Here is a 72,089-nt window from a genome sequence, read left to right as displayed (position 1 = left end):
ATAACAATGAAAAATTAGAAATAAAATAAATCTAAAAGAGAAAAAGAAGAAGAAATGTTATACAATTTTTTAACCGATTAGGAGTAGAGGTGTGAATCGATTCGGTTTTTGGATTATTCAAGTTTTCGGTTTGAATTTTTCGAAAATTTTATTTTTTTAAGCAAATTCGGAAACTGAACCGATTTGAATAAATTCGAATTCGATTTGAATTTGATCGGATATTCGATTCAAACCAAATATTGAACATCATCTACTTATAAGATAAAAGAAATTTTCTTAAAAGAGTAAACAAAATAAATAAGTTGTTAAATATATCTTATCTACTTAAATTATATAAAAAAATATCTTCAATATTCGAACGACGAAAGTAAAATGGTGTTGACGACGATAATATATGGCGGTGGAGAGGTGTTGATGGCAGTGGTGATATTACTAGTGAACTAGCTAGATATTTGAAGAATTTTAATATTCTTAAAGTTAGAGATGAAATGGGCAACTGAAAGACCACAAAAGCCGAGAAGGTGGACGACTAGAGAAAGAGGGAAAAAAATGAGGAATTATGAATTTACTGAATTTTTTTTTTGAGAAAAACGACTTAGCGTCATTTCATTAAAAATTCCCAAAAATGGGAAAAAAATCACGAGTTTAAGAGATCATTCTAGACAGACCTAAAATGATTTTGAAGTCGTATCATTCTAAATAAAAGCAAGAACATAAATGAACTATCTTATTATAATGGTTTTGTTTCTAATGATTTCAATAAACGATAAATTCCAATTCCTGCTGATATTCCAATTCTACTCCGTACTTGGAACTTTTCTCCACGTTTCCGCGAGTGCTCCACAATTTGAGACTATATATGTCTCTCCATAATTCTTCAACACATCTGCGGATTCTTCCATAGACTCTCGCATTACGTTCCTGCCAAATCTTGTAAAATACTGCTCCAAAGCCGCACTTGAATACGTTTATTGCGAATCTATTTTCTTTGGCTTTGAGTAGTGTTGCTTCTTTGATTTCTTTCCATTCATTCGAGAAACTGATCAGCTACAAGCTTTTAGAAAATATGTTCCAAATTTCCAATGCTATACTACAGCTCCTAAACAGGTGATCAATGGTTTCTTCACTTCTGTTGCATAGAAGATAGCTCACATCTGGGATGCTCATATACTTGCTGATACGGTCACGAGTGTTGAGTCTTTCCCAGAAGGCAAGTCATAGGATGAACTGGTGTCGATGAATAATCTTAGTTGACCATACGAGAGGAGCTCATTCTCTTTACCTCCCATATTCTCTTTGAGACGAGCTTCCCATTGTCTTATGCATTCCATTTATGAACATCGGGTCTATTTCGAAGTTGTATATTACTAATGTGATCCATTATCCTCTGTCCTTCTTGATTTCTTCTCAAAAGCGAGTCCTAGTCCCCATCTTTTACGTCTCTGATTTTCGCCATTGCGTAGTCCCTTCTGATACGTGTATTTTTGAACTCCTCTTTGTGAATGATTGACTAGTTTTCGAACTAGGGATCGTTCCAGAACAGAGTGTCTTTCTCGTCCCCTAGCCGAATGTCGTAAAGGTCTGCAATATCACTTCTCAATTTAAGAATTTTCTTTAGTGACCAGCTCATACCTTCATTGATTTTACACGTCCAGATACTAGTTTCCTGTTTCATAAATCGCGTGTGTACCCATTTGATTCATAATGATTCCTGGTTGCATTCCAATGCCCACAGATGCTTGAAGGTTAGAGCTTTGTTCCACTCAACATAGTTCTTCAGACCAATATCTCCCTTCTCTTTCGGCTTACAGAGAGCAGTCCATTTGATTTTCTTTCCTCCTCTCCCGCTACTTCCCCGGATGAAGTTCCTCATTAGCGTGTCTAGTTCCTTTATTACCTTCTTCAGAATAACCATCTATTGCGCCCAGTATCCAATTATGCCCATGACTACAATTTTGATAAGCTCGATCTTCCTTGCATAAGAAAGTTTCTTTGTCGCCGAGCCAGATATCGTGTTTTTTTACCTTTTCAATTAGCGTCATCTGTGAGATCTCGATCTGTTTCGCGGTTAACGGAATCCCCAAGTACCTTATAGGAAAGTTGTCTTCTGCAATGCCCATGATGTTGAATATGTCCTGCTTTGTTTCGTCCTTCACTCTTCCATAAAATGACACACTTTTGCTTTCATTAATAGTAAGACTTGTAACCTCAGAAAAAAACATTAGTGCAGTCCTAATAGTTTTAATGGAATCGACGTCTGTGTGCGCTAGAATGAACAAATCGTCAGCAAAATATAAATGAGTTACTTCCTCTACCTCACAAAAAGGGTGAAAGATGTATGGACGATTCTTTCAGAACTTTGCGAAGATGCTCTCAAAGTTAGCCATAATAGCTATGAAAAGGTAAGAAGAGAGGGGGTCTCCTTGCCTTACCCCGTTTTCATCCTTGAAGTAGCCTCCGTGGACTCCATTGACGCTAATAACAAAATAAGATAAAGAAACGCATTGCATAATCTAATCAATAAAAATCATTTTGATTTGTGTTCTCAACTTAACTGTTGATTGCTTGGTTTTAACATCATAAAAAAGGGGGAAATTGTTGGGAAAAATTAAAACAAGGAAAAAAGAAAGTAAATTAAGAAGGAAATAGTTTAATTAACTTTAAAAGAATATAAAAGACTTTTATATTTTGGAATATAATTTTGATGATGTTATTAAGTTCAAGCTAAGTGGTTTATTTGTCTTGTGCATGTACAAATATAAAAGACAGTTCTACCTTAGACGCGGTCTAAAGCAGGCTGTCTTAGACATCTTACGTAGTTAGACAGGGCAGTCTAACTCCTTTAGACGCGGTCTAAAGGGAAACGTAGTTAGACGAAGTAGTCTAACTCCTTTAGACGCGGTCTAAAGGAAAACGTAGTTAGATGAAATAGTCTAACTCCTTTAGATGCAATCTAAAGAGAAACGTAGTTTGACGAGGTAGTCTAACTTCTTTAGATGCGATCTAAAGAGAAACGTAGTTAGACAAGTAGTCTAACTCCTTTAGATGCGGTTTAAAGGGAAACGTAGTTAGTAGAGGTAGTCTAACTCCTTTAGACGCGGTCTAAAAGATTGTGTAGTTAGACGAGGACATCTAACTCCTTTAGACGCGGTCTAAAGGAATGCGTAGTTAGACGAGGACATCAAACTCCTTTAGATGTGGTCTAAAGCAAAGCGTAGTTAGACGGGGACGTTTAACTCCTTTATATGTGGTCTAAAGGAATGTACAGTTAGACGGGGACGTCTAACTCTTTTAGACGCGGTCTAAAGGAAACCGTAGTTAGTCTGGGACGTCTAACTCCTTTAGACACGTTCTAAAAGAATGCGTAGTTAGACGGGGACGTTTAACTCCTTTAGACGCAGTCTAAAGGAATACACAGTTAGACAAGGACGTCTAACTCCTTTAGACGCGGTCTAAAGGAAATTTTAGTTAGACGGGGATGTCTAACTCCTTTAGACGCGATCTAAAGAAGAAAGTATGTTGCCTTGTTTTAGAAGTTGTCTAAAGGAAGCATCTTTCTACCCATGATCTCCTAGCTGTCTGCTCCACTTCTTTCTACAGTCTGACAAGCCAGCTAATTAAATTAAATGAATGAGCGCCACGTACGCGAATATTCTTCAACCGTATTTCCAGTACAAGACAAGATTGGAGGATATTTGGCGTACTACCTGTTCGGTACGACCACGATCTAAATATTCAGAGCCTACTGTACTCCCGTACTATAGGAGGTCGTCCAACTGACACTTGCCACATTTCCACAAAGAAGATTCGACCGTTGGTGCACTTCAATTATAAATAGATTCCCAAGGACAACGGTCGAAGAAGTCCTTTCTTTGTGTAATCAATTCGCTTTAAGAAAATCTTTCAAGCTCAAGTGCTAAAGAATTTTACCATTTAGTTGTGAATACATTGTAATTACATACTGTCTTTTCTGTGAGAAACCTCAGTGTTGTAAGTTGAACAAATGATGTTTTTTTTAACAAAGAGTTAGCTAGATCAGTGAGTTGTATTTGATTCAAAGTCTTTAGTGAATATCCTTCCGGTTGTGGAAGAAGGGTGACGTAGAAGTTTTATCTCCGAACATCCATAAAACTCATGGTGTTCTTTACTTTATGTCATTCACATTCAGTTGTCTAAAGCTTCAAATCCAACGAACATTTCCGCACTTGAATTTATTTCAAGAGTTTAGATGATTTGCGAAGAATAGAAATAGATATTAATCCCTCACAAGATTATTATAAGTTGTTCAAAAAAGTCAAACCCTCGTCTCTATTGTTAGCACCAATCCCAACATATTACATAATTGACATTGTATATGATGAGCACAACAATTATTATTGGTATGACCAATTTTATCACACGTATTGCATTTGAGACGATTATTTATTTTGTTATGACTTCTCAAATTTTAACGATTTTCAAAAAAGTCATTTTGTCCATTATAGGACTATTTGTTGGGCCCATTATAACTATTGTTGGTCCTATTACTTTTTCGCCCAATAACACATAGCCCATCAACGCTATACCTATGGGCGTTCAATATTTGGTCTGAACCGAATATCCGACTGAATTTGAATTCACCGAATTCGAATTTCATTTTCGGTTTTTGAATCGAATTTCAAACCAATTCGAATTTAAATACGATTTTCGAATTGGTTTTCGAGTTTGGGTTTCAACTCGAAAACCAAACCGAAAACTGAATTCATTTTTTATTATTTATTTTTCCAAACTTAGTTTAAGAAAAAGTTCAAAATAATCAAATTAGAATATTTTGAATTCAATATTTAATAATAAAAGAAAAAAGAAAAAAAAGCACGAGTGGTCTAGTGATAGAATAGTACCCTGTCAGGTGTTATGTTAGTTCTCATTTATTCCAAAAAATAAAATAAAAATTAAATTCGGTTCGATTTTCGAAAATTAGAATAAACCGAATTTAGAAACTCGAATAACCCGAAAACTGAACTGATGAACAACCCTAGCTATACCCAAGAATTCTTTGCCCATTAACTCCTCCATGCCTATTAGAGGAGGAATGGTGATGATTTTTGTAGGAAGATGAGAAGCCTCGCGATTGTCCTTAATAGTTCCATCATCACTGATTTATTTGATATAATATAATGAGTGAGTTCAAGACGTTCTTCTTGATTTAGAAAAAATCAGGTGAGATATTCAATGATCACTGGTTCAATTTGAGGCCGAGGCTGCTGAGAACGTAGGTGAGGTGATCCAAATCAGATACTTTTTCGTCGATTGAGGCAAATGAATTGGCAATGGATTTCACAGATCGTAGATAATCAGTCATGGTTTTTGTACATTTCTTTTGAGTTTGAACAAAATGTCGTAACTGAATTAATTGCGCCCTAGATTCAGTTGCAAACATTTTTTCTAGGGTCGTCCAAAGACAAAAAGATGTTTCACAAACATCACCAACAACTTGAGCCAATATAGATTCGGTGATAGTGGAGAGAAGTCAACTTATGATGCGGTTTTCATTTTCCTCTCATGATTCAAATGCTGGATTAATGATTATGGATTTATCCAAAGTTCCTTCTACTAAAGCAAGAGTTGGGCTCGGGAAAAAAGAGTGTAGTTCACATAAGAAAAGAGACTATTCCCTTTTAATACGGGAATACTTTGAGATCGTCAAATAACAAAGTTTTACTGATTCAATTTCACAAAAATAAGCGGGAGAAAAGAAGAAAATTGTAGAGAGATAATTTTGTTCTCTGTCATTGCTAGGATTGAAAAAAAAGCTATTCAAAAACTCTAGGATTGAAAAAAAAGCTATTCAAAAACTCTTGTACCAAGTAAAATAGAAGAATATAGAGAGATAAAGTAGAGAGAAAATTAGAATAAAAATATTGTGTATTTCATTGATAGACAATGGGCATTTATCTATAGATACAATGGGATAATGAAAAGTCTAAGAATAGGAAAAGTATGGAAATATGAAATGCCTAAAAATATGAAAAGAAAAATTATATACATGTATATTTAATTGTTTTTTTTAATAATTTCAACAGTATTTTCTTACCATTTTTTTTGAATAAATAATAGGTTTGACAAGGTAAATCTCGAAAGTAGTTGTTGGTGACATTGTTGGTGATACTCTGTGGAATTACTCTGTCCTCTATACATTGTGGAATTACTCTGTATTTCTCGATCCCTCTATGAAAGGCAACAATTGAACCATCTTTTTGTGTCAGCTATGGAATTTTCCATGCCATTATTTTAACATATGTTTGGTTGTTTGGTTCGAACCACGTTTATAGAAATATTTTGTGATAGTATTCATACTTTTCTGATCAAAAGATAGATCTAACTATATATGCATCAAATCAAATATGTTAGAATGAAATCGAAATCCAATTAAAGCTGCAAAGAAAATTAGATCAAATCCTTTTATAGAACATTTGGCTATATCGGTTGTGATTCGTAGTGTGCATAAGCATTTGAAATTCAATACTTGTAATAATAATAATACAAACCAAAAAACATAGAGAAACCCATCTGCAACTTCTAAATCAAATTTAACATAAATGTATCTAGTCTACTCACATATAATTTTCCTATTTTTCATGAAGATTTTTCTTAGCATTAGCATTGGTTACAGCTACTTGCAACATCGATGGTAACGAGACTTTCCATTGCTCCACTTCGTAAAATTATATATAGCTAATGTAAAAGAAAATAATTCACCTTCAATATTCTGATTTAAAGACTAAATGGATATCTGAAAACAATTTTCATGTTTTCTATACCAGATCAAATTTGAAAAAAGAGTACAGATTTAACATTGGAATCCAAATTCTCATCCAGAAACAGAAAATGTTTTCAAAATAATGGCAATGTGAAAAAAGATTTGAGATTGCAATGTGAAGCCACAAGATATAATAATCTCCAATCTAAGATAAGTTAGAGATCTTGAAATGGTCTTTGTAACTGTCACTCAAAACTTATTATAATTCAAAATTCCATTATATATTTCTCATATTCAATTATGAAGTTTTGTATGAGACAACGCTCAAGACATTAATGATGAGGATGCAGACAAAATGTGAATACGACAAATTCCTTAGAGTTTAATACATGAAAAAGACAAATGGTATCGAAACAACACTTGAAGATGACGATGATCCAAAGATCATGTAATATTATCCGAAAAAATCCTTATAATTCAACAAATTAAGTATAAAATTGAAGGAGACAAATTGTAGCTAGTTCACTTCAATATTGATTGTAAAATAGTATCCAAGGTTCACATCAAGAAACTAAATTTAATGATACCTTAGAATTTTTAATCACATTGTTACTCTTTGTTACTATAAATAATTCCAAATAATATTAAATCTATATAAATAACTTTAGTACAAGTGAGAATAAAAGTAAAATAGTATAAAAAAAGGATAATAAAAAATAAGACTTAGTCATTTTTTTCTTGTTAGGATAATCTAAACGAAGAAAGTTAAGCTTCAATATTCCAATTTAAAGACCAAATGTAGAAAGTCAACCATGAAATGGAATCAATCATCGCCAAATGATGCGGTTTTGTATAAGACAGCGCTCAAGACATTAATGACGAGGATCAATACAAGATAATAATACGACAATCTCCTTAAAGTTGAATAAATTAAGTATATGCAAAAATAATCTAACTCTTTTTTAACAACACTTTGTAATTTGGAACACAATCAGATTTTATATCAGAACAATTTGCAGGTTTGAACCAGTAACATCATTTTTAGATCAGAACATATATTGACAAACACCCCATTTCACTTGCTTTGCAAGAAAATCCGACATATTATAGTCCAACTATCACCCAAATAAAGAGCATCATATCAGTCCCATTAACATCTGAAAATCTAGTATATATGAATGTCTAAAGTTGTCCAATTTTATGTTCAGTGATATAAAACATCCCAAATCATTTACAGTTTTTTACAGCCCTAAAACTAAATAACCATAAATTTTAAATATTCTAAAATTTTAATGGTTATCAATCATAAATCAAGAGTCCCAATAAAGTTCATTTACATCTTTCACTAAACAAGAATTCTAACTTACCAAACTGTAGACATTTTCTGATCAACAGATAGATCTAACTACATATTTATCAAATAAATATGTAAATATAAAATTGAAATCCAATTAAAGCTGCCAAGAAAATTAGATCAATTACTTTTATATAACAGTTGGATATATCCATTCTTAGTATGATACATAAACAATAACTTTTATAAGCATTTGAAATAATAATCATTCAGACATAACAATAATCCAGAATATAGCTTTCAAACAAAATCAATACAATTTAATCAAACCAGTCACCACCAAATCAAACATTCTGATTCAATTCTCCTTAAACAAATGTTAAAATCACAAGTTTCTCTAATTGCAATCCTGATTAATTTTTAATCATTAATGTAGATTACCCTTTAGGAATTATAGCACTAACTTGAGCCCCTTCGATAAAAGAATTGTTCCTGCAAAAACAAAAATCTGGAAATTTTAAGAAAAACTCATCTCCAACTTCTAAATCAAACTTAACATATATGTATCTAGTCTACTCACATATTATTTTCCTCTTTTTCATGAAGATTCTTCATAGCATTAGCATTGGTTACATCTGCTGCAACATTGACAGAGACGAGACTTTCCATGCATGTGAAAACTTCAAAGTTATCATCCATATCATGAACCCTAATTTCCTCAACTGACTCCTGCTCTAAATTATACCAAACAAACCTTGAAAATAAACTTCCAAGAGTACTTTTTTACCACTTTTTGAATAGGCAATAGGTTTCACAACGTGAACAATTCCCAAGGGAGTTATTGGTGACATTGTAACAAATTTCGACCAATATTCACTATTCTTGCCATATTCCTTCAACAAAAATAAATCCACATTCATCGATTGGTATTGACAACTTAACGAAAGACATCCTCTTAAATTATCCAAATATAAATAAGAATTAAGACCACGAAACTCTGGTTGTGGAATTAATCTATATTTCTCTGTCCTAAAATCAAAGGCAACAATCAAGCTTTCCTTTTCTGAATCTGATATCACATTTGAGATCCAGTGCATAGCTCCCCCTGCTATTGAATCTCCGGTACTTATCAAGTCCGGACAGTGAAGACAATTCTCTGACTTACGTCAGGAATTAAATTTCAAACTATAGCGTCTCCTCCTCTAGAATCTGACCAAAATTAATGATACCTTACCATTTTTAATCATATTGGTATTCTTTGTTACTCTATAAATAATTCCAAAGAAGATTAAATCCATACAGATAACATTAGATAACATTAGTACAAGTTAAAATTAAAGTAAAATAATAATATATAATAGAATTAGTCCTTTTTTAAACTTTGTTACTATAAATAAAGTACGGTTAAAGTAACGAAAATGTGTTACATGAAAAATGCAGAAAAAATGAAAACCAAAATGAGAAACATAAAAATGTAAGGTCACCGAGCATGAAGATATTCCAAAATAACAATGAGATCACTCGTCCAGTCCCCGTTCTTACTGAAACTCAACTCAGTTAGCGTCATGATAATAGCGTTTTAAATGGACCTCAAATGTCATCTTTAGTTTAATGGTTATCAATCATAAATTAAGAATTCTAACTTCTACATTTTCTAATCAAAAGATAGATCTAACTATATATGTATCAAATCAAATATTTAAAAATAAAATAGAAATCCAATTAAAGCTGCAAAGAAAATTAGATCAAATCCTTTTATAGAACATTTGTCTATCTCGGTTGTGATTCGTAGTGTACATAAACATTTGAAATTTGATACTTGTAATAATAATACAAACCAAAACACAAAGAGAAACCCATCTGTAACTTCTAAATCAAATTTAACATAAATGTATCTAGTCTACTCATATATTATTTTCCTCTTTTTCATTAAGATTCTTCTTATCATTAGCATTGGTTACAGCTGCTTGCAATAACAACTGCTACAACATCGATGGTAACGAGACTTTCCATGCAAGTGAGAACTTCAAAGAATCAATCTATATCATCAACCCTAATTTCCTCAAATGACTCTTGCTCTGAGTTATACCAAACAAGATGAAAATCAACTTCCAAGAGTACTTTCTTACCACTTTTTGAATTGGTAATATATTCACTAACATCTTCATTATTGATATTGGTTGTTCTGGATTCACAAGAAAAAACTAAAATTAATGATACCTTAGAGTTTTAAATCACTTTGTTATTACCATAAATGTTGGGTGTGAATGCAATTGAAGTTTGGCTCAGTTACTTTTGTTTATCGATTTTGTTGCACCACTATCTCACCAAAGGCGGCAACCCTTTCTCTAGTCTCCAAACACCACAAAGGAATTTGACGTCTGCCTCCCACCAAGAGAGTAGTATATATTTATATTATTAGGTCAAGTACAGTAATGGATTACTAGAGACCCAACCACAATAAAAAGAGAAGAAGAAGTTCAAATAAATAAATAAGAGCTACACATGTCCAAAACACATAGCAACATGCATAATTATTATTTGCTTAAAATAATTAAGATAGAAAGATATAGTATTTGTGATCTCTTAAGCTTAAGCTTAGAGACTAAAGTTATTAAGAATTCACTACACAGTTTGTATATAAATAATTGTCCTTAGACGAAGAAGAAGATGGCAATGTTATCACACTCCTACATTTCCTTATGAAGACCAAATAGGAGCTATGAATTAAGGCAAGCCAGAATTTAGATACACCTTAAATGGAGAAGACACTTAAGATTATTTGAAATACACAATATTTTACCTTAATTTTTTATCATAAATATATAATATTTTTACTAACAACACTTGAAAAATTAAGTTTTTGGTCATCTTGAGGAAACAAATCTTAATTTAAAAAAAATTACATTTTTATTTTACAAACAAATACAATTTGATTGAAACCATGCACCCTATATCATCAAGAATCTACTATGGAAATGATACAATTACAAATACCATATAAGTGATACAATCAAAATAGGCATGTAAAACATAATGATAAAGTGAAAAACCATGAATAAGATATGGATGTAAACCATTGGCACAAAAACTAGATTTGACAGCAAATGACTTTATAAGGAAAACATCATGATCTAGGTTGAGGAGGTTCAATAATTTTCTAGGTTCCACATTCTTTTTAATTGGCCACTAAAATGAAGAGCCTAAAAAACATAACAAAAATGGAATGATGATTATGCACCCAACTTCAAGATGAATGTGAACTCGTTGTACAGACTGTACAGTGAACTTCTAAATAAAATGAGTTACTCATCCTCTATCAAAGTATCAAGCAACTTAATTAGCAGGTCGAGTTGACTCAAACTGGGTGATAGGCATACTTATTTTTTTTTATAAAAATGAGATCAAGAGATTTTATATTGAGGAGCAATCGGAACCGCCCCAAATTTGACTAGGGTATCATTTCAAAAAAGCATTATTATGAGGGTATCCACATCAGAATCCATATTCTCATCCAGAAAAGATAATGTTTTCAAATAGGCATAGCCAAACTAATGTAAAAAATGGCTCTTGATTCTAGTAGGGATAACAAATAGAAAAATAAACATCATCCCATTTAGTGTGGTACATTGATGCATTTTACAGAAATGATCAGTTTAGACACTCCTAACTTTAGCAGCACCAACTAATAATATTTCAGAAGCAGAAAAAAAAAAATTTGAGATTGCAATGTGAAGATATATTAATCTCCAATCTAAGATAAGTTGTAGATCTTAAAATGGTCTTTGTCACTGCCATTTAAAACTTATTCAAATTCAAAATTCCATTATTTTCAGTATGCATTAGCAATACACCAAGAATCCAAAAGCAAGTATTAAACAGACATTTACTTTACTTTAGCTTCTAACATATCATCTGTTTCTTCATCAATTTTCTACAGCGCTCAAGCACCTCCACCTCTTTTCTGTGACATAGAAAAACACAAATATTGAATTCAGACTCAACCCCTCGTCAAATCTTGCTTCATGTTCTCTAACCCACAAAAAGTTCTCCATATCAATCATATTCTAAATTTGCGAGCGAAAAGATATGTTAGAGGGAATTATGTGATCACTTTTATAGCACGACAATGAGCAAATCTTGAAATACTTCACTTTATGATCTCATTTGGATCCACATACAATAAATACGACAATAAAGTGTTTCCAAATAATAAATAATCATATTAGCTTAATCATCAAAATTCAAAAACTTTCACTTTATACTAATCAACCATTGTAAACATAATGAGAAAAATAGTATACAAAGAAAAATACACATATTTAATCATTAATCTAGATACCTTGTAGGAACTATAGCGCCAACTTGAACCCCTTTAATAAGTAATTGTTCCTGCAAAACCCAAAATCTGAAGATTAAAGAGAAACTCATTTTCTATTTGTAAATCAAATTAATCTACTTACTCACAGTTTCATTTTCTCTTCTTCTCGATGATTCTTAGTATGAGATACACACAGCTGGTGGAAAATCGACAGAGACGAGACTCTCAAGGCAAGTTTGTACTTGAGTTATATCTTCCATACCACGAACCCTAACTTCCTCAAATGACTGCTGTTCTAAATTATACCAAATAAGGCTCGAATTAATGTTCAAGAGTACTTTCATACCACATTTTGAATAAGTAATAGGTTTCACAGTGTAAAAAATTACAAAAGGATTTGTCGGTGATATTGTAATCAATTTCGACCAATGTTCATTTTCTCCACCATATTCTTTCAGCAAAAATACTTCCACAACCGATGACTCGTACTGACAACTCAATGAAAGACATCCACCTAAATTATTCAAATATAAAAAGAAATGAGGGCCAGCGTATTTTGGTTGTGGAATTACTCTATATTTCTCTGTTCCAAGATCAAAAGCAACAATCAATCTTTTCTTTGGTGTAGCTGTTTTCACATATGAGATCCAGTGCAGAGCTCCACCAGCTATTGAATCTCCAAAGCTCCCCATCTTCGGACATTGAGAAAACTTCTCTGGCCTATGCCACGAATTTGATTTCAAACTATAAACCTTCACCTCATATTCGTCGATGTCTCCTCTAAAAGTTTTTTGACGAAACGCAAGTCTCACAACCTTGTAATCATCGTTGGTGTTATCGTAACCAAATCGATAAATACAGTCGTAGAAAATGTTATTTATATCTGGTAATTCAACCGATTCGTAAGGTAATTTTTTAGACTTTCTAGTTGATGGGTTGCAAATAAAGAAATCGTTAATGGAATTGGCATCTGACATGCAGAGTAAGCCATCACAAGACCCGTACAACATAATTCCACAATCATAATTCCCATGGCACAATTCCATAATTAAAGTCATCACAGGACAACTATTCAACGGATGGTTATTGACCACAGCCGGTTGAAGAACGCCTTCATCGGGATCAAAATCCACACGATAAAAATTGTCTTCCCACAGAAAAAGACGAAGGTTGTTCTTGATTTGAACTGATCGGCTCAGATGCAATTTAACGAAATCAGGGCAACTGATTAGGGCAAGCCAAGATTTAGATACGCACCTAAAACGGAGTAGACTCTTAACAGGCAACCGAGAAAGAATGTCAGGTAGAATATCATCCGGCAACAGCGACATCTTCACAGATCGGACAATGAAAGAAGGATTTTTTACTGCAGAAGCTATAACTATGTCAGGTAGATTAAAATTTCAATAATTCAATAAATGTGTTAAGTTTATAATATTTCAGAAATGGAGAAAGATTTGAGATTGCAATGTGAAAATGAAAATGTACCACATGTTATACATCTTGAAATGGTCTTTGCTATTTCCATTTAAAACTTATTCTAATTCAAAATTCAATTCTGTTGAGTATGCAATACACCATGAACCCAAAAGGCAAGCAAATTCATTCTCAATGCAACCATTTTACTTTACTTTAGCCTCTAACATTTGATCTGTTTTTTAAAACTAAAAATCAGCATTACTTTGTTATTTGACATTTGGTTGGGGGCACGGTCGGGTACGCTGTTATGGCATGACTTGTGATTTAAAAAACAAATAAATCACACTCAAGGAAGAATTTCGAAAGGTTCGAATTAAAGGGATTGTATGGCTGCCACGGTTAAGGAAATTAGAGACGGGAATTGGAACTCACTTCTTTGATGTATTCTGGACGGGAGGCGAGTACTCGAGCACCTTAATAGTATCTAGTTTCACGAAAGTTGACTTGCACTCATAGGAAGACAAGGAGGACGGAAGACTAAAATTCAGCGAAGTGTGGAATGTAATCTGAGAGAGGGGGCAGTTGTAGAGTGGGTGCCCGTGGTGTGGTTCTCGAAGATCATCTCGCGTCATCAATTCATCCTATGTCTTGTTTCCATAACCGTACGTCTTTTGACTAGGAATCAGATTCGTAAGTATATGTCAATTTCAAGTACTTGCTGCGTTTTATGCTTAAGAAAGGAAGAATCTATAAATCATTTGTTTGGTAATTGTCCGTTTATTGCTAAAATATGAAGATAGTTCGCTAAAGTTATAGTGTTACTGAATTTCCTTATATATTGACACCAAATAAATGATTTAATGATTGAAAAGGCTAAGGGAAGCTCATTTTTAGTTAATGTCGTGCTATTTTGGGGTGATTGTATATCAAGTATGGATGGAAAGGAATGCTAGGGTCTTTTCGAGAGTTAGAAGAACCAAAGAAAAAGTTTAGAATGATATTATCTTTGATTATAGCTTAATATGTAGGTGACAAATTCTTTAATTTAAAGGAAATAAGTGGAGGGAACAAAGTATGAATGACACTTGGACTATTCTAAAGAGAGAGAATTGGGAAATGGGTTTGAGATACTAGGTAAATGACAAATGTCATTAACTATTAACCTTTCAATGCACGTAGTCCTAAAACAAGAGATCATTTGTTTTTACTTAGCTACATAGAGAGAGAATCAAGCTTATAGATTTGGGTTTTGTTGAAGTGAAGAAACATAAATAAGAGCCTGTTGAAAATTAGGTAAGAAAATCTATTCTTCCACAGTTTTTGTTTTAAAAAATATATATGTATAAGTATTTTGGGTATAAGATGTTGGTTTTCATCCAACAGCTTTTAGGGTAAACAAATTTATTGTTAAATGGGTTTATAAATTTATGGATCAAGAATGCATGCAAATTTTGATGAAGAAATAATGGTTTGTGATGATGGTTTATGAAACTTGATTTTAAATAGTCTTTAGTTTATGAAGGATAATTCTGAAATGATTTTGTGAAATTGATGATTTAGGGATAAACTGTTTGATAATTAGTATAGATCAAATATAACATATATCTATCTAGTCTACTCAAATATTATTTTCTTCTTAATACTTGTGTGTACGTCAAGTAAATGTTAGAGATCGTCAAATAACAAAGTTTTGCTAATTCAATTTTACAGAAATAGGCAGGAGAAAAGAAGAAAATTGTAGAGAGATAATTTTGTTTTCTGTCCTTACTAGAATTGAAAAAAATCTATTCAAAAGCTCTTATACCAAGTAAAATAGAAGAATATAGAATGATAAAGTAGAGAGAAAATTAGAATAAAAATATTATGTATTTCATTGATAAGACAATGATCATGTATATATATAGATACAATGGGATAATGAAAAGAAGGATATGAAAAGTCTAGAAATATGAAAAGCCTAAAAATATAAAAAGTCTTTAAAATATAAAATCAAAACTTATATACATGTATATTTAATTGTTTTGTTTAATAATTTCCAATAGTATTTTCTTACCATTTTTTGAATAAACAATAGGTTTCACAGGGTAAATCTCGAAAGGAGTTGTTGGTGACATTGTAATCAATCTCGACCAATGTTCCCTTCCACACTCTGTATTTCTCTATCCCGCTATGAAAGGAAACAATCAAACCATCTTTTTGTGTCCCTGATCTTCTTGTGTCCATGATTTCACATATGATATCCCGTGCATGGCTCCACCATTTATGTAATTTCCCATGCCATTATTTGAACATATGCGTTTATAGATATTTTTTGTGATAGTATTCATATTTTTTTAACAAAATCATTATCAATTTTCATGTTAAATTATTCTTTAAAATATCTTTATATTCAAAACATTATTTGAAATATACAAAATTTTACCTTAATTTTTTTTCATGAATATATAATATTATTTTTAATCATCTTGAGAAAAAATATATTTTTTTATTTTCAAACAAATACAATTTGATTGAAAACAGCCCTATATCATCATGCATCTATTATGGAAATGATACATAATAGGCATCTAAATTTAGAGGAATTATATCTTGACATTAGACAACCCATTGGATTTACAGAATGTACGTAAAAGAAGCAAGTTAAATTAAAAATGAGTCTTTAAGGCCAAAAAGAGGCCTCAAGTCAATGGAACAAGGAGTTTCCAAGACATAATATATATATATGATTCTATATAATCAACTCATTATCATTAATTGGTTGTTTTACTAGTTATTTTCGATTATTCCCAACATACCTCCAATTTACTTAATATTACAATTTTTGCTTACTTTTATTGAGTTGAGAATTGTATTAATTCTTCTTTATTTCTCATTCATGATTGTTCTTTGTATATTTTTATATATATACTTAATTTAGTTGTTCCTTGGAATAACCAGTAATATATTTCAACTTACTAGATGAAATTCCAAAGAATTTGATTTTGTTAAAATCAGAGGTTTTCTGTAAAATTGAGATGAAAAGTGGTACAATATATATAGGTTTGAAGATGATTTGTAATTGAACTTTTTAAGAAAAACTTTTGTGTTTTAACTTTGTTCAAACAAAGTGATTTCGAAACTCAAATGATATTTTTGGATTTGACCCTTTGGCTTAATTGCATTGATTTTGTATGATTTTAAATAATGAAAATGGCTTTGGATAGTGTTTTGACAAGTTCTTTTCTAACTAGACAAGAGAATATAGAGGTTTTCAAAACTATTTTTAATAAGAAATACAATGATCTCATAAGTTTTAATAGCCTCCTTTGCATGATATTAACCTTATTCAAATCAATCCCTTTTAAGCTTAGCTAAAAATTAGTCAAATAAAAGCCAGCCAAGGTATAAAAGAAGAGAAAAGTGGTTCATCATGACATACCTTATTAAGACCAAATGTTCAAAAAGTGATTGAGAAGTTAAGACAAAATTTGTTTTGATATCAAAAATGTAATGAATTGATGATGGAAACGTTTACTTCAAATTTTTATGATGGCTTAAGAAGTGCATGCTAGGTGTTTGACTGTGAATATGAATTAAAAAAGACTTTTGGTTGATGGCCATTTATTTTAATTTTGGCCTCTCAATTATGTTCTGAATGCATGATTCTTTAAAACTTATTTGTGGGAATGAATGAATAGTTAATATTTGTCCAAAAAATGAAATTGATCTTATTTTAAAAAATGACAGGAACTTAAGTGGCGAATATATTAACTCCGTTGGAGGTTTATGAGTAATAGTGTACTAATGCGCCGGAAATTCGTCTCTTATGCGCCACTATAATGACACTGTTATTTTTATAAATAGATAATCACTAGTTAATTATAATCAAGATAAAGTGTTTCTTCTTCGCCAACATAATTGACAAACATCACCAAATTTTATAAAGTATCTTACATCTTATAGTCCAAATATCATCCAAATAAAGAGCATCACAATAAAAAAAAAATTTGAAATCCAAAAGCTGAAGGATATGAATGAAAAGATCAAATCCGTTTATAGAACATTTGGCTTGAAGGGTGTGATTGATTGATTTCACGCTTTCACGGATTGAGAGTTGGCTGCATTCTTGAATCAGAATGTGAGGTCTGCCCCCAAGGGGAGATTTGATGAAATGCCCTCATAACACCCTTAATTCCAAAAAAGGCCTGCGCCTCATAAAATTGATAAAATGGGCCTTTTTGCCCTGCAAAAAGTCTGAAATATCCCTCGCGCGCCTGATTTATCAATCATTTACGAGAAATGCAATTCACGTATTTTCATTTAAAATGCTTAACGCGTTTTAGATGAAACGCGTGAATGACATTTCTCGACTTTCAATTTACGGGAAATTTCATTCACGCATTTCATCTAAAACACGTTAATCAACTCACGCATTTTAGATAAAAATGTGTGAATTTCATTTCTCGTCTTTCATCGTATATATAATTTTTTTTGGCCCTAATTTAAAACAAAACCCCCCCGATTCACGAATATCCATTTCTCTCTCCCACCCCGACTTCCAAAACTTCGTATTTTCAACTGTCGACTTTCCAACTTCGTTCAACATCATCGATCAACCTCGTTCAACATCATCGTTCGTCGTCCGTCCGTCGTCCGTCCTTCTCTTCGATATATTCAGGTGAGTTTAGGGCTTAGGGTTTATGTTTAGGTTTAAGTTTTGTTTAATCTATAATGTTCTCTTCTATGTATATTCTGTTGTTTATATTAATGGATACTGATGTATTTAGGGTTTAGGGTTCATGTAATATTCGTTTATGTGTGTATATGTGTATATGCTTTTAGGGTATATGACGAGTATTATATCAGTGTTCTTATTCTGCATGCATGCATTTCTCGTTTATTCTTTCACGAGAAATGCATTTTCGTGTATTCTTGAACCCTAAAACCAAAAATACAAGAATGAAACAAGTTTCGAGCTGATTGTTGTTGTGTCTTTTGTGAAAGAAACATGTTCTCATTTGAATTAGTTATGATTAGTTCTTTAAGTTGCCATAATCTGATTGTTGTGTATTATTGAACCCCAAAACCAAAGCACAGGAATGAAACAAGTTTCTAGTTGATTGTTGTTGTGTCTTTGGTGAATGAAACATGTTCTCATTTGGATTAGTTCTAATTAGTTCTATAAGTTGTCATAATCTGATTGTTGTTTATTCATTCACGAGAAATGCATTTTCGTGTATTCATTCACGAGAAATGGCATTTTCGTGTATTCTTTCACGAGAATTGCCATTTTAGTGTATTCTTTGATGTTGCTTGAGTTGTTATATTATGTTTTTCATATTATGATTTTGGATTATTAAAAACTAATAAGACAACTAGTTGTAACATGATTTTGGTTGCCTTATGAAATTGGGCAACTTAGATTTTGAATGATGTGTAGTATGATTGCCTTATAATTTTCTAATGTTGTTCTTTGTTTTGTAGATGGAGTCCACCATAACTCCTGAGTTTACTGGGAGGGTCTCATGGAAAACTAATATCGAAAAAATTACCACCAAGTTTGCTTCAATGAATCTAACGGAAAGGGTAGAGCAAACCCAAATCAGATTCTTATTTTAAGGATACTACTTACTATGGTTCTCAGGAACTATAATACACCAAATGCTCCTCGGGAAGTGCAACTCAAATTCTATGGAGATGAAGTTCCTCGTGAATAGAGAGGAGCTATGCTTCGGGATGAAGGAATTTGTATTGGTCACAGGCCTTAATTTTGGGAAATTCCCTGCGGAGGTAACCATTTTCAATGAAGAATGTCCACATTTGGTTGCCAAATATTTTAAAAGAAATCAACTTGTTAGAACATAAGACCTTCATTCAAAGTTCGTGTTCTGCTTTGATAAGGAAGATGCTTGGAAATTAGGGCTAGTATACATGGTTACCCAATATCTCTTCGCCCTTGAACCAAAGAGGATCATAAATATCAAACTCCTCAGCATGGTCGAGGACATCGACACTTTCCTCAAATTTCCATGGGGAAATGTGTTATTTAAAGCAACCACAAAGGGTTTGAATAAGGACCTTGATTGCTACCGGTTGCTATATTTGGAGAAAAAGAAAGCCATGGGGAAGAAGAAGAAAGACAAGGATGTCGATATTTTTTATACCGTATATGGGTTCTCACTAGCCTTACAAGTGTGGACTTATGAGGTTATCCAAACGTTTGTCCTTAAACTTGCAAGTAAGACGATGTTTCAAGCGCAAGAGCCTGTCTGCCCAAGGATAATACAATACAAATCTAGGATGAAGAGCACCACCTCTGATCTTCACACTGCCCTACAAGGCAAGATTGTCAAGAAGATGGAATTGTCTAAAGAAGAGGAGATCTTATACGTTGGGGAGGACTTTGAAGATATGCGAGTTAATGTTTATGATGTCTTTTTTGATCTTGATTGCAGAAAGAGGAAATTTGGAGATATTGAAGAAGATGTAGTTCCTTATAAACCTGAAATGAGGAAGAAACGACAAATTAATCCTGCCAAAGTCAAACCTTCCATGAGTACAAGAACCCGCAACCCTACACCCAGCACCATCAGCTCTTATTCTATTGAGAGCGCCACGAGTAGAAAAGATGATGAATCCTCTCTCATGACTCCAACAGCAACAACTCCCCAGGAAAGATGTAGATTGGATGAATTTACGAAAGAGCTAAATGAACTCAAAACTGAAGTGAGAACTGAAATAAATCTCATAAAAGAGATGTTAAACCAACTTCAACAATAGTTTGACATATTATCAGCCACACTAGTGAGGAACAGAGAAGGATAATATTTAATGAGGAAGATTTAACAGAGAAAAAGAAAGTGAATGAGGAAGACAAGGATGAGGAAGATTTGGAGGTGAATGAGAAAGATTTGGTTAAGGAGAATATATTTATTGAGCATATGTTGAATGATGATAATATTGAGGTATAGTCGAGCATTTGGTGTATTTCTCGCAACATGGTCTATTTCTATTATATGGTCTAATTAAAGACTTTTGTTTTTTTTGTAGGATGAACTTATGGAGAAAGACAATGATGGGCTTGTGGAGGAGAAGAAGAATGATGATGTGTTTATTGAGGATGTGTTGATTGAGGATGTGTTGAATGTTGATAATATTGAGGTATGCATTTTGTATTTCTCGCATTTGGCCTATTTCTCGTATTTGGCATATTTCTCACATTTGGTGTATTTCGAGTCTATTATCTAATTAGAACATTTTGTTTTTTTTGTAGGATGTGCTAGTGGAGAAATCCAATGTCGGACTTGTGGAGGAGAAGAAGATTGAGGATGTGTTGAATGGTTATAATATTGAGGTATGTATTTTTTATTTCTCGCATTTGACCTATTTCTCGCATTTTGTGTATTTCTCGCATTTGGTGTATTTCGAGTATATGGTCTAATTAGAGCATTTTGTTTTTTTGTAGGATGGGTTAGTGGAGGAGAAGAAGATTGATGATGTGTTGATTGAGGATGTGTTGAATGTTGATAATATTGAGGTATGTATTTTGTATTTCTCGCATTTGGCATATTTCGATTATATGGTGTATTTCGAGTATATGGTCTAATCAGAGCATTTTTTATCCAAACATTTCACACACCAAAGTTCTTTTTTTGACTTTACCACTTTGAATTCAAAATGATTAGTTATCGCATATTTATGTAACCTCAGTTGAAGTTCTTTTTTATTCTCAAACAACGAACTGACTTTCAATCCAATTTCGCAAGTTAATGCCTCGTGTGTAGGATTTTCACTATTGGGTATGTTACTAGCAAACCAATCACTGCAGCTTGGTTGGGTACGAGCAACGACATTGTTTGGTTGTGTACTAGGAACCCAAGAACTGCTTGTATTGGTACTAGGAACCCAATCAGAACTACTAGGTTGGGTAATAGGAACCCAATCATCATCATCATCCCCTTCATTCAATCGCAAACATGGTTCATCTTCAATGTCGTTTTCAAAGAAAACCTCACGTTGCTTCGGGAATACGTCAGGGTCATCAATATCTGGAACCACTACACTTTCTTGAGTTGGGTTTGTTGGATTTTTAGGTAGTGACTTCTCTACTAAGGATACACACAATAGAGTGCGGTTGTGGACTGAAACTGCTTCATGTAAAAAGAACTCCACATCCACATCTTTTTTTATATCCGTTATATAAGAAAATTTAACATTCATGCTAGGAGCATTATACTTGGCTTGAAACAATAAATCATATCTAGATTTGTCAACATCGGTAGCAGAATAAATTCGATCAACTAATTGGGCATAAGTAGAATTATGAGGAACAATCATACCGCTGTTTGACTTTGTAGAAAAATGAGTAACATCATCCGTAGTTTTTCACTCTCCATCAAAGTAAAGAAGTACTTGATCTGCAATTAAAAACAGTTCAACAACATTACAAGAAATCCAATGCAATAAGTTTTCTAGAACCATAACCGATGAGGTTTCTAGTAGAGTTTCAGGAAATCCAATGCAACATTTTTTCCATAAGTTTTCTTCAATAAATCTAATGGCATAGATCCCCCTATCCAATAGGTCCATTGAAGCAAACTTGTGGACAATTCTTGGCACATTGTATCTCCATGAAACATACCAGCAAACTCCTCCTCAGTGAGTATTTCACATGAGTGAGAAACAATACGCGTGAGTGAGCTATATTATACCAGTGAACTCCCTAAACCCTAATACTAGTATAACATAGCATTGACTCACATTCATTCGAATACAACCTAGCTAAACTATAATATAACTAACCTAGTGTTCATAGTAACTAATTAAAAAAACATAAAATAAACATACCCATTTTGAGAACGAAGAGTAGTGGGTCATGAATTCAAATGGAGAGGTCTCGTGGTGGTGGTGGTCGTCGTCGTCAACTGGTGGTGGTGGTGGTCGTCGTCAACTGCTGCTCGTGGTCGTGTTCTTTAGGGGAGTAGGATTTAAGAGTTGAGTCAAAGTGGGGAAAGTGAGAAGAGAAATGGATATTCGTGAATCGGGTGGTTTTATTTTAAATTAGGGCCAAAAAATTATATATACGATGAAAGACGAGAAATGCAATTCACGCATTTTCATCTAAAATGCGTGAGTTGATTGACGCGTTTTAGATTAAATGCGTGAATGGCATTTCCCGTAAATTGAAGGTCGAGAAATGCCATTCACCCATTTCATCTAAAATGCGTTAATCAACTCACGCATTTTAGATGAAAATGCGTGAATTGCATTTATCGTAAATGATCGATAAATCAGGTGCGCGAGGGGAGGGGTATTTCAAACTTTTCGCAAGACAAAAATGCCCTTTTTTCCAACTTTATGAGTCGCGAGCCTTTTTTGGAATTAAGGGTGTTATGAGGGCAATTTTATTAAAATTTCCCGCTCCAAGTTTTCTGGGATAGACAATAACTTTATAATAACTTTCTCACTGTCTAGGACAAGAAGATGCCTGAATTTTTCTGATGCAAAAGATTATAACATATATGTTACCTAATGAATATGTTGAATGATATATAATGCAAACCATGTGTTGAAAGAAACAATGATATCTCATCAGCATCATCATCAAACATTAATACATCTGGAAATAAAACACTTCATCCATAAAACCTAGAATGAGATGGGTGAGACCACTAAGATTCGATATGCTACGTAACAATTCATCCAAACATTCACCTTCAACACTTAGATCCTTGAGTGCTATGAGATGTTACTGAATGAATATGTTGAAATAAATAATGATATCTCATCATCATAAGACCTAGAATGAGATAGGTGAGACCACTAAGATTCGAGATGCTATATAACAATTCATCCGATCATTCAATTACAACACTTAGATCTTTGAGTGCTTAGAGTGATTGTTCAAATGAATTGTTATTCATCATCCTAAGACCTAGAATGAGATGGGTGAGACAATTCATCCGAACATTAATGATTGTTCGAATGAACTTTTATTCATCATCTAAGACTATGGATTTGAAAATGGAAAGTAGTGGTATTCCCTTTGCTAGTAGTAGCGATGACAATGAAATGATAAAGCAACTTTGCTATTTATAGTTGTTGGAGTACTTGTATGATGGAATAGTAAAAAAGGTAAATGATAGAGCAACTTGTTATTTATATATTTAGAAATTTTTGGATAAGCAATTTTGGTGGATTAATAAAAATATTTATATTGTGTTTTAATAACTACTAACTTTATATTCCAATTCTATTGGATATATTAAAATATATTCACATAAAGATTTTTTTTTAATTTAAGTTAGAGAAAATGTAGAAAGTCAATTGAGAAATGAAATCAATCATCAATTGACAAATGTGGTGGATGATGTTGATGTGGGTCAATATCCATTGATACAGTTTTGTATGAGACAATGCTCAAGACATTAATGATGAGGATCCAACAAAATGCGAATACGACAAACTACTTAGAAAATAAAAAGTGGAAATTTGAGGATAATCTAAAGAAGAGATTTAACCTTTAATATTCCAATCTAAAGACCAAATGAAGAAATTGAAAACACTATTTTTAGTATACAATTATTTAAAGGTTTTCAATATTCATTGCCAAATCTATTATCCATTTCTTCATTCATTCAATTCAATTCTCTACATCACTCCACTGCCTCCTCATTTTCTTTTCTTTCTTTTTTGAAAATGATCCATTAAAATTTTAAAGTGTTGTTAAAGTAAAGACAAATGTAAAATTTGGAAAATAAAAATATAAAATCATCGAGCAAAAAGATCTTCCAAAAGAGCAATGAGATCACCCGTCTAGTCCGCGTTCTTATCTAATCTCACCTAAGCAAGTTGAAATTATTAGTCACATCTATCTTATAAAGCTCAATTTTTTATTTGTCTACAAATTTTATAAAAGAAACCCTTTATCATGAAGGCATCTTATGTAAATTTTTACCTTTTATATTTTCACAATTGGCTAAGGTTTGAATTTTTTTCATAAATTTGCAATATAATAATATTTCATTTAAAAAATATACTAATAAAACAATCTTTAAATTTTAAACTCAAGTTTGAAATGATTTTTTTTTCATTATTCACCTGTCAACAAAACGTTGCATAATAAAGGAAGAAAATTAACATTAAATATTACAGTTTAAAGATCAAATGTAGATTTGAAAAGTTTTTTTTTTTCAAATATATGATGTAAATCTACATCAAATAGAATTTATAGACAAAACTTAATGAGACATAGATTCCAACATTGGAATCCAAATTCTCATCAAGAAAAAGAATATGTTTTCAAATAGTCCAATTCAAACTAATGGAGAAACGACCTCTTGATTCAAGTAGGATAGAAAATAGAAAAATAAGTTTTCTCTCTCCATTTGGTTTGGTGCCTTTTAAGGAGATGACCAGTTTATACAAACCTAACTTCTGGCTACAACAGCTAATAATATTTCAGAAATGGAGTATTGAAATTGCAATGTGAAAATGAAAATGTACCATAAGATATAATAATCTCCAATCTAATATGAGTTATAGATCTTGAAATGGTCTTTGTCACTGCCATTCAAACTTATTCTAATTCAAAATTCCAATGTATTTAGTATGCAATAACAATACACCATGAATCCAAAAGCAAGCATTAAGCAGCCATTTACTTAACTTTACTTTACTTTACAGCCTCTAACATTTGAGTTGTTTCTTCATCAATTTTCTGCAGCACTCAACATCTTCCACCCTTTTCTGTGACAGAAAAAAACACAAATATTGAATTCAGACTCAACCCCTCATCAAATCTTGCTTAATGTTGTTTGACCCGCAAAAAGTTCTAAATATACTAAAATCGCGAGCATAAAGACATGTTAAAGGGAATTAAGTGGTTGCAAAGCACGACAATGGTCATATTTGGAAATACTTCTTTTTATGGATCTCATCTGAATCCACGTGGTAAATATACGATAAATACGACAAAAAATGTGCTTACAAATAATACATAATCATATTAGCTTAATCATCAAAATTCAAAAACTTACTCTTTATACTAATCCACTATTGTAGGGATAATGAGCAAAATAGTATAAAATACATATATATTATATTATTAATCTAGATACCTTGTAGGAATTATAGCACCAACTTGAACCACTTTGATAAATAATTGTTCCTACAAAAACCATAATCTGGAGATTAAAGAGAAACTCATTTTCTATTTGTAAATCAAATTAATTTAGTTTACTCACAGATTCATTTTCTCTTCTTCTTGATGATTTTTAGTATTAGATACACACAGCTGGAGGAACATCAACAGAGACTAAACTTTCAAGGCAAATGTTTACTTCTGATAAATCTTCCATACCATGATCCCTAATTTCCTTGAATGACTGTTGTTCTAAATTATACCAAATAAAGCTTAGAAAATCAATGTTCAAGAGTACTTTCTTACCACATTTTGAATAAATAATAGGTTTCACTGTATGAAAAGATATAAAATGATTTGTTGGTGATATTGTAATCAATTTCGACCAATATTCATTTTCCCGACCATATTCCTTCAGCAAAAATACATCCACAAACGATGACTCGTAATGACAACTTAGCGAAAGGCATCCACCTAAATTATCCAAATTTAAACGGAAATGAGGTCCAACAAACTCTGGCGGTGGAATTACTCGGTATTTCTCTGTCCCAAGATCAAAGGCAACAATCAAGATTTTCTTTTCTGTATCCGATTCCACAGACGAGATCCAGTGCAGAGCTCCACTAACTATTGAATCTCCGAAGCTCTCCGTATGCCACAAATTTGATTTCAAACTATAAACATTCAACTCATAATCGGTACAAATGCCTACTCTAAAAATGTTTGAAATAAACACAATTCTCACAACCTTGTAATCATCGTTGGTGTTATCGTAGCCGAATCGATAAATACAGTTGTAGACAATGTCATACTTATCTCGGAAATCAACAAATGGGTAAGGCAATTTTATAGATTTTCTCGTTGATGGATTCCATAATAAGACAGTGTTAATGGAAATGGCATTTGACAGACAGAGTAAGCCATCACAGGACCCGCAGAGCAAAATTCCACCATCATAATCATAATCCGCAAAGCGCATTTCCATAATCAAAGACATCACAGGACAACTCAACGGAAGGTAATCGACCGCCACCGGTGGAAGAAATCCTTCTTTAAGGAGATCAAAATCCACCCGATAAATATTGTCTTTCCACATAAAAATACGGAGGTTGTTTTTGGTTTGAACTGATTGGCTCAGATGCAATTTAACAAAATGGGAGCTACTGATTAAGGAAAGCCATGATTTAGATACACACCTTAAACGGAGCAGACACTTGACAGGCAACCGACAAAGAATGTCAGCTAGAATCTCATCCGGTAACAGCGACATCTTCTACAGATTGGACAATAAAAGTAGGGATGAACAGCTGTAGTTTATATTAGGGTTTCTCACTACATCAGCTATAGCTTGTACTAGGGCTTCTCACTGTAGTAGCTATAGTTTGTATTAGGGTTTCTCACTACTGATTAGAGAAAGTCAGGATTTAGATACACACCTTAAACGGAGCAGACACTCATCCGGCAACCTTAAACGGACACTCATCCGCCAACAGAGATATCTTCTACGGAGACTCCTCACCAAATAGGCATTCGCATAACTAGGGTTTCAAGTTCAATTGCGGCTCAAAAGTTACGACCTTCAAAAGAATACTAGTTTACACATATTTAGTTTTAGTTTGCCCAATTTTGATTTTTAATTTTTTTTTTAATTATTTATTTATTTATTTATGTCTTTTCACTCTTGTTCAAATGACATCTTTTATTATTTTATAATATTTAAAAGTATACAATAATTTACTTCAAACAAATTTGTACTTGAATAAATAATATTTTGATTATTAATGGCTATAAATATAGTTGTAAGTTAATTTCTTTTAAGGAATAAACCTTAATTTTTTTTTATTTGGTAAGTTATGTGTTTGTAAAAATATAATTTTCAAAACCATCATTATATTATCAGATATCTTCTATGAAAATTGTCCAATAATAAAATAATATATACATAATTTAAAAAAAAAATATAACAATGAAAAATTATAAATAAAATAAATGTAAAAGAGAAAAAGAAGAAGAAATGTTATACCATTTTTTAATCGATCAGGAGTAGAGGTGTTCATCGGTGCGGTTTTCGAGTTAACTCGAGTTTTTAGTTTGAATTTTTCGAATTTTTTATATTTTTAAGAAAATTCGGAAACTGAACCGATTTAAATAAATTCGAATTCAGTTTAAATTCGGTCGGATATTCGGTTCAAACCAAATATTGAACATTATCTACTTATAAGATAAAAAAAAATTCTTAAAAGAGTTAACAAAATAAATAAGTTGTTAAATATATCTTATCAACTTAAATTATAAAAAATAATACCTTCAATATTCGGCAATTGAACGACGGAATTAAAATAATGTTGACGAGGACAATATATGACAGTGGAGAGGTGTTGATGACAGTGGTGATATTACTAGTGAAATAGCTAGATATTTGAATAATTTTGATATTCTTAAATTAGAGATGAAGTGGGCAACTAAAGGACCACAAAGGTCGGAAAGGTGGACGACTAGAGAAAGAGGAAAAAAATGAGAAATTATAAATTAACTGATTTTTTTTTTTGAAAAACGACTTAGCGTCATTTCATTAAAAATTCCCAAAAACGGGAAAATTCACAAGTTTAAGAGATCATTCTAGAAAGACTTAGAATGATTTTGAACTATCTTATTATAATGTTTTTTTTGGAAAGCCTTCATTGAGGGATCAAAATCCACCCGATAAAGATTGTCTTTCCACATAAAAATATGGAGGTTGTTCTTGGTTTGAACTGATTGGCTGATAGAAAAATTAAGTAAGTTAATTTTCAAACCGGCCATACATTACAATTTTTGAATATTTATTCTAAATAATTAAAAAGAGAGAAATTGATAGAAAAATTAAGTAAGTTAATTTTTGGAACCGACCAGAAAAACTAAACAACTATTAACTTCTATGTGCAGGAACAGATCGAATTGTATAAACCGGCTGAAGAACACTTCAAAGAAATCCAGTTCCAAGTGATCAAGTCAAGATCAGAGGAACCGGTTTTAACTCTCTCAAGAGACCGGCCAGCAAAGACAAGTTTACATTCCAGCCGGACTATACTGTGTAAGAAACAACCGGAAACTACAATCTGCAGAGATGACGTAATATGACGAAATAGATGTGTCTCGAAGGGAGAAACGAAGATAAGATTCGATCAGAAGCATGCGAGGAAAACAATGATGATTTACTGATCCGACTTCGACAGCCGGAAGGTGCATGCCTGACACGTGTCCGAATCTGCAAACCGGCAACGTCATCTTTACCTGAGGAGTGTCTACATGCTTGTCAAGTGTTGAGGAAGGTGAAACGTGCAAGCAACCTCCCTGCACCGGCATGACGCTGGATTAACCAATCCCACGGTGAGAGAAGAAAGTGACCGTTGGGATCAGCCTTACTATAAAAGGAAGACGAAGCGACCTCATTAATGGCGACACAAGTTACGAAAATCTTAGAGAGATAAAGAAATCTTACGCGCGATCTAAAACCGTTGTGTCATTAACCGGAAGCTTTGTTTGTGTATGTTTGTGTTGTATTTGTGTATTACATCAAGAGTGAGTTGGTGTAACCGGCGAGTAGCGAGTTGGGCTCGACCGGCATTGTAAGTGTTGTAACTTTGAAAGTTAGTGTAGATCCTTCTCATAACCTGAGAAGAAGGGTGACGTAGGAGGGTTTACTCCGAACATCCATAAAAAATCATGTCTCGTGTCTTTTTCTTTATTTCTTGATTACCTACTCATAAAAACCGAACTATCACCAACCTAAACATAATCCATAATCAAACCGGTCTATAAACTTCATCTAACCGACTCCTTGTTAATCTCATCAAACTAAGTCGCATACGTTGCTTTAGACTAAAACATACATTTCCGCCCTTGAACCCAGTTCAAAAGTCTGTGACAGTTTGCGAAGTGCTGAGAACGGTCATAGTCTCTAACCGGACTATCACCAAAGTGTGTTGCATGTTATAAGAGGCCACCCTTCCTGAAACCGGAAACACCCCGGTCCTCCAAGGGCGTCCCCGATCCTAACATTGGCTCAGATGCAATTTAACGAAATGAGAGCTACTGATTAGGGTAAACTAGGATTTAGATACCCACCTTAAACGGAGCGGAGCAGACACTTAATAGGCAATCGACAAAGAATGTCAGCTAGAATCTCATCCGGCAACAGAGATATCTTCTACAGATCGGACTATGAAACAAAAAGAATTAACACTCCTCACCAAATAGGCATAGACATACCTAGGGATTCAAGTTCAACTGCGGGCTCAAAAGGTACTACCTTCAAAAGAATACTAGTTTACACATTTAATTTTAATTTCTTAATTTTGTCTTTATTTATTTTTAAGTCTTTTTACTCTGGTTTAAATGACATCTATTATTATTTTATAATATTTAAAAATATACAATATTTCTTCAAACAAATTTGTACTTAAATAAATGATATTTTTATTATTAATAGCCTTAAATATAGTTGTAAGTTAATTTATTTTAAGGAAAAAACTTTAATTTTTTTTAAAGTCTGTTTAATTAAAAATGAGTCTTTATGACAAAAAGAGGACTCAAGACAATGGAATAAGGAGTTTCCAAAATATTACATATATCTATGATTCTATAAAATCAACTCATTATCATTAATTGGTTGTTTTACTAGTAATTTTTTATTATTCTCAACAATGGATGAAGATAGACAAGAAATTCAGAAAGTTTAGTAGTTCAGAAACAAAATAAGAAATCTCAGAAAAATGAAACTGAACAATCAAGAACTGAAAGACATCTAGAGAAAATTAAAGATAGAGAAGTAAAAGATGAAAATATTGAAGATTTAGAGGAAAGAGAATATAAAAAATTAGATAAAGAAGAATTAGAGAATGAAAATAAAGAAGAATCAGAGGGGAAAAAATGAAGAATAGATGAAAGTAATGCAAAATTAGAAAATTAAAGTGATAAAAAATAGTGGTGGGAAGTGAGGAAGACTATAAAAATATATCGAAGCAACTCAAACAAAGTTGAAGCCAATGAAGGAAAGAAAAGAACTAGAAAATTATGAAAAATCAAGTAAATGTGAAATTTTTGAAATACTAAAACAAAACTTCTTATCAAATAAGTTTTGGTTCAACTAAAGTAAAAGTTAACTCAAATGAAAGATGTAAACACAATTAACAAACATACATCATATGCAACATTTCTATCACCAATAGTAAATTCTAGAGTCAAACATGTGAGGATGCAATGTGAATATAATCGCTGGAATTCGAGAATTATCAGTAATGCAGATTGGAATTATAAAGCATAATAAGAGTAGTCAAAGAGGAAGCTCACAATAGAATTAAAATTTGTTTTCTTGTATTAATTGAGATTTTTCTTTCTCATTCTCACCAAAACATTATTATTTGATATAATTTTTTTCTTGGTTATAATATGAGTGTTAAAAAAATTATTTCAGAAAATGGATCAACTTAATTCCTAATTCATGTAAAAGTTAGATTTTGGTATAACTCGTTAGAGAAAATGTAGAAAGTCAATTGATAAATTAAATCAATCATCAATGGTCAGTGCGGCCAAATGTGGTGGATGATGTTGATGTGGGCCAATATCCAATGATGCAATTTTGTATGAGACAACACTAAAGACATTAATGATGAGGATCCAAACAAACTCCTTAGAATTCAATAAATTAAGACAAATTGTATATCATTTCCTCTATCCACTAAAGTATACCTAGCTAGCCTACTTCATTATTGATTGTTCAAGATTCACATCAATGAACCAAAATTAATGATACCTTAGAATTTTTAATCACAGGTACTCTTTGTTACTCTATAAATAATTCCAAAGAAGATTAAATCTTTATAGATAACTTTAGTACAGATTAGAATGAAAGAAATAATAAAATATAATAGAATTAGTCATTTTTTACATTAGTCCAGATTAGAATGACAGTGTCAAAGACTATTTCAAGATGTATATTCTTAGATTGAGACTATTTTTTTATTTTTATTTTTTTTGAATGACGACGTAGCGTCACTTAAATAAAAAGGCACAAAAGGGCAAATGAATTACATAGTTCAAGGAAAATCAGAGTAAAAACAAACTAAATGAAGGATAATAATAAAATTCTACAGATAACAAATGACAAATGGAATACGCATCCACGTTCCGATGAGAGAGTTGTCGTCGGTGATGATATTATTCCAGATTGTATCTGCATTGTTGCAAACACGTGAGAAGGATCTAACGTTCCTCTCCATCCAAATGTGATCAACAAAATGTTGATGAAGAAACACTTAAAGGTATAGGAGCTGAAGTCATTGCCCTTGGTCTTGGTGATGACGAGGTCTTTGATGTCAGTCCATTCATTTGGGAAGCTGAGGAGACCTATTGATGCAGAGAATCTGCACCAAAGCAAGAAGGCGAAATGGCAGTTCCAAAAGAGGTGTTCAATGGACTCCTTATTTCTCAAGTAAATGAGGCAATTAGGATCCGGGATGCTCATGTACGTTTTGATCCGATCACGAGTATCGAGTATTATATGATATGGTACATTTTTATTTTCACATTGCAATCTCAAATCTTGGGTCAACCAATACCCAACAATAAAATTAAATTTATATAGATAATTTGAGGAAAATGAGAATAAAAGTAAAATAAAATAGTAAAAATTTAATGGATAATAAAAAATAATAGAGTTGGTCATTTTTACTTGCATATGAAAACAAGTTTACTTTTATTATAATACAGTCTAGAAAATAAAAGGTGGAAATTTGAGGATAATCTAAAGGAAGAAAGTTAACCTTCAATATTCCAATTTAAAGACCAAATGAAGAAATTTGAAAACACTATTTTTAGTATGTAAGGATTCATTGCTAGATTTTATTATTTCAAATGTAACCACAATCATTGTATATCCGATTGCAGGTTTGAACAAGTAAAAATCATTTTTAGATAAGAACATATATTGAAAAACATCACCATTTCTCTTGCTTTTCTAGAAAATCCGACATATTTAGTCCAAATATTACACAAATAAAGAGCATCATATGATCAGTCCCATTAATATCTAAAAATCTAGCATATCTGATTCTCTAAAGTTGTCCGATTTTATGCTCAGACATATAAAACATGCATCCCAAATCTTTTATAGTGTTTTACAGCCCTAAAACTAAATAACCATAAATTTTAAATGTTCTAAAAGTTTGATTTTTATCAATCATAAATCAAGAGTCCCAATACATCCTTCCCTAAACAATAATTCTAACTTACCAAACTGTAGAAATTTTCTGATCAACAGATAGATCTAACTATATATATTCATCAAATAAATATGTAAAAATAAAATTGCAATCCAATTAAAGCTGCAAAGAAAATTAGATCAAGTACTTTTATAGAACATTTGACTATATCCATTCATAGTATGACACAAACAATAACTTTTATAATCATTTGAATTCACTACTTTTAATAATAATACAAGCAAAACAATAATCCAGAATATAGCTATCAAACCACATCAATACAATTTATAAGCATTTCAAATCAGATACTTGTAATAATAATAATAATACAAACCAAAACACTACACTCAAGGAATATAACTTTTAAAAGAAACTAAACCACTCAATCACATAAAACAATATATACCCCTTCAAACAAGTTAAAGCAGCAAATTACTTTAAATGAAAATAAAGCATTACTTTCTTTATGTTGTTTTGGGGCTTTTTTTTTTTGTCTATAATATTGTATTTCTCTAATAAAAAGAGAAGAAGAAGTTCAAATAAATAAATAAGAGCTACACATGTCCAAAACACATAGCAACATGCATAATTATTATTTGCTTAAAATAATTAAGATAGAAAGATATAGTATTTGTGATCTCTTAAGCTTAAGCTTAGAGACTAAAGTTATTAAGAATTCACTACACAGTTTGTATATAAATAATTGTCCTTAGACGAAGAAGAAGATGGCAATGTTATCACACTCCTACATTTCCTTATGAAGACCAAATAGGAGCTATGAATTAAGGCAAGCCAGAATTTAGATACACCTTAAATGGAGAAGACACTTAAGATTATTTGAAATACACAATATTTTACCTTAATTTTTTATCATAAATATATAATATTTTTACTAACAACACTTGAAAAATTAAGTTTTTGGTCATCTTGAGGAAACAAATCTTAATTTAAAAAAAATTACATTTTTATTTTACAAACAAATACAATTTGATTGAAACCATGCACCCTATATCATCAAGAATCTACTATGGAAATGATACAATTACAAATACCATATAAGTGATACAATCAAAATAGGCATGTAAAACATAATGATAAAGTGAAAAACCATGAATAAGATATGGATGTAAACCATTGGCACAAAAACTAGATTTGACAGCAAATGACTTTATAAGGAAAACATCATGATCTAGGTTGAGGAGGTTCAATAATTTTCTAGGTTCCACATTCTTTTTAATTGGCCACTAAAATGAAGAGCCTAAAAAACATAACAAAAATGGAATGATGATTATGCACCCAACTTCAAGATGAATGTGAACTCGTTGTACAGACTGTACAGTGAACTTCTAAATAAAATGAGTTACTCATCCTCTATCAAAGTATCAAGCAACTTAATTAGCAGGTCGAGTTGACTCAAACTGGGTGATAGGCATACTTATTTTTTTTTATAAAAATGAGATCAAGAGATTTTATATTGAGGAGCAATCGGAACCGCCCCAAATTTGACTAGGGTATCATTTCAAAAAAGCATTATTATGAGGGTATCCACATCAGAATCCATATTCTCATCCAGAAAAAGATAATGTTTTCAAATAGGCATAGCCAAACTAATGTAAAAAATGGCTCTTGATTCTAGTAGGGATAACAAATAGAAAAATAAACATCATCCCATTTAGTGTGGTACATTGATGCATTTTACAGAAATGATCAGTTTAGACACTCCTAACTTCAGCAGCACCAACTAATAATATTTCAGAAGCAGAAAAAAAAAAATTTGAGATTGCAATGTGAAGATATATTAATCTCCAATCTAAGATAAGTTATAGATCTTAAAATGGTCTTTGTCACTGCCATTTAAAACTTATTCAAATTCAAAATTCCATTATTTTCAGTATGCATTAGCAATACACCAAGAATCCAAAAGCAAGTATTAAACAGACATTTACTTTACTTTAGCTTCTAACATATCATCTGTTTCTTCATCAATTTTCTACAGCGCTCAAGCACCTCCACCCTCTTTTCTGTGACATAGAAAAACACAAATATTGAATTCAGACTCAACCCCTCGTCAAATCTTGCTTCATGTTCTCTAACCCACAAAAAGTTCTCCATATCAATCATATTCTAAATTTGCGAGCGAAAAGATATGTTAGAGGGAATTATGTGATCACTTTTATAGCACGACAATGAGCAAATCTTGAAATACTTCTCTTTATGATCTCATTTGGATCCACATACAATAAATACGACAATAAAGTGTTTCCAAATAATAAATAATCATATTAGCTTAATCATCAAAATTCAAAAACATTCATTTTATACTAATCAACCATTGTAAACATAATGAGCAAAATAGTATACAAAGAAAAATACACATATTTAATCATTAATCTAGATACCTTGTAGGAATTATAGCGACAACTTGAACCCCTTTAATAAGTAATTGTTCCTGCAAAACCAAAAATCTGGAGATTAAAGAGAAACTCATTTTCTATTTTTGTAAATCAAATTAATCTAGTGTTACTCGCAGATTCATCTTTTCTTCTTCTCGATGATTCTTAGTATGAGATACACATAGCTGGTGGAACATCGACAGAGATGAGACTTTCAAGGAAAGTGTGTACTTGAGTTAAATCTTCCATACCACGAACCCTAACTTCCTCAAATGACTGTTGTTCTAAACTATACCAAATAAGGCTCGAATTAATGTTCAAGAGTACTTTTTTATCACACTTTGAAAAAGTAATAGGTTTCATAGTGTGAAAAAATACAAAAGGATTTGTTGGTGATATTGTAATTAATTTAGACCAATGTTCATTTTCCTCAACATATCCCTTCAACAAAATACATCCACAACTGATGACTCGTAATGACAACTTAACGAAAGGAGTCCACCTAAATTATCCAAATATAAAAAGAAATGAGGACCATCGTATTTTGGTTGTGGAATTACTCTATATTTCTCTGTCCCAAGATCAAAGGCGACGATCAATCTTTTCTTTTCTGTATCCGATTTCACATATGAGATCCAGTGTAGAGCTCCACCAGCTATTGAATCTCCAAAGCTCCCCATCTTTGGACCGTGAGAAAACTTCTCTGACCTATGCCACGAATTTGATTTCAAACTATAAACCTTCACCTCATATTCCTCGATGTCTCCTCTAAAAGTTTTTTGACGAAGTCGTAGAAAATGTTATATATATCTGGTAAATCAACCGATGCATAAGGCAATTCTCTAGACTTTCTAGTTGATGGATTGCATATAAAGAAATCGTCAATGGAATTGGCGTCTGACATGCAGAGTAAGCCATCACAAGACCCGTACAATCATAATCAAAGCCATCACAGGAAAACTACTCAAAGGAAAGTTATTGACAACCGCTGGTTGAAGAACGCCTTCGTCGAGATCAAAATCCATACGATAAAGATATGATTAGGGCTCAGATGCAATTTCATATTTTCTTTCCACATAAAAATATGGAGTATGTTCTTGGTTTGAACTGATCGGCTCAGATGCAATTTAACGAAATCAGGGCTATTGATTAGGGCAAGCCAGGATTTAGATACGCACCTAAAACGGAGTAGACTCTTAACAGGCAACCGAGAAAAAATGTCAGATAGAATATCATCCGGCAACAGCGACATCTTCACAGATCGGAAGATCGGACAATGAAAGAAAATAAATTAGGGTTTCTCACTGCAGCAGCTATAGTTTGTATTAGGGTTTCTCACTGCAGGCTCAAAGTTTGTATTAGGGTTTCTCATTGCAGACTCAAAGTTAAAGAAGTAAAGAAATTTTTTATTGATTTTGTAATAAAAGTATTATTATTATTATTTTGCTAAATTCAATAAACGAAAATTACAAATATAATTTAGTCCTATATACACGAAAATGAAATTAGAAGGTTGGACAAAATATTAATTGAATAGTTTAGAAACGTAAACTTAGTTCTCATTAATTTAATAAATGGGTTAAGATTAAAATCTCAATAATTCAATAAACGTGTTAAGTTTGTAGTATTTCAGAAATGGAGAAAGATTTGAGGTTGCAATGTGAAAATAAAAATGTATCATGTCATATAATACTCAATACTCGTGATCGGATCAAAACGTACATGAGCATCCCGTATCTTAATTACCTCATTTACTTGGGAAATGAGGAGTCCATTGAACACCTCTTTTGAAACTGCCATTTCGCCTTCTTGCTTTGGTACAGATTCTCTACATCAATGGGTCTCATCATCTTCCCAAATGAATGGACTGATATCAAAGACCTCGTCATCACTAAGACCAAGGGCAATGACTTCAACTCCAATACCTTTAAGTGTTTCTTCGCCAACATTTTATTTATCACATTTGGATAGAGATGAACGTTAGAGCCTTCTTAGGTGTTTGTAACAATGCGGATACAATCTGGAATAATATCATCACCGACGACAACTCTCTCATCTGAACGTGGATGCATATTCTATTTGTCATTTGTTATCTGTCAATTTTTATTATTATCTTTCATTTAGTTTGTTTTTACTCCGATTTTTCTTGAACTATGTAATTCATTTTCCCTTTTGTGCCTTTTTATTTAAGTAACGATCTTTCACAAAAAATATAAAATAATAGTCTCAATCTAAGATGAGTTATACATCTTTAAATGGTCTTTGACACTGTCATTCAAAACTTATTCTAATTTAAAATTCAATTTTTTTAGTATGCAATAGCAATACACCATTAACCAAAAAAGAAAGCATATCCATTTTACTTTACTTTAGCCTTAAATATTTGATCTGTTTCCTCTCCTTTTCTGTGACAGAAAAAAAACACAAATTTTGAATTAGAGTTGTCTAACCTGTCAAAAGATCTAGTATTAAAGGGAATTAAGTGACTTGTATATATATAAAACGCAAATTTGGAGATACAAGCAATGAATTTAGAATTAACTTAATAGTTAATAAATTTAGAATTTTAGCCTGTAATCCTCCTATCCGTATATAATTAATTAATTATTTATTTTTATTATTATATTTGGATGAATTATCAATTTAGAATTTTAGCCTCTAATCCTCTTATCCGTATATAATTAATTAATTAATTATTTTTATTATTATATTTGGATGAATTATCAATATTGTTATATTATATATTAAGAAGTATTGTGTGATGTTTATCACAATTATTTGTTTTGTGCTACACGCATATAGAATTTATGCAATTTTAATACTTAAAACTACCTTCAGAATTTTAGTATTAATAACACATTCAAAATTTGGTACACTTTTAAGCAGTTAAATTTGTAATTATGCGGTTGTTAATCGGCCTAAAGGAAAATTAATAATTGGTCGATTTACAAATTTAAATAAGGTACAAATTACTAAATTATAAAACATATTTGTTTTATAAGATTCAGACAGTTGTGTTTATAACTATGCCGTTATTAAATTGACAAAAGAAAGTTTAATAATTGGTCGAGTTACACAAACTTAAAATATGTACATAAGTTATTAATTTATTAAATCAATTAATTGAAGCAACATCCTACCAAACTAGGTTCTCTTGTGTAGATTAATATGTTTTATAAATTAAGAAAGTAGTGTGTATGTAATTTATGACATTATTTAATCGGCTCAAAGGAAGATAAATAATTGGTCAGAATAACATTTTGCACATGTGATAATAAATATGTAAGAATACATTATGCACATGTGATAATAAATATGTAAGAATAACATTATAAAGATTACCAAAAGATATATTTTACTTTAAGAGTAATATGGGTTTGAGTATTTTGAAAATAAAAAATTCAGAATGTTTAGTTATTTATTGAGCATATATTTGGACAAACTCTAAAATTACGGATCAATTTTCTAAATATTTTTTATTTGAGGTATTTCATGAACATATTAATTGTTCATATGGATATTGCATACTTAGATGATATACAGTTTTAATATGAGTTTGTATTGGGATGCTTGTATAAATATAATTTGGAATTTATGTGCACATTAAAAAGAATCAATTTTTAAATAAATTAAAGATTCAATTTTAAAGAAATCAAGAATATAAAGTTATTTAGATTGATCTCTATAAGGAATAATGGAGGACCAATTTGTAATTAGACATGTTAAAGATCACACTACACACCCATGTTTAATCTATGTCATTTGATTGTATTGACATGTAACAAAAATCATTTTAATCCTATATTGATATAATTGATGGACGAGATTGATATAGATGTATTTGGAAATGATAACAATATTTTGAGCTCTTAAGGTTATCATATACAATTGAAGGAAGTATATATGACCAAGTGGGAGATTGTTGAATTATTTATGATATAAAGATTAAAGCCCAATTAAAGTGATCTATTAAAGTATAAAGATTATGGGGCTTATTTAGACATCTATAATAAATATGGGGATATATTTGTGTATAAGAATAAATATCATTTATTATTTCGTTGATGGGACGGATAATAAATGGGTATATAAGGGTTAGGTCTCCAACCCATATAGATAGCCTACCTAATTTGTTTCTCTCATCAGACAAAATGTTTATGTTCATCTCTCAAAAACATTCAAGAAGGTTATCGATATAGGGTTGGAAGATTTAAACCTCACCCACATCAGACCGATCCAGGTCCAGATCCAGAACAAGAAAATCTAAGATCAATAGAAGATCTGAATATAACGAAGAATGACATAATGAATTGTTCTTCGTTACATACTTAGGTATGTTTCCGCAATTACAATTTATCTCAATTTATCGACATAGAATATAAAGTTTATCTCAATTTATCCGAAGAATGACATATTATTATCCTCTTTTTCATGAAGATTCTTTTAGCATTAGCATTGGTTACAGCTGCTGCAACATCGACGGAGCTAGACAGACTTTCCACGAAGGTGAGAACTTGAATGAATAGATCCATACCATGAATCATAATTTCTTCAACTGACTCCTGCTCTAAATTATACCGAACAAGCCTGAAAATGTAGCATAAAAAATAGAAATTAGTTTTCTTGCAAACCTTTGTACAAATATTTATGAATTGAGATTTTTCTCATTCTCGCTAAATTTTTTATTATTTAATATAATGATTTTCTTGGTTATAATAGTAGTATAAAAAAAATTATTTGAGAAAATGGATCAACTTAATTCCTAATTCTTGGACTCAATATTGGTTCTCCATTAGATATGACTTTCTTCGTGGAAATTTAAAGGAATTATATCCTTACATGAGACAACCCAATGGATTTACAGAAGGTACAAAAAAGAAGCAAGTTAAATTTAAAAACAGTCTTTATTGCCAAAAAGAAGCCTCAAGACAATGGAAAAGGAGTTTCCAAAACACTACATATATCTATGATTCTATACAATCAACTCATTATCATTAATTGGTTGATTTACTAGATATTTTCATTTATTCCCAACATACCTACATTTTACTTATTACATTTTTTGCTTACTTTTATTGGGTTGAGAATTGTATTAATGCTTTTTTTATTTATCATTCATGATTGTTCTTGGATCGGTTATAACATTGAAGATGACGATAATCCAAAGATGATGCAATATTATCAGACAAACTCCTTAGAATTCAATAAATTAAGTATATAATTGAAGAAGACAAATTGTATATCATTTCCTCTATCCACTAAAGTATACCTAACTAGCCCACTTCATTATTGATTGCTCTATATTCACATCAAGAAACCAAAATTAATAATACCTTAGAATTTTTAATCATATTGGTACTCTTTGTTACTATACATAATTCCAAAGAAGATTAAATCTATATAGATAACTTTAGTACAAGTTAGAATAAAAGTAAAATAATAAAAAGTAATAGAATTAGTCATTTTTTTACTTGCATATGAAAACAACTTTACTTTTATTACAATAGAGAGACTTGAAAATAAAAGGTGGAAATTTGAGGATAATATAAAGGAAGAGACTTAACCTTCAATATTCCAATTTAAAGACCAAATGAAGAAATTTGAAAACACTATTTTTAGTATGCAAATATGTAAGGATTTCCTAGATTCATTACCAAATCCATTCATCATTTGATCCATTTCTTCTTCTATCCAATTCAATTCTCTGCATCACTCCACTGCATTGACTTCCTCATTTTTTATTTTCATTTTGAAAATGATCCACGAAAATTAAAGTGACATTAATGCAACGAAAAATGTGTTACATGAAAAATGCAGAGAAAAATAAAAAAAAAACGAGAAAAATAAAAATGTAAAATCACCAAGCACGAAGATCTTCCAAAAGAGCAATGAGCTAGATCACTCGTTGAGTCCACGTTCTTACCAGATTTCACCTTAGCCAATGTCATGATAATAACATTTTGAATGGACCTCAACGTTCGTCTATAGTTGTCGAAGGTTCTTCAGTTCCGCTCAAGCCAAATAATCCCCACAAAATAACTGGAATAAAAGGCTACCATTTTAGACCAGCCAATTTGACTGCCTCCACCCAAAGTTTCCAACAACCATTAGTTGAACCCTAGTCAAAGTCCAAAGAAGGTTCCAAACCCCAAACCACGGACTCACAATGCAAGAGGAGGTGCGAAACTGTCTCCTCCGCCTTAAGACATCAACATTGACTTGCCATAATAAATCCCTTACACTTAATTTTGTCATCTGTTAAAATACCTCCATGAATAGAAAATGTTTTCAAATAGGCATAGACAAACTAATGGAAAAATTAAATTGGCTTTTGATTCTAGTGGGATAGCAAATAGAAAAATAAACATCCTCTTCATTTAGTTCAGACACCCCTAACTTCAGCAGCAAGAAACAGCTAATAATATTTCAGATACATAAAAAAACAATTGAGATTGTAATGTGAATCCATAAGATATATTAATATCCAATATAAGATAAATTATAGATCTTTAAATGGATTTTTTTCACTTCCATTCAAAACTTATTTAAATTCAAAATTCCATTATTTTCATTATGCAATAGGAATACACCATGAATCCAAAGCCTCTAACATTTGATCTGTCTCTTCATCAATTTTCTGCAGCAGTCCACCACCTCCACCCCTTTTCTGTTGAATTCAAATCTTGAATTCAGACTCAACCCCTCTTCAAATCTTGATTCATGTTGTCTACCCGCAAAAAGTTCTCAATATCAATAATTTTCTAAATTACCAGTGAAATCTAGATACCTGATAGGAATTATAGCACCAAACTGAACCCCTTTTATAAGTAATTGTTCCTGCAAAACCCAAAATCTGGAGAATAAAGAGAAAACATTTTTGTATTTGTAAATCAAATTTGTCTAGTTTACTCACATATTCATTTTCTCTTCTTCCTTATGATTCTTAGTAATAGGAACATGACTGAGACGAGACTTTCAAGGTAAGTGTGTACTTAAGTTAAATCTTTCATACCATGAACCTTAATTTTCTCAAATGACTGCTGTTCTAAATTATGCCAAATAAGGCTCACTGAAAATCAATGTCCAATGTCTTAATTAGAGAATATTTGTGCATAAGGAACAATAAAACAAGCCATCAGTACTCTAAATAGTTCATTTACTTCTGATTTACTTGAAAACACATTTTGTTTGCAATGGTGGTGCAAGAATATCTTGATATATGCATATTTTGACCACTGGTTTTATTTTATTAAGAATAGAAAATTGACATCAATACAAAACACTAGAAATCTTGAAATGAATAGTAAATTGCATCTTCACTTGTAATCCCATAAACTTCTAAATTTCGAATTAGGCACATTTGATTGACAAGTCGCTTATTAAATTGTACTAGTATGAAAAACTTTACATTATGATCACCCCAAATATACATAATTTTACTCTATTAAAATAAATCATTATCCCCACTTAGTAAAAATATATATAGCTACTGTAAAAGAACAAAATTTACTTTCAATATTCTGATTTAAAGACAGGCTAAATGGAAATCTGAAAACAATTTTCATGTTTTCAATATAAGATCAAATTTGAATAGAGAACATAATTTCTCATCCAAAACCAAAAAATGTTTTCAAACTAATGGCGAAATGCCTCTTCGATTATATTCCTTTTTAACAAATAGAAAAGTAAAAAAAAAAAAAAAAACTCTCATTTGGTTTGGTGCCTTTTAAGGAGACAATCAGTTTAGAAATCCCTAATTTATGGCTACAACAGCTAATAATATTTCAGAAATGGAGAAAGATTTGAAATTGCAATGTGAAAATGAAAATGTACCATCAAATATAACAGTTTCCAATCTAAAATGGTCTTTGTCACTATCATTCAAAACTTAGTCTAATTCAAAATTACAATCATTTTTAGTATGCAATTGCAATACACCATTGAATCCAAAACATCATTAAGCAGTCATTTACTTTAGCTTCTACCATTTTGATCTGAAACCTTCATCAATTCTCTACATCACTCCACCACCTCCCCGACTTTTCTGTCACAAATAAAAAACACAAATATTGAATTCAGACTCAAACCCTCTTCTAATCTTTGTACATGTTGTCTAACCCGCAAAATGATCTCAGTATCAATCATATTCTAAAATCGCGAACGAATAGACATATTAAAGGAATTAAGTGACTTGTATAACACGCAAATTTGGATATCCAAACAATAAATATGATATAAAGGGCGTTTCCAAATAACACATGATCAAATTAGCAAATAGTATACAGAGAAAAGTGCACATATTTGATCATTAATCTAGATACCTTGTAGGAATTAGAGCACCAACTTGAACCCCTTTGATAAAAAATTGTTCCTATAAAAACAAAAATCTAGAGATTTTAGAGAAACCCATCTCCAACTTCTAAATCAAACTTAACATAAATGTATCTATTCTACTCACATGTTATTGTCCTCTTTTTTATGAAGTTTTTTCTTAGCATTGGAATTGGTTACATCTGCGGCAACATCGACGGAGACGAGACTTTCCACGCAAGTGAGAACATCAAGGAATTTTTTCATACCATCAACCCAAATTTCCTCAAGTGAATCATGCTCTAAATGATACCAAACAAGTATCTCAAAATCAAGGTCCAAGAGTACTTTCTTACCACATTTTGAATAGGCAATAGGTTTCACAGTGTAAACGGATGTAAAAGGAATTGTTGGTGATATTGTAACAAATTTTGACCAATATTCACTTTTCCCGCCATATTCCTTTAACAAAAATACATCTACACTCATTGATTGGTATTGATAACTTAATGAAAGACACCCTTCTAAATTATCCAAATATAAAGAAGAATCAAGACCAAAAAACTCTGGTGGTGGAGGAATTACTCTATATTTCTCAGTCCCAAGATCAAAGGCAACAATTGAGCTTTCTTTTTTTGAATCCGATATCACATCTGAGATCCAGTGCATAGCTCCCCCGGCTATTGAATTTCCAGTTCTGTTAAAGTCCGGACAGTGAAGACAATTCTCTGACTTATGCCAGGAATTTGATTTTAAACTATAAACCTTAACCTCAAAATCTTTAAACTGGCTCCCATAAAGTACCACAAGTCTCACCACCTTGTAATCGCCATTGATGTTATCGTAACCAAGTTGATAAACTCGCTCTCGTCGAGTATTTTCTAAGACTTTCTTCTCACTGGAAAATTCAGTTGGTGTGTAAGGCAAGTTTATAGATTTCCTGGTTGAAGGATTCCATAAAATGACATCTCCAATGGGATTCGACATGCAAAGCAAGCCATCACAGGAGCCCCAAAGGGTCTCGTAATTCTTATAACACCTCAACGGATGGTTATCAACATCAATAGGTTGAAAAACGGTGTCGTCTAAGGAATCAAAGTCCACCCTATAGGTATCGCCGTCCCACAGGAGGAGGTCGAGGTTGCTCTTGGTTTGGACAGATCGGTTCAGATGCAATTTAACGAAATATGAAGTACTGATTAGGGCAAGCCAGGATTTAGATGCACACCTTGAACGGAGCAGACACTTAACAGGCAATCGAGAAAGAATGTTTGCTAGAATCTCATCCGGAAACGGCGACATCTTCTGCAGACTGTACAATGCAAAAAGAAAATGAAATCAGATTATAAGAATTAACACTTCTCACCAAACAGGCATACGAATAGGGTTTCAACTACCTTGGCTTTCCGCAGAAGCTAGGAGTAGGGTTTTGCAGAAGGAGAAAAGAAAATGCTTTGACTTTGTCTTTTTGATTTTGACATAATAAATAATTTATTTGAACAAATGCTTATTTGTTATAAGAATTTTTTTTGTTGTTAAAAATTAAAATCAATTAAGTTTGATAAAAAAAATATGTAACTTGATCTAAAAATTTATCAAAAAAATCTTTTTTATTTAATGAATAAAAATAATAATTTCACTCTTCATTTTAATTAACCCTTTTAATGTATCTAGTCCACATCTGACATTGACTAATGTATTTGGGTCATCTCTGACATTGACTAATGCATTTGGGCCATTTCTGGCATTGACTTATATATATGGGCCACCTATGATATTGACTCATGTATTTAGGCTATTTCTGACATTGACTAATGCATCTGGGCCAGATCTGACATTAACTAATGTATTTGGGTCATCTCTGTTATTGATAAATATATCTGGGCCATCTCTGGTATTGATAAATATATCTGGGTCACATCTAGCATTAATTAATGTGTCTGTGCTATTATGGTTTGCAACAATTAGAGTATTCAACTCAAAATGGAGATTTGCTGAGTAGACTTGAATATTTGAGTTACCTAAGAAAATGTTAAACTATATTAGAGACAATTCTGGATCTAGAAGAGAGACAAGTGCATTTGGGTCATTCGGCACCGACGAGTGCATCTGGACAATCCGGCACAGGCGAGTGCTTCTGGGCCATCCGGCACCGGCGAGTGCATCTGGGCTATACGATACCGGCGAGTGCATTTCGGCCATCCGGCACCGGCGAGTGCATCTAGTCCATCCGGCACCGACGAGTGCATCTGGGCCATCCGACACCGGCGAGTGCATCTAGGCCATCCGACACCGGCGAGTACTTCTAAGTCATCCGGCACTAGCGAGTGCATCTGGGTCATCCGACACCGACGAGTGCATCTAGGTCATATGGCATTGACAAATGCATCTGTTAAGTTGTCTTATAACAACTTTGGATCAGAGAGAGGAATAGAATATTTGAGCATTGATTAATGCATTTGGGGAATTTGAGGGAATTCAAGTCAAGGTGGAGATTTGTTGAGGTGTCTTGAATTGATGATGTAAGGAAAGAGAATATTGAACAAAATGAAAGTATATCTTTTTGGTGTGTAATATTGATTTAAGAAAAATAAGATTAACACAAAAGGAAATGTGATCTTTTATTATAGTAATATAACTAGGAAAGTATTATGATAATATTTTGGATATTATTTGTCAAAATATTGTGTTGACCTAGTTGAAGTCTATTTAAAGGTGTAGTCAGACACTTCAAAAGGTTGAAGTCTTTGCCTTGAGAGCATCGTTTTCAGTCCCAGCTTTGTAACTATTAGGGTTTCGGGGGACCGAGTGTTATATAAACTCGTGTCATAACCCTAGTCTGTACTGTTGTAATCTCTGTTCTAATCTCCTAATAAGATTCTCTATTTCTGGTGGACGTAGCCAAGTTTATCTTGGTGAACCACGTTAAAATCTGTGTTGTTCTTTATTGCTTACGTCATCTCACGCGTTCAGTTACAACAGAAAGAGTGATCCAAATATGGATATATGACATATAATTTAATTCCTACAAACGAAAGACTAAGAAGTAGAAGATGTTGGAAAGACAACTTGAATTGAAGATATATTTTCAAGATCACAATGTGATTTATAAATAGTGAATTAGTTTCCGGGGATGAGATTTGGTTGGTATTTTGGAAAGTTTTCATTTTGTTTCGAAAAATTCTTAAATGTATCACCTATCAAAATATAATAGAGATGACCATCCACTTTTTAGAAATGTATATTATTGCACACAAGAACATATTTATGTATCAAACTTGTATAATTTGCAATTTCATTTTTCTACTAAGATTTTTGTCCATTTCTTGGTCCACACATCCAGCATTGAATTGAGGAAAAACTACAATAATTATTTTCTTATCAACTTTTTTTTTTATATTAAGTTAGGCTTTTACAACTTTATTGAGCGTTAGTAAACTTTGGTATAGACTTATATTAGTCTCGGACAAACATTTAATGCATTGCAATTTAATTTTTCTTTAAAGAGTATTGTCAATTTCTTGGAAAGAGTATTGTCAATTTCTTGGTCTTGAAGGGAGAGAAAACTATAAATAAGTACTTTTTAGTATACAAGCTCTTAAACATTGTTTTTTATTCAGTTAAACCTTTTTAAGACTTTATTCTGAGTTAGAAAACTTTGGTGTAGACTGATATTTGTGTCGGATTTCAAATGCTTTATACATTGCAATTTTTTTTACAAAGAGTGTTGTCTATTTCTTGATCCCCACAATGTAGTTGCATTGAATGGAGGAAAAACTATAAATATTTTTTTTATAGAAGTTCTTAAAATTTATTTTTATATCCAGTTAGATCCTTAAAACTTTATTGTAAGTTAAAAAATTTTAGTTTAGATTAATATTAGTCCACACAAAGACTAAGAAAGCTTGAATCAAGTAATCATGAATGATGATGATAGAAGACACTTGGTATAGTGCAAAAAGTTATTTTCAGAAATTGATGGGTACAAGTTGACTTCACATCCAGACCATTTTTAAAAATCCACACTAGTTCTATTTGCAATCGCTAGTTGCGAAATGACTAATTAAACTAGTTGCAAATTTAGTCCCTAAAATCCATTGCAATTTGATGCGCAAAATCCGCTACATATTAGTAACATGTCTTAGTAATTCGCTCAAGAAATGTTGTAACATCAATTAAATTTGACCTTACCAGTCGGTTGTATTCATTTTATTGTTACTTAAACTATAAGTTTCTTATTTCGTTGGACACTATGAAGTAAAAAAATGAAACAATTTATAAAAGATTAAGGTGATAAATGATTGTGATTTTTTATCTAAAAATAAGTTATTTGAGACAACTACACAAGTTTGGTGGACAAATTGAGTTAAACATAAATATATTATATATATATGAAAACTAATGTTATTGAAAAAGCAGATTTCTTACTGATGGCATGGTATACATAATTAAATTTCAAAGGGTCAACAAAAGGTGCCTCCTAAATTTAATTTTTTAATATGAAAAAAAAGAAGTAAAATAAGTATTTGACCAGTTAACAATAGTGTTATATTTTTTAACTTAAATTTAAACATTTTCTATATGTGAAATCATTTAATATCTCCAATAGATTTGGAATATAAATTTAATAGTGTTTTTTCTTTTTTTTTTGGAAAAACGACTTAGCGTCATTTCATTAAACACTCTCAAAAACGGGAAAAAAATCACAAGTTTAAAAGATTATTCTAGACAGGCCTAGAATAATTTTGAAGTCGTAACATTCTGAATAAAAGCTAAAAAGCTAAAAACGTAAATGAATTCTCTAATTACAATATTTTTAATTATAGTGAGTTCAAAAAACGGTAAATTTCAGTTCCTGCAGATTTTCCAATTCAGCTCCGTGTTTGGAATTCTTCTTCACGTTCCCGCGAGGGAGCTGCAATCCGATACAATATATTTCCATAACTCTTCAACGCTCCTGCGGGTTCTGTCATATAACTTTGCATTCCGTTCTTGCCAAATGTTATACACCACTGCTCCAAAGCCACACTTGAACACACTTGTTGCAAATCTATTTCCATTGGCTAAGTAGTGTCGCTTCTTTGATTTCATTCCATTCGCTCGGGAAACTGATCAGCTCTAGGCTTTTATAAAAATATGTCCCAAAACTTCGAAGCAATACAGCTACTCCCGAATAGGTTATCTTTGGTTTCATCATTTCCTCTGCATAGATGACAACTCGCGTCCGGGATGCTCATATATACTTGTTGATACGATCATGAATGCTGAGTCATTCCCAGAAGGCGATCCATAGGATGAATTGGTGTCGAGGGATAATCTTCGTTGACCATACAAGAGGAGCTCATTCTACTTTCTGCGCTTTTTCCCGGGTTACCTCCCATATTTTCTTCGATACCAGCTTCCCATTGTCCTCAGCTTTCCATTCATGAATATCCGGTCCGTCGTGTAGTTGTATGTTACTTATATGATCAAGTATCCTCTGTCCTTCTGAATTTCTTCTCAGGAGTGAGTCCCAATTCCCGTCTTTAATGTCTCTGATTTTCGCTTCTGTGTAGTCTCTTCTGATACGAGTATTTTCAAACTCCTTCTTGTGGATGATAGACTAGTTTTCAAACCAAGGGTCATGCCAGAATAGAGTGTATTTCCCGTCCCCTAGACTGATGTCATAAAGATCTGCAATATCGCTTCTTAGTTTAAGAATCTTTTTCAGAGACCAACTCATACCTTCATGAATTTTGCAGGTCCAGATGCTGGTTTTGTATTTCATAAACCTCGTATGCACCCATTTGATCCATAGTGACTCCTGATTGCGCTTCAAAGCCCACAGATGTTTGACGGTGAGAGCTTTGATCCACTCGATACAATTCTTCAAGCCGATGTCTCCCTCATCCTTTGGTTTGCAGAGAGCGGTCCATTTGATTTTCTTTCCTCCTCTTCCGCTACTGTCCTAGATAAATTTCCTCATTAGCGTTTCGAGCTCCTTCATTACCTTCTTCGGAATGACCATCTGCTGCGCCTAGTAGCCAACCATGTCCATGACCACAATTTTGATAAGTTCGATCCTCCCTGCATAAGAAAAAAAATTCGCTGCCCAACTAGATATCGTGTTTTTTACCTTTTCAATCAGCGGTTGCAGTGTGAGATCTCGATCTTCTCCGCGATTAACGGAATTCCTAAGTACCTTACGAGAAAGCTGCCTTCCTTGATGCCCATGATGTTGAAGATGTTCTGCTTTATTTCGTCCTTCATTCCTCCATAAAATGTCACACTTTTTCTTTCATTAATAGTTAAACCTATAAGCTCAGAAAAGAACGTTAGTGCAACCCTAATAGATTTAATGGAATAAATGTCTGCGTGCGCTAGAATGAACAAATCGTCAACAAAACATAAATCAGTTACCTTCTCTACCTCACACAATGGGTGAAAGATATATGGACGATTCTTTCGGAACATTGCGAAGATGCTCTCAAAGATCGTCAAGATAGCTACGAAAAGGTAAGAAGAAGGGGAACCCCTTGCCTTACCCCGTTTCTCCCCTTGAAATAGCCTTTATGGACTCCATTGATGCTAACAACAGAGCAGGATGATGAAATGCACTGCATAATCCAATCAATAAAAATCTTAGGAAAAACAGAAACAGCCAGAAAGTCCCGAATGGCTTCCCATCTAACATAGTCGAAAGCTTACTATATATTTATTTTGAAAACCACTCTCGGGGATATTTTCTTTTTCTCGTAGCCTTTTAAAAGGCTCTACATGAGAAGAATATTATGAGAGATTTTCCTACCGGGGATGAATGCAGATTGGTTAAGATTTATAATTTTTCCTATGACATTTTTAAATTGTTTAGAAATGATTTTTGAAATTATTTTATTAATCACATTACAGCAGGAAATTGGTCTGAAATCTTATACTTTTTCGGGTACCGTAGTTTTGGGGATCAAGTTTAGGATCGTTGTATTACATTGTTTTAACATCTTACTGTTTTTGAAAAACTCCAGAACTCCATCAGTAATGTCTTTACCCACAACTGACCAATTGTCTTTGAAGAACTGTGCATTAAACCATCAGGACCCGGACTTTTATTCCCATCAATACTAAATAGAGCTTGTTTAACCTCAACCCTCGTGACCACCCTTATCAGCTCGCGACTATCTTCTGCAGAGATTTTCTTATCAATAATCTGATACAAGGTATTCAGGTGACTTTGATGCTGCTTTCTTATACCCATAAGCTGTTAGGGCTGCTTTCTTATACCCATAAGCTGTTAGGGCTGCTTTCCAACCCAACTAATTCCAAATTGCATTTCCAATATATTCTACTTCTTTTGAATGACAGTAAAGATTGATTTAAAAATGAGAGTTGTGATAGTTTTGAATTATTATAATTTCAAACTTTATCCTTAATTCTTCTATTTTGACCGTGATCAAAATTTCATTAGATTAGAAGATGAAATTATAACTATAAATGACAATGGGTGAAGGACTTTCATTATTTTCATCTCTAAAAAAAATGAAGATATCATTAGCTCTTTTATTTTAAAGTAGAGTGATGTTATATATATATTTTATATATATGTATAGATAATTTATTATATGATGTTATTTGGATAAATAATTAAATATTAAACTTTAAAATTATATTTATATTGAATTTTAAGATAAATTAAATACTCAAGTTAATTGAGGTTAATTATTTTTAATACTTATTAGTTAGTTTGATTAATTATAGTTAATTAGTGAGTAACAAAATTCCTATATAAAGGAGATATAATTGTTCGTAATAAACCACTTGAATAACATATTTTTAATTCATCTTCTTTTTCAAGATAATAATATGTATAACGATGAAAAAATAGAAAAACAAAACTACGTAAACATTTTTATTGAACAATTAGAGTGTGAAGATGGAAAAAAATTATGTGATATTAACATATGATAAATTTTCAAAGTTATACTTTCAATCAAACAAAAATAAAATCAATTTTAAATATTATATAAATAATAAGTTGACAATTATATTAATTAAAAAGATGAGAATTAGGTTAGAAAAATATAAAATAAATTAAGAAAATGAGATTCTATTTGTTTAGAATTAAAAAAATATATATACTAGAAAAGTTAGATGAAAATATTTAGAAATAAAAAATGAGTGTAATAAAATATAAATTAACTGCTGGTAGGAAATTAGAAAAAGAACGACATAATTATAGATAGATTTGGACACATGCATTGATAAAGGGAAACATTTTGTTTTTGGCACAATAAAAAAAGCATCTTCTCAAATAGTTCTTAAATAGTAAGAAAGCTTATAATAACTTAACTTTAAAATAGGTAAAATAGATTCTTCATTTAGGGATAATCTCCAATTTATTGCCAGAGAAGCCATTTTACAGTGCACCTCCAATACTTGATCAGTTTCTTCATTTCTCTGTAAAAAAACACCAATCTTGAATTAAGAGTCATACCATTCCTCTATCTTGGTTCATGTTGTCTCAACATTCTAAAACAGGGACTTGTACAAGACAACAATTCATGAACATATTTGGAAATACTTTTGTTATGATCTTATTTCGATCCAAATGATAAATATGACATAAAATGTGTTTTCAAATAATGTATCATCAAAATTAGCTTTATATCAATCAACAATTGAAAAAAAAAATGAGCAAATAAAATAGTATATAGAGGAAAATACATATATACCTTGTAGGAATTACAGAACCAACTTGAAACCCTTTGATAGAAATTTTTTCTTGCAAAACTCAAAATTTGGAGATTAAAAAGAAACTCATTTTGATAGGAATTACATCTATTTACTCACATATTCGATTTATCGTCTGATTTATTTTTTTGACGCTTCTTAGCATGAGACTAGACTTTCCAAACAAGGGACTACTTCAAATAATTTTTTTGTGCCATGAACCCTAATACCTTCAACTGCCTCTTGTTCTAAATTATACCAAACCAGGCTCTTTAAATCATTGTCCAAGAGTACTTTCTTACCACATTTTGAATAAGCAACAATTTTCACAGTGCGAAAAGGTTCAGAAAAATTTGATGGTGATAATGTAATTATTTTAGACCAATGCTCATTTTTCCCACCATAATACTTCAGCACATACACATCCACATTCATTGAGGAGTAATGACAACTTAGCGAAAGAGATCCTTCCAAAGTATTCAAATATAAAAAGGAATGAGAACCGCGGTTGTATTTCGGCTGTGGAATTATTCTGCATTTCTCTGTCCCGATATCAAAGGCAACAATCAAACTTTTACATTCCGACTGTGATTCCACAGTTGGAACAGTAGAGATCCAATGCATAGCTCCTCCGACTATTGAATCTCTAGTTCTGCACAAGTTCGGATAGTGACAAAATTATAAACCTCAATCTCAAAATCTATGAAATCTCTACTAAAAAGCTTTTTAAACACCACAAGTTTCACCATTTTATAATCATCATTGATTATGTCATAACCGAATCCGTAAGTACGCTCTTGAGCAAAGCGAGGATGTGCTGCCATCTGATTTGGTGAGAAAGGCAGTTGTATAGATTTCCTTGTGGATGGATTCCATATATAGAAAGCGTCAATGGAATTTGACATGCAGACCAATCCATTACTAGTGTCATGGAGTACGGCCCCATTCTTAAACCTTAAAGGACCGAAATCGACTACGGTCGGAGGAAGATCGTGGTTATCGATGAAATCAAAATTCAAACGGTAAAGATACCCATTACACATGAAGAGACTAAGGTTGTCCTTGGTTTGAACTGATCGGTTCAGATGCAATTTGATAAAATATGAACTACTGATAAGGACAAGCCAGAATTTAGATACACACCTTGAACGGAGAAGACACTTAACATGCAATCGAGATAGAATGTTTGTTATTATCTCATCCGGCAGCACTGGAGACATCTTGGACAAACTGAAAAACATAATCACTTAGAATGTAACCTAGAATATGATGATAACCAAGTGATCTTGACTTCATTGACGCACATATATCATAAGACACCAAATCTAGTAATTATAACTTTCTTTTTTATTTAGGTTATCCAAATGACACTTGTTTTTGTTTTCCAATCAAATACTATGTACATCTCTTTGAGTGCACATTTGAAACCCCACATAACACATTTTTCTTAGCCAACGTATCTAAAGTCTTTCTCGCTAATATGAGTTAAACGTTTGTGCCACAACTCAGAAGAAAAATCAGTTTCATAAGTATTGTTTTACCATTTTGATATTTTGAAACTAACAATGTACAAATTCGACAGTCTCTTACCTTTAACAACAACCATTGATCCCTTTTTAAATTTTCATTCCACATCAGAAAAAGAATTATAGAAGTCTTCATCATCCAATCTTCCAACCGATAAAATATTGAAACAAATATCAGGAATATGCTTAACCTCTTTTAGAACAAAAGTAGTGTCATTGACCATTTCAACACAAACATTACCAATTCTAACCATTTTAGCTTGATCATTATTACCCATATGATCAATAACAAAATCACCAGCCTTATATGTTGAGAAAAATATCATCATAATGTAGCAAGAGTAAAAGCATCACTAACCACAATCCAATCCATCTCATCACAAGACACGTTATAATTCTCAACATCATCAAAAAAAATTAATAAGAAAATCATAAAAAATAATAATAAAATTATAAAAAATAACAACATCATCATCATTTTTATCTTTTTTTAGTTGGAAGTAGTGGTTGTGTTTTAATTTTCTTCGTGTTCTCCTTTTTCAATTTAAAACAAATTTTATTAATATGTCCCTTAGGCGGTTAGGCCACAATGATGACACTCAATGTTTGTCCACTTATAAAAAGCCCATGAGATTTGCTACGATTAATTAAATCTTACCATTTAATTCTCTCCTAGATTCTGTAACCAAAACCTCGGATTGTAAAGAACAATCTTGTGTCTTTCTTCTCATCTCTTCATTCAACACACAATTTTTTACTAAATTCATTGAAAGAACACCATCTAGAGCAGAATTGTATAAAATTATTATAAAAGTCTCTCATTAGTTAGGTAGAGTACAAGTAAACATAATCCATGTATCTCGTCATCAAAGCTGAGTTTTATTGTTTCTAATTAATTAATAATTCCCACCAAATTATTCAAGTGGCCAGTCATCGGAGAATCAACATGATACCTTAAGAACATCAATTGTTTTATCAAAATCATCTTGTTATTACCAATCTTTCTCTTATACAATTCTTCAAATTTAATGCAAAGAGTATGAGTATCAGTAATATAAATCACATGGTTCAGAACATTGTCATAAACTCATTGAGTAATATAACCACATATTTGTCAATGCAAATAATTCCAATAATCCACACTTTTTTTCTGCAGAATTGACTGAAGAAAACACTAGCAAGTGAAAACTTTTCAAGTACAAAACAATCTTTCATTTTTCCCTTTCATATATTATGATTATAATCATTCAAGCTCACCATTTTAGATGTGTTAGTCTCCATCTTTATACTCAAATACAAAATCAGACTTTGATACCAGTTTGTTGGAAAAGGTATTCTTCGTAATAGAATAATTTCCCATTTAATTGAGTAGGAAGGTTAAGCATTAAAAAATTAAATTGAAGAGACAATGCAAAAAAAAAAAATTAGCGTGGAAAACCTATACAAAATGGGAGTAAAAACCATGAGACATGTATAAACAAGTTAACATTCCACAATCATCAATAATGTACAAAATGGGAGTAAAAACCATGAGACATGTATAAACAAGTTAACAATCCACAATCATCAATAATGTTACCAGTAATTGTTCACTCTAGATATAACTAAACTAGAACCAATTGAATCAAGATCACGTAACAATTTTGACAAATAACAAGAAATAGAAAGATTAACCAATTATACAAAGTCTGCGATGATGGAACTTCTTTCAAAACACTCAAAATCCGCTTTCAAACATTTTAATAATTTGTGGGATGTAGTATTATAGATTGCAAACCTCCTATATTTTTAACAAATTTAGGTGATGTTTTCTCAAAATCCATCAATCACTATTGTCACATGAATCGGCCAAAGTCATCACATGAGCTCTTAGTATCATCATAAAACGTTCATCTTTCATAACAGATTGAGAAAGATCATGCATAAGATCGTGCATCTTACACGTGTAAGTAAGATGTTCGTACTATTTTAAATTATTATTTTTATCTTGTAAAAAGGATATCCAACCCAACTCATTCCAAATTGCATTTCCAATATCGGTTTTCATTTAGCGGGAATTAAACTATGAATCATCCCACATTTGAATCAATTTATCTTTTTGAATGAGGACTTTCATCTTGAAGAAAGGATATCCACAAGACAACTCATTCCAAATTGGATTTCCAATATCTTCTACCTTCTTGGTTTTCATGAGTAGGAATTAAATCTTGGGTCATTCACATTTGAATTTTGAATCAATTTCTCTTTTTGAATGAAATAGAGGATTAATCTAAAAATTAGAGTTATAACGGACTTAATTAATGTAATGTTAAACTTTAGCTTTAATTCTTCTATTTGGACCATATCAAAATTTCACTACATTCAAAGATGAAATTAGAAGGAGTAGATTAATGTTCTATTTTTATTTTATCTCTCTATATATAATTTATTAAATACAATGTTATTTGGACAAATTATTAAATATTTAATTCTCAAATTATATTTATATTGAATTTTCAGATAAACTTAACTACTCAGGTTAAATAAATATTTTATTGATCGATGAAAAATAAATTAGATGATGTTAATATGATAAATTTTAAATTTTGTACCTTCAATCAAACAAAAATAAAATTATTTTAAATATCAAATAGATAATTAATTTGACATTTATATTTATGAAGATGGCAATTAAGTTAGAGAATTATATAATAAATTAAGAAAATGAGATTCAATTGGTTTAGAATTAAATAAATATATATATATATATATATTAAAAAAGTTATATGAAAATAATTAGAAAATAAAAAATTTGTGGAATAAAATATAGCAGAAAATTATAAAAAGATTAGGGCTAAATATGAATAAAATATAGCATTGAAAAGGAAAACATTGTTTTTTCTGGTGGGCTTAACCCACCTACTCCCATGGCAGTATTAATCTCTGAATGACAGCAAGAAAAACATATTCTCAAATAGTAAAATATATTAGTCTCTAAGTGACAGTAAGAAAAACATATTCTCAAATGGTAAAAAAACATATCTCACATATTCTGAATGCCAAAGCAGTCATTTTACAGTCATTTTACAGTCCACCTCCATTTCTTCATCTCTCTGTTAAAAAAACACAAATCTTGAATTAAGAGTCAAACCACTCCTCTATCTTGGTTCATGTTGTCTCAAATTCTCAATATCAATCATATTCTAAAACCGGGACTTGTATAAGACAACATTTGAGCATATTTGGAAATACTTTTGTTATGATCTTATTTCATCCACATGATAAATATGACATAAAATGTGTTTTCAAATAATGCATCGTCAAAATTAGATTTATATCAATTAACAATTAGAAAAAATAATGAGCAAATACATTTGTATACAGAGGAAAATAGATATATACCTTGTAGGAATTACAGAACCAACTTGAAACCCTTTCATAGGAAATTTTTCCTGCAAAACCCAAAATAAAATTTGGAGATTAAAAAGAAACCCATTTTGGATTTGTAAATAAAATTTAACATATATCTATTTACTCACATATTCGTTGTTTCTTCTCGATGATTCTTTGCATTGTTTACAGCTTCTGGAACATTGAAAGAGACTAGACTTTCCAAACAAGTGACTACTTCAAAGATTTGGTCCGTGTCATGATCCCTAATACATTCAAGTTCCCTAACACCTTCTTCAAGTGCCTGTTGTTCTAAATTATACCAAACCAGGCACTCAAAATCAATGTTCAAGAGTACTTTCTTACCACATTTTGAATAAGCAATAGTTTTCACCATGTGAAAAGGGTCAGAAAAATATGATGGTGGTAGTGTAATTATTTTAGTCCAATGTTCATTTTTCCCACCATATTCCTTTAGCACATAAACGTCCACATTCATTGAGCAGTAATGACAACTTACAGAAAGACATCCTCCTAAAGTATTCAAATATAAACAGGATAGAGGACCTGGGTTGTATTTCGGATGTGAAATTATTCTGTATTTCTCTGTCCCCATATCAAAGGCAACAATCAAACTTTTACGTTCCAATTGTGATTCCACAGTTGGAATAGTTGAGATCCAATGCATAGCTCCTCCGGCTATTGAATCACTGGTTCCGCAAGAGTTCGGATAGTGACGAAATTTTTCCGGCTTATGCCACAAATTAGTTTTCAAACTATAAACTTCAATCTCGAAATTGATGAAATCTCCATTAACATCTGTTTTAAACACCACAAGTCTCACCACCTTATAATCATCATTGATTCTGTTGTAACCGAATCCGCAAGTATGCTCTTGAAAAATGTCAGGATGTTCTGTCATCTGAAGTGGTGAGAAAGGGAGTTGTATAGACTTCCTTGTGGATGGATTCCATATATAGAAAATGTCCATGGAAGTTGACATGCAGACCAATCCATTACTGGTGCCATGGAGTATGGACCCATCCTTAAACCTAAAAGGACTGTAATCCACTATAGTCGGAGGAAGATCGTGGTCATCGATGAAATCAAAATTCAAACGGCAAAGATACTCATCCCACATGAAGAGACTAAGGTTGTCCTTGGTTTGAACAGATCGGTTCAGATGCAATTTGATAAAATATGGGCTAGTGATTAGGGCAAGCCAAAATTTAGATACACACCTTGAACGGAGAAGACACTTAACAGGCAATCGAGAGAGAATGTCTGTTACAATCTCATCCGGCAGCAATGGAGACATCATGGACAAACTGAAAAACCCAGAAAGAAATGAAAAACATAATCTTTTAGAATGTAACCTAGATTATATATGATGATAACAAAAGGAAAAAATCACTTACATCATGGCGAAATAGTAAGAACAGAGCAATGTTAGTGGTGGTGGAAGAGAAGAGAAGAGAAGTGGAGTGGTGAGAAAGTGAGTATGAGGGATTTGTTTAGATAGAAAACAAATATTTTTTCATCGGTTTCTCCGGGAGGACAATTAGGTCATTTCTCATAATTGAGTTAAAATGCATCCTAACAAATTTCAATTTAAGTCACGGGAATGACAGTTTAAATTAGGATTTTACAGCTGGAAATATTTTTTTATTATTACACTGATCATTTTTAACACGTGTAATCGTGCATGAAGACCCATTGAATCTACCGCACAGTGTTTTGATAAATTCACATTATCAATTTAATAGGAATAGTATAACGAATAAATTTGAATGGTTAATAATATTTTTAGTTATTAGGATAAAATACCGTTTTTATTTTAAAATGAAACAATTAAATCACTAATTTAATCAATTGTTTTATAAATTAAAATATTAAATTATTCATATTTAATAAATTATTATATTAATAAAAATTAATATTAATATATATATTTAATATTTATTTTATTACATTATAAAATTTATTTCAAATAAATTAAATTAAGAAATTATTTCATTTAAAAAAATTATATTAATTTTATTAAATAAAAATAAATTCACAATATAAATAAAATTAAAATTAACTATATCATCTAATATAATATTTAAATTTTAAATACTTCAAATAAATAAATAATTATACAAGAAAATAAAGTTTAATATATTTAAATAAAAAATATTAATTAATTTATAAAAATATCATCTAGATTAAATATTTATAAAATAATTTATTCAATTTTTTTAGTATAAACTACCTCTAAACAATTTTTTAAATAAATATTCAAATAAATAAATTATTTTATTTAAAAATTCATATTAATTATATTAAACAAAAATAAATTTATAATATAATAAAACTATAACATATTATATTATTTAATATAACATTTAAATTTTAATAGTAAGTAATTTATAAAAAAAAATTATTCATTTAAATTTTAATTTTTTTTTATTAATGAAAGTTTATATTAATATATATATATATATATATATATATATATATAGTTTTTTAATATTTATATTATTATATTTTAAAATTAGTTTTAATAAAAATTAAATTATTTAATATATAAAAATGTATTAATTATAATATATATTATACATAAGAGGGAATAATAAGAAGAAAAAAATTAAAAACCTATTTTCTTTTTATTTCAATCAAACAAAAGTTATTAAAACACACCATATCAAAATCAAAGTAACTCTAAAAGTAAATGACTAATTATAAGAATTCTAAAGGATTATTTATTTATATTTGAATTTTGAATATCATTTTTCAAATTAATTTATCACATTTTTAAATGTAATGTCATTTAAAAACGATTTGAATATATTTTAAAAAAATTAAGTATTATTTTCGAGAGTAAAGCATTTTAATTTGTAAATATTTGTTTGAGTAATTAAAATGTGTAATGTTAGAAAATATTTGAAAAAAATTGAATAAAGAAAGAATCTGTATTAATATTTTTTAAAATTTTATAACGGCATAATTTTGTATATGGTCTACCGAGTATAAAGGTATTTTAGTTTTAAATTGATCGTTTTCTTAATATGATTTAAATATTTTAAAAAATGTGTAATATGTGAATAATTGAAAATATTAAAAAAAAATTGTTATATTATTTATATAAATATGATAAATTAATTACTAAAATAAAATAGTATGATAAATTAAAAAGACAAACTTTAATTAATTTGTATGAAATTATTAAATTACTTAAATTATAATAGCTAATTTAATTTGTCACAATTTAAAGTTGAAGTCTCCATAGTTAAAACGATTCAAGTTCGAATATAAACTTAACTATTATTTTCAAAACCCCGGGTCACTTTTATCCTCAGTTTATTTTAATTGACATTATTTTATTTTTATATAATTGTCATCTTAGAGTGTTAACTTAATTCTAGAAATTAATATTATTTTTATATTAAATTGATCTTCCTCCACATTCTCTTTTGAACTTCTCCTCCATTTTCTTATTTCATCTTCTCTTTAAAATAACTGTATTTTAGTTTTAAATTGATCATTTTTTTAATATGATTTAAATATCTTAAAAAATGTGTAATATGTGAATAATTGAAAATATTAAAAAAAATTGTTATATTATTTATATAAATATGATAAATTAATTACTAAAATAAAATACTATGATAAATTAAAAAGACAAACTTTAATTAATTTGTATGAAATTATTAAATTACTAAAATTATAATAGTTAATTTAATTTGTCACAATTTAAAGTTGAAGTCTCTATAGTTAAAAACGATTCAAGTTTGAATATAAACTCAACTATTATTTGAGATTCAAACCCAGGACACTTTTACCCTCAGTTTATTTTAATTGACTTTATTTTATTTTTATTTAATTGTCATCTTAGAATGTTAACTAAATTCTAGAAATTAATATTATTTTTATATTAAATTCATCTTCCTTCCCATTTTCTTTTGAACTTCTCCTCCATTTTCTTATTTCATCTTCTATCTTCTCTTTCAAATAACTGTATTTTAGTTTTAAATTGATCGATTTTTTAATATGATTTAAATATCTTAAAAAATGTGTAATATATGAATAATTGAAAATATTAAAAAAAATTGTTATATTATTTATATAAATATGATAAATTAATTACTAAAGTAAAATACTATGATAAATTAAAAAAGACAAACTTTAATTAATTTGTATGAAATTATTAAATTACTAAAATTATAATAGTTAATTTAATTTGTCACAATTTAAAGTTGAAGTCTCTATAGTTAAAAACGATTCAAGTTCGAATATAAACTCAACTATTAAAGATTCAAACCCCGGGGACACTTTTACCCCTCAGTTTATTTTAACTTACATTATTTTATTTTTATTTTATTGTCATCTTAGAGTTAGAGTGTTAACTGAATTCTAGAAATTAATATTATTTTATATTAAATTCATCTTCCTCCACATTCTCTTTTGAACCCTCCGTCTCATCCGTTCGAGTTCGCTCGCTTGTCTGCACCTAGGTTCCTCTATTGTTCTATTTACCTATTTCAACCACTCTTTTCCCAACCGACAACTCTTCACGTCGCAAATCAAATTTGCGGAAGATCAATTCAATTATATAATTTTTGTTCTTAAAATTATTAATTCAATTTTGTTAGGTTTGTTTATAGTTTATATTAATTTAGGATTGGATTGATATTCCAAAAAATTTCTCACAATTTAAAAATAAAAAAAGAGAAAACTTTGGAATATCAATCCAAAACCAATCCAAGCATAAATTAAACTAACGATATTAAACTAATAAATTACATAATTAATTTAAATACTTTAATCGATCAATGGTCGGTCGAATTCGCGATATAGAGAGTTGTCGTCGACCATGTAATGAGTGGTTGAAATGGATCGATAGAAACAATAGAGGTCCGAGGTGATGGAAATGGATGAACTTCTCTTCGATCGAACAAATAAGATGAAGGGTAGTTCTTTGAAGAGAAGAAGATGGAATAAGAAAATGAAGTTTAATAAAAGAAAAAAAATTTGATATAATAGTTAAGTGAAAATTAAATAAAATAATGTCTCTCAATTAAAATTAAAATTAAAATAGTATTAAAAATTCATTTGGAAAAACATTTTAAATAAAAAAATGGTTAATATATATATATAATAACAAATTAAATATAAAATTATTTATTTATATATATATATATATATATATATATATATATATATATATATAATAACAAATTAAATATAAAATTATTAAATTTATTTCAACTCATTGTTTATTTTTATATCTTGTTAATTTTTAAATATATACTTTTGAGTTAATTAATTAATTAAATATTTTTGAAATTAATAATAATAATGATGATGGTGAATAAATAAATTAACAGATATAAATATATTCTTAAAAATATATATTAAATTATAAATATATATATATATATATAAATAAAGAGAGAAAAAAAATTAAATTATAAAATTTATTATTTGAATTTTTACTCAAACTAATTAATTCTCTTTCTTGTTTTTTTCTTCTCTTTATTTTTCAAAAATCTAAAAATTTAATGTAATAAATTAATGAGAGAATATTTTTTAATCCAATTATATATAATTAATCATTATTTAGTATAGTTTAAAATCATAGTTATTAATATTTTTTAAAAGTCCATCTATATTGATTAAAATTGTTTGAGCACAAAAAAACATAACATGATAAGAAAAAGATAAATAAAAATAAAAAAATAAAAACGTTGGTGGTTATGTTATGGAGCTAGTAAATATTTGAGAAGAACAATTAACTTCCCGAGTTTCAGAATGAATCTAAAAAAACATCATAATAATATCATTATAATTAATACACATGAGACGACTACTATCAATGAAAGTTCGACGATTTCTCTTCAACTAGATAATCCACTAAAAATTAATTGGGATGGTATAACCTAATTATTTATGTCTTTTATATTAGACGCATCAATCCAAAATTCCCAACAACTACCCAAAGACTCGGATATCACCCAATGAATCACAATGATACTACACAAAAGACTCTAGATACTATTCACCCCTCGATAATGCAAAAATAAATAAGTTGTTGATTCAATCTCCTCATGATACATACGACTAACCATAATACAACATTTTTTCATTCACATAGCTGTCAAACTCGCGAGTTAACTCGTGAACTCGTTCAAGTTGACGAGTCAACTCAAGCAAAACGATTCAAGAGTAGGGATGACAACGGGTACCCTACCTGACGGGTAGTGAAGTACCCATCCCCGAACCCGATTTTCATTACACTATCCGACCCCGAACCCGACGGGTGTCTCTACTTCTATATCCATCCCCGATTCGTCGGGTACCCGATCTCTGACGGGTACCCCATTACCCCGATTAAATTACTTATAAGATTATAAAGTTTGAAGAAAAAGAAACACACCTTTCATAAATAATTTTAACATTAGTAATATCAAAATATTAAAAATAAAAATAAAACCATTACTTACCTACCTCATAATTTTTTGTAAATGTTGAAGAAGATAAACTAGAGTGGAGAAAAAGTAGAATAAACATTGAAAAAAATAGAGATTGAATATGAAAAATTATAAGAGAGAGTAATATTTTGTTATTAAAATAAAAATTGAAGTTATGTAGAGAAATATTGTTTTGGGAATATAAAATAATTAAAGTTGGAGTGTAGTGTATTTATGACTATGGTTGGAGTGAAATGTGGATAAAATCAAATTAAATGATACATATTTATGATACATTTGCAATGATGAAGCATTTTTGAAAAAGTCACACATTAAACTTATAAAAATAAATTAATAATATTAATATAACCGGGTATCGGGTTTGGGTTTCGCACACTCCCCATCCCCGACCCCGTACCCGACCGGGTACCTTCTCCTTCTCCCTCTCCCTATGCCCGACCCCGATTTAAAATACCCGAACCCGACTATCGGATACCCACGGGTATCGGGCATACGGGTACCCATTGCCATCTCTATTCAAGAGTTTAAAAACTCGGTCAGTAGTAAAATCAATTTGAAATCGCGAGTTAATACCGTATACTGTGAACTCGTCAAACTCGTTTAAATCGGTAACATCGACCCGATTTTTGTATTTTTAGCTATTCTCCTCTCTTGTTGAATGCTCATCTATTCTCTGAAGACTACGAAGTAAAAAGAGGCAACAATGGAGGAATCAATGAGAGAAAGTAAAAAGAGGCAACAATGAGAGAGAACAATGGAGGAGAGGCGTATTTGGAGGAACAGTTTCCCAAACTAACCTTGTTTGGCGTTCACTTTCCCAAACTAACCTAGTTTGTTCATTTATTCCCAAACTAACCTAGTTTACTATTCAAACTCATTTTATTTTTTATTTTTTTTATTTTATTTATTTTTTACATTTCAAATTTATTATATATATATATATAATTATTATTTATATAAACTAAATTATTTATATTTTGATATATATTTTAAATTATTAATTTTATAAATTTAATTATTTATATTTTAATATAAATATTTAATGGTTCATTAACTTAAGACATATATTTTTAGGAAAAAAACACAATAAAAATTGATAAAATTTTTATTGTGAAATTATATTATAATGAAAAGTTGTCAAAATTATTTTAATAAAAGACAACCCTATAAATATAAATAATGATTTGAATGAAAAGTTGTCAAAATTATTTTAATAAAAGACAACTCAATAAATATAAATAATAATTTGAATAATAAAAAAAATAAATTTATAGGAATGAAAATTATACTGCCACATATATATGTAAATATATATATATATATATATAATAAATTTGAAATGTAAATATATATATATATATATATTAAAATATAAATAATTAAATTTATAAAAAAATAATTTAAATTATATATCAAAATATAAATAATCAAATTTATAAAAATAATAATTTAAAATATATATCAAAATATAAATAATTTAGTTTATATAAATAATAATTTAAATATATATATATATATATATATATATAATAAATTTGAAATGTTAAAAAAAATAAAAAATAAAAAAAAAACTGAGTTTAAATAGTAAACTAGGTTAGTTTGGGAATAAATGAACAAACTAGGTTAGTTTGGGAAAGTAAACGCCAAACAAGGTTAGTTTGGGAAACTGTTCTGATGCCATGAGAGAAAATATAATTGGAAAGGAAGCAATTAGGGTTATCCTATTAAATAATATATATATAATAAATTATCTGGAAAGATAAAATAATTTAATTATTAATTTTTATTTTGATGAGTTAGTTTATAATTGATTTATTTTTATAATGTAAGTATTTAGTTTTTATATTTTAATTTCATTTTATGATATTTTATATTATAATAATTTAACAACAAATATTTTAAATATAATAATTATGATACATAAATTTTAATTATTTATAATAATATAAGTTTCTTAATATATTGATTAATTTTTAATAATAATCAATTATTTATCTATATTTAGATGAATTAATTTTATTTTAAATTAATTATTTACTTTTATGTAAATTCTTACGATTTTGCGTAAACTCTCGATTTTACGAGTTTATTATACGTAAACTTTCAATTTTTCGTAAACTCTCGATTTTACGTAAACTCTCGATTTTGACAGCCTTGCACATATTATCCGTAAAAATTCCATCGCAAATAATGCTCCATCCAAAGAACGAGATATTGGTTGGAATATTTGACTCCTAAAGTTTTTCCCAACAAAAATTATATGAATTCATCTTAGCAAAAAACTTGTAATAATACCCCACATAAAAACTATCAATGTCTTGCCAACTCATACTATCTTGTTCAGACAGAGACACTTGTTTGTGTCCTACCAAAAGTAAAATTATATTATGAGACAAACTCTCCATAATGTTTATTCTTATATCTAATTCGGCTAGTGAAACCACTTGATCCATGATCAAACATGTCCTTAACTGTGTGACTTCTACGTATAACAATGGAAGCAAGCTCAGGATGTGTCGTAACTAGACTTTTGATACAACACCAATTGTCGTCCAAAAAACCGATTGAAAATCATCCCCACAATGAATCCAGATTGCTCACGAAAACTATTCCACATAAAATAAATTTCATTCCAAATGCTACACTCTGTTGGATAATTAGACATTTTTGTGAACCAACCAGACCAATCGTAGTCATACTTACATTTGTTCATCGATGCTCAAAGACTATTCGGGTTCTGTTACAAATCTATAACACTATTTTAAAATAGCCTTATTAAAGTAAATCAGATCTCGAATATTTAAACATCCTTGATTTTTAAAACATTTAACTTTATCTCAACTAACTAAATGTTAAAACGATGAGTTTGAGGATCCCCTTATAAATTTACACATTATTCTCTCCAATTTTACCGCTAAATTTGTGAGAATAATGAATAATGAAATTATATATACGTGGAGATGAATCATGATTATTAATATTTTTTAATATTATAATAATTTAGATAGAATAAATTAACGGAGAGAACATGATATAAGTAATTAATTTTTTTAACATGAATTACCAATTAAGTTGACCAATTCATCTATTATCAATTCAATATTGAAGTATTAGTCATTAAAATTATATAAGTGGAGAAATCTTGTTAAAATGTGTTTAACTTCGTTCAATTACTTTTTAAAATCATAGTTTATTTTTAAACCCTTCAATTATTACCCTAACTTTAGTATAAGACATTTATGGTGAAAAAACTTTTAGTCCCTTAAACAATACCTTTTTCACTTATAAAAACTCTTGTAATCACTTCCTCCTATTGAGTTTTATTAAATAAATGACTAAAAGTCATTTAAAAAAAAAAAAAAACTTCTTGCTGCAACAGCTAATAATATTTCAGAAATGGAGAAAAAATTGAGATTGCAATATGAAAATGAAAATTTACCATAAGATAATAGTCTCCAATCTAATATGAGTTATAGATCTTGAAATGGTCTTTGTCACTGCCATTCAAATTTAGTGAACGACTCGGATGTTGATGTTAGAGAGTTGTTGCCAAGTGCCCACTGGACTCCCTCTCTCTAGAAGACTGACCCCTGAACTCGGTCTATTCTAATTCAAAATTCCAATGTTTTTAGTATGCAATAACAATACACCATGAATCCAAAAGCTAGCATTAAGCAGTCATTTACATAACTTTACTTTACTTTAAAGCCTAACATTTGATCTGTTTCTTCATCAATTTTCTTCAGAACTCCAGAACATCCATCCTTTTCTGTGACAGAAAAAAACACAAATATTGAATTCAGACTCAACCCCTCATCAAATCTGGCTTATTGTTGTCTGACCGGCAAAAAGTTCTAAATATTCTAAAATCGCGAACGAAAAGACATGTTAAAGGGAATGAAGTGGCTTGTATAGCACGGCAATGACCATATTTAGAAATACTTCTATATATGGATCTCATCTGGATTCACGTGGTAAATATACGATAAATGCGACAAAAAAATGTGTTTACAAATAATACATAATCATATTAGGCTTAATCATCAAAATTCAAAAACTTTCTCTTTATACTAATCCACCATTTTAAAGATAATGAGCAAAATAGTATAAAATACATAAATTTGATTATTAATCTAGATACCTTGTAGGAATTATAGAACAACCTTGAACCCTTTGATAAGTAATTGTTCCTACAAAACCCATAATCTGGAGATTAAAAGAGAAACTCGTTTTCTATTTGTAAATAAATTAATTTAGTTTACTCACATATTCATTTTATAGAGTTCAAAGTGGAGGGACATGATTTTTTATGGAAATGCACTAATTCGAACCAGAAGGCGAATACTCACTTGCGAAATAAATTGGTTGCGAAATAAATTGGTTGATATGTCAAGATGATGCATCCCCAAGAAGTCACTCAATCTATTGATTTCAAGCTCTTTAAATTTCTATTGGTAGTATAATTGGTTATTTGTAATCCATTGTATTTTTATTTCTAATTGTTGTCTAATTTTTTATCTAATTAATTTAAGACAAACGTTTGTTTTTGCCTTAATCTCTAAGCTAATGTAAATTTTCCCCTTTCCAAAAAAAATATGTTAACTTTTATTTGTTCTTATAAATAATTCTAACATTTAAAAGTAAAGTAGAGTTTAATGGTTTTAACTTGTATTAGAAAAACAAATTTACTTCTATTATTGTAGAATCTAGAGACATAAGAGGTGAAAATGTGTTGAGATAATGTTCTGGAAGAGAATCGACATTCAAGATTCCAATTTAAAGACCAAATGGAGATTTGAAAACATTTTTTTTTATTTTTATTTTTGGTTATTGTCAAAAATCCGAAAACAGGAAATTTTCATCGAATCAAGATTTAATATAGGAATCCAGATTCTCATCTAAAATATATATATATATATTTCCAAATACCAAACTAATGGTTACCTATTGATTCTGGTGGTATAGAAAATAGAAAAATAAGTATTCTCTCCATTTGATTTGGTGCCTTTTAAGGAGATGATCGGTTTAGACAACCCTAACTTATGGGCTGCAACAGCTAATAATATTTCAGAAATGGAGAAAGATTTGAATGAATAGTTCCATACCATGAACCCTAATTTCCTCAACTGACTCCTACTCTAAATTATACCGAACGAAAGCCTCTGAAAATGTAGCATAAAAAATAATAATTACTTTTTATTCATTATTTGATATAATTATTTTCTCGGTAATAATAAGAGTGTACAAATTTGAGAAAATGAATCAACTTAATTCTTAATTCATTTCAATGTTAGATTTTGGTCTAGCTCGTTAGAGAAAATGTAGAAAGTCAATTGAGAAATAAAATCAATCATCAATGTTCAGCGCCGCCAAATGTGGTGGATGATGTTGATGTGGGCCAAAATCAAATATTGCGGTTTTTATGAGACAACGTGCAAGACATTAATGATGAGGATCCAAACAAGATGTATACTCCTTGATGTTGATGGTACTCTTTGTTACTGTAAACAAAGAAGATTAAATCTATATAAATGACTTTGGTACAAGTTAGAATAAAAGTAAAATAATAAAAAATATATGGATAATAAAAGTAATAGAATTAGTATTTTTTACTAGAATATGAAAAAAAAAACATTACTTTTATTACAAAAGAGACTAAAAATAAAAGGTGTAAATTTGAGGATAATCTAAAGGAAGAGACTTAACCTTCGATATTCCAATTTAAAGACCAAAGGAAGAAATTTGAAAACACTATTTTTAATATGCAAATATGTAAGAATTTCCAAGATTCATTGCCAAATCCATTCATCATTTTATTAATTTCTTCATCCATTCAATTCAATTCTCTACATCACTCCACTTCCTCCCTCATTTTTTTAAATGATCCATTAAAATTAGAGTGTCGTTAAAGTAACGACAAATGTGAAACGAGAAAAAATAAAAAAGTAAAATCATCGAGCACAAAGATCTTCTAAAAGAGCAATGAGTATGAGATCACTCGTCGAGTCCACGTTCTTACCAAATCTCACCTTTAGTCGTCTCAATCTATGTCTTTCAATAGCCATACTGGCGATCTCTCGCATAACCAATTGAACTACATACAAATTTCACAAAAGAAACCATTTATCATCAAGGCGTCTATTTAAAAATTTTACCTTTTATATTTTCACAATTGGCTAAGGTTTGAATTTTTTCATAAATTTGCAATTTAATAATATTTCATTAAAAAAAATATACTAATAGAACAATCTTTAAATTTGGAACTCAAGCTTCAAATGAAAAAATCTTTTCATTATTCACGGGTCAACAAAACGTAGCATAATAAAGGAAGAAACTTAACATTAAACATTCCAGTTTAAAGATCAAATGTAGATTTGAAAAGTTTTTTTTTCAAATATATATGATGTAAATCTACATCAAATCAAATTTATAGACAAAACTTAACGAGACATAGATTCTAACATTGGAATCCAGATTCTCATCAAGAAAAGAATATGTTTTCAAATAGTCCAATTCCAAACTAATGGAGAAATGCCTCTTGATTCTAGTAAGATAGCAAATAGAAAAATAAGCTTTCTCTCCATTTGGTTTATTGTCTTTTAAAGAGATGACCAGTTTACACAAACCTAACTTTTGAAAATAATTTTCAAATTGAATCAGTATGCAGGGTCTACGTTTCATGTTTGATTTGGAGATGGGAGTAAGACGAAATCTGGTATGATCCATGATACGAAGGAACATCATACCTTTGAAAATGTTAAAATTAGAAGAGAATACCTTAATATAGCACCTAATAGAGTGAAGGATGATGAATGTAATGACCTTTTGAGTCTTATTCCAGAAGGAAAAAGATATTTAATGAAATCAATCAAATTACGTTTAATGATCGAATTCATTTGCATGTGTTGGAAGGTGATTGTTAATAGCGCGCAGGTTCATTACTAGGCTAGGATGGCTGCTTATACGCAGCAGATGACAGTTGGTGGAGTGGGCTCATTGTGTTTGGTCTCCTAAAATTATACCCCAGCATCGAATTGTCCTTTGGTTGGCGTTTAGACAAAGACTCATGACAATGGACAGGATAAACAAGTTTATGACATCCATGTACAAGATGTGTACTCTAGATGTGTACTCTGTTCTCTAGATGTGTACTCTGTTCGAACAACGAGGAAACAATAGCTCATATCCTCGGGGAATGTATATATACTAAGGCACTTTGGAAAAAAATTGCTAATAACTTTAGTTACTGTATCTTTCCCGAGGATTGGAACCTTGCTAATGTATTCATATGTTTATATGGAGCAATAGAGTTATTAAATTTGGGTGGAAAGAAACTCTAAAATATTTTCAAGGGCTGAAAGGAATAAAGGAATGAAGAATAGATCTGGAATGATGGCCTAGCCTTAATTCATACATGGTGAAACATCCCTATAACTTTGACTAATTGGAACTATGTCAACAATGAAAAATGACATTCGAGAAAGTCATAAAAACTCAAACGTATAGGACTAAATGAAGTGAAATTGCTTTTTCATGCTACTGTAATGTTGTTTCACATTTTAGTTTGCTAGTTTTTTTTGGTTATTCAGGATTGTTTATGTATTTTTTTATTCAAATTAGACCACCCACAGTAGGGTGTCAAATTTTTTCATTTAACACCCTGCCACGTCAGCTTAACACCTCTTTTAACACCCACTTTTTAACATGTCATACAGCAGCGTGTTATTCAAGGTATCAAAATTACTTTTTCACTTTCTCTCACTTCCACATCATTTAAACATATACATAATTTCATTTTTTTTAACCACAAACAATATTATTCATCACTTGATAAATCAAACATACAAATAAAGGATCCATGAAAGAGTTTGAAGATTTCAAAAGAAAGGTAATACAAACAAGGATGATAATATGGTAGAAAATTTCTGAAATTTTTTGGTGTCCAAATGACACAAACCAAGTCTCTATTTATAGATCGTGAAAAATAAAAAATATTGATATAATTTTTTTTTATTGATCAATTATTATTAAAATGTATTTTTAAAATAACAAAACTAAAATCAAAAGGTAGATATTATCCTGCCACATGGCAGCCTCTCATTGGGCCAAACAAAATTTGACACCCATGTCAAATTTTGACACCCAAAATTTGACACCCACTTTTGCCCCTGCTGCCT

The 72,089-nt window shown here is 30.6% G+C and overlaps 4 protein-coding genes across 4 annotated transcripts; all 4 read right to left on the bottom strand.

Moving 5' to 3' along the window:
* Positions 1-8,470: 8,470 nt before the first annotated feature.
* LOC124942983 (F-box protein CPR1-like) lies at positions 8,471-9,130 on the bottom strand. Its single transcript, XM_047483550.1, has 3 exons — positions 8,821-9,130; positions 8,614-8,767; positions 8,471-8,525 (listed from the first exon to the last, which is right to left on the bottom strand). The coding sequence occupies exons 1-3, from the start codon at positions 9,128-9,130 to the stop codon at positions 8,471-8,473; spliced, it is 519 nt and encodes a 172-aa protein (XP_047339506.1).
* A 937-nt stretch (positions 9,131-10,067) lies between these two features.
* On the bottom strand, positions 10,068-13,685 carry LOC124942982 (F-box protein CPR1-like). Its single transcript, XM_047483549.1, has 3 exons — positions 12,549-13,685; positions 12,376-12,425; positions 10,068-10,218 (listed from the first exon to the last, which is right to left on the bottom strand). Exons 1-3 carry the CDS (start codon positions 13,683-13,685, stop codon positions 10,068-10,070), a joined length of 1,338 nt encoding a protein of 445 aa, XP_047339505.1.
* A 12,348-nt stretch (positions 13,686-26,033) lies between these two features.
* Positions 26,034-27,164, bottom strand: LOC124942981 (F-box protein CPR1-like). Its single transcript, XM_047483548.1, has one exon. The coding sequence runs from the start codon at positions 27,162-27,164 to the stop codon at positions 26,034-26,036; it is 1,131 nt and encodes a 376-aa protein (XP_047339504.1).
* A 12,752-nt stretch (positions 27,165-39,916) lies between these two features.
* On the bottom strand, positions 39,917-46,043 carry LOC124942980 (F-box protein CPR1-like). The gene is made up of 4 exons (XM_047483547.1): positions 45,892-46,043; positions 43,990-45,153; positions 42,319-42,384; positions 39,917-40,118 (listed from the first exon to the last, which is right to left on the bottom strand). The coding sequence occupies exons 1-4, from the start codon at positions 46,041-46,043 to the stop codon at positions 39,917-39,919; spliced, it is 1,584 nt and encodes a 527-aa protein (XP_047339503.1).
* Positions 46,044-72,089: the final 26,046 nt, after the last annotated feature.

This window comes from Impatiens glandulifera, chromosome 6, assembly GCF_907164915.1.
Source record: "Impatiens glandulifera chromosome 6, dImpGla2.1, whole genome shotgun sequence".
Taxonomy (NCBI): Eukaryota; Viridiplantae; Streptophyta; class Magnoliopsida; order Ericales; family Balsaminaceae; genus Impatiens; species Impatiens glandulifera.
This window is presented reverse-complemented; position numbering and strand designations above follow the sequence as displayed.

Coding starts and splice junctions, on each gene's coding strand:
- LOC124942981 (XM_047483548.1), bottom strand. CDS start 27,164: ATGTCGCTGTTACCGGATGAGATTCTAGCTGACATTCTTTGTCGGTTG.
- LOC124942980 (XM_047483547.1), bottom strand. CDS start 46,043: ATGGCCGAAATGCACTCGCCGGTATCGTATAGCCCAGATGCACTCGCC. Junction 45,154..45,891: donor TCTCTTCTAGATCCAGAATT/GTCTCTAATATA, acceptor TGCATTGTACAG/TCTGCAGAAGATGTCGCCGT. Junction 42,385..43,989: donor AAAAAAGAGGACAATAACAT/GTGAGTAGAATA, acceptor TTTATTCTCCAG/ATTTTGGGTTTTGCAGGAAC.
- LOC124942982 (XM_047483549.1), bottom strand. CDS start 13,685: ATGTCGCTGTTGCCGGATGATATTCTACCTGACATTCTTTCTCGGTTG. Junction 12,426..12,548: donor CTGTCGATTTTCCACCAGCT/GTGTGTATCTCA, acceptor TGGGTTTTGCAG/GAACAATTACTTATTAAAGG. Junction 10,219..12,375: donor GGCGCTATAGTTCCTACAAG/GTATCTAGATTA, acceptor TTGTGAATCCAG/AACAACCAATATCAATAATG.
- LOC124942983 (XM_047483550.1), bottom strand. CDS start 9,130: ATGCACTGGATCTCAAATGTGATATCAGATTCAGAAAAGGAAAGCTTG. Junction 8,768..8,820: donor TATTGCCTATTCAAAAAGTG/GTAAAAAAGTAC, acceptor GGTATAATTTAG/AGCAGGAGTCAGTTGAGGAA. Junction 8,526..8,613: donor GAAAAAGAGGAAAATAATAT/GTGAGTAGACTA, acceptor TTGTTTTTGCAG/GAACAATTCTTTTATCGAAG.